The sequence below is a fragment of the Apium graveolens genome, chromosome 10 (assembly GCF_009905375.1).
Source record: "Apium graveolens cultivar Ventura chromosome 10, ASM990537v1, whole genome shotgun sequence".
Lineage (NCBI taxonomy): Eukaryota > Viridiplantae > Streptophyta > Magnoliopsida > Apiales > Apiaceae > Apium > Apium graveolens.
In genome coordinates, this window is record NC_133656.1 from 231,488,535 (window position 1) to 231,560,623 (window position 72,089).

The 72,089-nt window shown below is 36.1% G+C and overlaps 2 protein-coding genes and 1 pseudogene across 7 annotated transcripts; all 3 read left to right on the plus strand.

Moving 5' to 3' along the window:
* Window positions 1-22,300: 22,300 nt before the first annotated feature.
* LOC141689341 (protein NAP1-like) lies at window positions 22,301-28,472 on the plus strand. Of its 6 annotated transcripts, XM_074493614.1 has the most exons (6): window positions 22,919-23,844; window positions 23,934-24,076; window positions 24,179-24,275; window positions 24,761-25,745; window positions 26,564-26,776; window positions 27,714-28,472. In XM_074493614.1, exons 4-6 carry the CDS (start codon window positions 25,279-25,281, stop codon window positions 27,976-27,978), a joined length of 945 nt encoding a protein of 314 aa, XP_074349715.1. In that variant the 5' UTR covers window positions 22,919-23,844; window positions 23,934-24,076; window positions 24,179-24,275; window positions 24,761-25,278; the 3' UTR covers window positions 27,979-28,472. The 6 variants fall into 6 exon arrangements, 5 of the variants coding, with proteins under 5 accessions (XP_074349715.1, XP_074349714.1, XP_074349716.1 ...); XM_074493613.1 differs by having other exon boundaries at window positions 24,179-25,745; XM_074493615.1 differs by lacking the exon at window positions 24,179-24,275.
* Window positions 28,473-39,614: 11,142 nt separating this feature from the next.
* On the plus strand, window positions 39,615-48,637 carry LOC141691985 (uncharacterized; annotated as a pseudogene).
* Window positions 48,638-50,600: 1,963 nt separating this feature from the next.
* Window positions 50,601-52,483, plus strand: LOC141691986 (BAHD acyltransferase DCR-like). Its single transcript, XM_074496733.1, has 2 exons — window positions 50,601-51,032; window positions 51,555-52,483. The coding sequence occupies exons 1-2, from the start codon at window positions 50,601-50,603 to the stop codon at window positions 52,404-52,406; spliced, it is 1,284 nt and encodes a 427-aa protein (XP_074352834.1). The 3' UTR covers window positions 52,407-52,483.
* The last annotated feature ends 19,606 nt before the right edge of the window (window positions 52,484-72,089 follow it).

Consider the following 72,089-nt stretch of genomic DNA (forward strand, 5'->3'; position numbering starts at 1 on the left):
GATTTGTTTATGGTGGTGAACAAAGTAAATTAAACCTTGAAGTGAAATGTATTAAAACTGAAATTAAACAATTAAGAGTAAAGAACATAGATCTTTTAAAACTCACTTAATTTTATATTAAAATTAAGAATGTTTTGCTACAAGATTTCTAGGCTCTTGGTTGCTAAAGAGCTTAGCTTCTTCCTTGAGAGAATACAAGATATTTCTGATCTAAATTGTTACTTCTTACAAAGCATCCAATGTTTACTTTATTTAAAAACAGTAAAACTGGTTATTACATAGCATGCAACAGCATGTACTAAACCCTATTTTTAGATAATCAAATCTTTCTATTTTCGGTCTAGTGTATCTTTGCTAATCTTGCACGCCTGTGACTTTACTCTGACAGTTAATCTTGACCTTTGATCTTGTACTCTTCAAACTGCTTTTTGTAGACTTGTCAATCCAACTGATTGGATTGTTTGTTGATTGTTAATCTTGGATATTGAACTGGTCTGCACTTTGTATTTTGTGTTTTTATCTCGAGATCTCCAGTTTGATATATTGAGAACTTGACATCTCGATAAGTATAATGACTTATCGAGATCTCTCATTACTCTATGGTTGTTTTGACTTGTAGAGGTCTCTGAGTTCTCTATAAGAGAATTTAACTTGTCGAGATCTCTCATCTTTATGTCTTCACTTTAACTTATCGATATCTCTGAGTTCTCTAGTGGCAAATAGACTTATCGATATCTCAGAGATCTCTAATGATATTTTGACTTATCGATATCTCAGAGATCTCTAATGATATTTTGATTTGTCGATATCTCAGAGATCTCTAGTGATATTTTGACTTATCGATATCTCCAGAGTTCTCTAGTGAAGAAATGACTTGTCGATATCTCCAATCTTTATGTCTTCAATTTGGCTTGTCGATATCACTGAGTTCTCTAGTAGCTTTCTTGATTTCTCTATAAGTCATTCTGGAGTTCACAAATGACTTCTCTATAACACTAAATATGTGACTTGTACAGATCTTGACTTAGAATATTTTTCTCAAAACAAATTTATTCAACTCTAAACTTCTTCATAATTCTTCCGAGGCATGATCTTCTTGATCTTCTTCCAGATAGAATTCTTAGGCTTGACACTGTTTACAGAAATAGACTCCAGTCCGCTCCTTGACATTTTGTTGTAAAATACATGCCTGTACTTTAACAAGTATAAGATATTTTATCAACCCTAAGTAAGTTGTATTGTTATCTTAATATGTATTTTGTACTTGTAACATTTAAAGTCTGTAAAAATGTCAAAGGAGCAGACTGAAGCCTTTTTCCATAAATATCATCAAGCCTAAGAATTTTATCTGGAAGAAGATCAAGAAGATCATGCCTCAGAAGAATTATGAAGAAGCTTGGAGTTGAATAAAGTTGTTTTAGGAAAAATACTCTAAGTCAAGATCTTTACAAGTCACATATTTAATGTTATAGGGAAGTCATTTGAGAACTCCAGAATGACTTATCGAGAAGTCAGGAAAGCTACTAGAGAACTCAGTGAGATATCGACAAGTCAAGAAGACATGAAGGTTGGAGATATCGACAAGTCATTTCTTCACTAGAGAACTCGGAGTTATCGACAATTCTACATTCATTAGAGAACTCTGAGTTATCGATAAGTCTAAGTCTACTAGAGAACTCAGAGATATCGATAACTCTAAATTCACTAGAGAACTCAGAGACATCGACAAGTTAAATTTTGACTAGAGAACTCTGAAATATCGACAAGTTAAATTTGACTAGAGAACTCTGAGATATCGACAAGTCAAGAAGCTACTAAAGAACTAAGAGTTATCGATAAGTCAAAGTGAAGATGTGAAGACTAGAGATCTCGACAAGCCAAAATTCTCTTATAGAGAACTGAAGACCTCTACAAGCCAAACTAAATATAGAGTACTAGAGATCTCGATAAGCCAATATACTTATCAAGATGTTAGGTGCTCTATAGACCTAAAACTGGAGATCTCGAGGTAAAATCTCAAAGTACAAGTTGCAGATCGGTTCAATATCCAAGATTAACAATCAACAAACAATCCAAACAGCTGGATTGACAAGTCTACAAAAAACAGCTTGAAGAATATGCAAGATCAATGGTAAAGATTAATTGACAAAGAAAGGTCAAAGTGAACACGGGATGCTAAAGACATGCTAAGCTAGAAATGGAAGATCTACTTTTCTATAAATAGAAATGACAAGTGACAACTTAGAAAAGCTAATAGCATGTCTTATTGCACACTGTGTAAACCATCAGTTAACCGAGTTATAAAGTTAACACTGGTCCTTAGTCAGTTGTAACAATTTAGATAAATTTCTTGTAACACTCTCAAGAAGAAGCTAAGCTCTTTATCAACAAAGAGCCTAGAAATTTTGTAGCAAAACAGTCTTAATTTTAATATAAAATTAAGTGAGTTTTGAAGATCTGTGTTCTTTATTTTCTGCAAGCTTAAATTCTGCATGAACACATTTCATTACAAGATTTAGTTTACTTTGTTCAACCATAAACATTAAAGAAAAGCACAAAAACAGTAAAACACATTCACCCCCCTGTGTGTTATTCATTTCCTAACAAGTGGTATTAGAGCAAAATCTGAAAGTAAATAGATTCAAGATCTTGGAAGAATGAATACACAAAAAATCAGTAGCATCAAAATTCCTACATTTGACAAAGCTAACTACACCCTTCGGAAAAAGAAAATGATATTGTTTATCAGGATGGCCAATCCACTCTACATTCAGATCCTCAAGAATGGACCCTTCATTCATATGGTTAGAGTTAAAGAATTTATAGATGGAGACATGGTTATTCCAGCTCATTTTGCTCCAAAAGATCCTTCTGAGTATTCTGACCCTGAAAAGGAGAAAGTCTCCCTAGATAGTAGCTTGCAATTAATATTGATTGAGTCACTTGAAAATGTGATGTACAATAACATTGTCTACTGTGACACTACCAAGAAAATATGGGAAAAGATTGAGATACTCTGTGAAGTAACTGAAGAAGTTAGGTCAAACCAAAGAAGAATACTGATTTCACAGTATGAGGGTTTTATGGAAAAGTCAAAGGAAAGTATTACCGATGTGTTTAAAAGGTTCAATAAGCTGATAAATGATTTGCAGCTTCATGACAAATATTATGAAGCTGAAGAAGTGAACATGAAGTTCTTGCTTACTCTCCCTGATCATTTGGAACAGAAAATGTCAGCAATCAGGGAATGAAGAGACTTAAGTAGGATAACACTTGAAGTTCTATATGGAATTCTCAAAACATATGAACTTGAAATGATTCAGAGAAAATCATTAAGATCTGACCAAGGACATGTTGTAGATGGTTCAAGTGCTTTAATTGTCAATGAAATCCAAACATCGACTATGAGTCAAGATCTCAAATACCAGTTTCCTCAACAAGTGAGCAAAGAACAAATGATTCACAGGAACAAGTCATTTTGAAATTAGAAAAAGATGAGTTCTACACTCTTGAAGAACTGGATGAGCTAGATCAGTCAATGGTCTATTTGGCTAGAAAATTCTCTAATATTAGAGTAAAGAAGTCAAGATACTTCAGGAGTAAAGGACAGTCTTTCAATAAAGACAACAGTTGGAAAGAAAAAGGGAAGTACAATTTTGATAGTAACAATGGCTACAAAATTGGATCTGTTGACAGATCTAATATAAGGTGCTTCAATTGTGATGAACTAGCACTACCCCATAGATTGGATTCTGCAACCGTTTACATTGGGGTTGCAAAAAAAAATGTAATAATAACCTTCTAAACCCATGTCTATCGCAACCCCTATTTTTTTATGTTGCGGTATAGTCAAAATGTGTTACCAAAATGACATAGATGATTTTTATTTTAATTAATTAATAATTATTTACATAGAAATGAAATTATAATTGAAATATATATTTTATTTATTTTTAGAAGTTAATAATATTAGTGTAGTGATTTACAATATTATATTGATAAATGTAACGCTTTATAAAACACAACAAGCCATTAATTAGTTGATATATTGATCATTTTACGATATTTATATATTATTTAATTTATTTGTTTCTCATAATTAAATGTTAAAATTATTATTTATTAAAAAAGAGAAATTAATGATTTAAATTGCAACACTGGTCTAACACAGATTTAATAGGGTATTATTACAGATATTTATGATATTTTTATAACACGAGAAATTTTTAATTTTTTGAAAAGGATTAAAATATTAATATATATAAATAATTAATTTTGATTTCTAAAGTTTAACTATTCATTGAAGGAGTAATTTATGATAGTATTTATAAAGTATTTTATAATTTAAAATTTAAAATTTAAATAATAAAATTTATAAAAATAATTAATAATTTTAATATCAAAATATATATTTATAAAAAAAGAAAAAGTCCAAAAAAGTTTTAGAGGGGCGGCAAAATTGCCGCGTTCTTATTTTAACAAAAAAATTGAAGTTGAAAAGATTTTAAGAAATAATACTGGTATTGATTTCTCTATTTTCCAAACCCGATTACATCTCTAATTTTTAATCAAAAATTCAGGCCAAATCTGTGTTTGCTCATACAAATTGATCATGAATTCTTATTCTCCCTGCTTTTCTCTCTCGATTCATATACAAAAGTCAATATTTCTAGTCCTGAATCACTCAATTTCTCAAACCCTAATTTGTTCTTCATAGATGCTCTCTCTCCCATTATTCAGTAAATCTTTGTGTCTTCTCAGTGATATGATGTTAAACACGATGTTAAAACACTTATTTCACTCGTTCGAACTTCAAATTAATCATTCGATCATTATTTCGAAGCTATTCAGTTCATCAATGGCGATTCTGCATCTCAGTGATGATTCCAGGCTAGTAAAGACGATTGCTTACCCTCCTCATGAAGATCAAGCTCAAATCAATGGCGGCCGCATCAAAACTCGACAACTCGATGATGAAACTCGGTGAGTCAACTCAAGGGCTTGAACCTAGTCAGGCTTCTACAGTCAATTTCACTACAATTGCTGGATAATCTATACTTTGAGGTATAAATATAGGTAGTTCAATGAGACTTAAGGCAATGGCTCAGGTGAAAATTTCTCAAAACCCTTGTATTTGTATAAGTAAATCGATCTCTCTTTATTATTCGAGTTATTTTTTAGATTGGGTGTTATGTATATATAGTTGATGTCTTGATTAGTGTTCAATTAGCTTAGATTTATATGCATTGAGTATGTTCATTAATTCTAGTGGAAATAACTTTGTCTGATTATAGTGTGCAAGCACTACATTATCCTTGCTAAGTGATATTTAGAGGGTTTGTGAATTGATAAATTCTGCATTACGATATAATTCCGTGATGGTTAATTCTGAGATTGCTAGATGGCTTGCTTGATTAATAACATTGATTTATCTGTGATATCTCTTGAACTTAGCAGATTGCTATAATGGTTCTCAAATTTATGATATTTGTTTTGCCTTATTTACATAAACTAATGTTCTGCTTGTAACTCCGTTCAAGGAGCAATTAGCAAATTTAAGGAGTACCATTTAGCTGTACCATGATATATAAGAGTATAAAGAATATGAAAAGGATAGCCCTTGTAATTTAATGCACCATATTCTTACCTAACCATAATAGACATTGAGCTTGTAAAACAAAGAGATTTACCTCGCGTCCAGTGTCTAGAACGTGCAGTGTCTAGAAAGATATTTATCTAGTAACACTTGTACATTGTGCTTACCAATTTTTATACCCTGGTGACTAATAACAGCAAGAAGATGTGCAGTTGTATAAGTCACTATTTTTTAACTAAAATAATTAATAAATCGAATGGACACATTTATCATTATAAATCCAAGGTAGAAAGAACCATTCATGTGCAATGATTCATACTTTCCATCATCACATCAGTTGCTTGAGATACCGGCTGCTTATCGTATAATTATAAGTGGCATACCTATACAAAATCACCTTAAGGTACTGACTGTATGTTACAGCAGTTAACCTTTATTTTTTCTAAATTTGTAGCAATTAATCTTATCTTTTGTAGTGGTTACTCTGTTTCATAGTTAAATTCCTGTTCCCAGTTAAATTTAAGTTTATATTTGTACAAAATTTGATATGGTTTAATTTGAATTATATTTGAAGTAATGATTAATATCACAAGGTTTATTTCGACTTAATTACTTTGGCATTGTAATAAACCCATGTCTGAAGTTAAATCTTTGTATTTCACAAACACAGTAAAGAAGGCATTTCTGGAACAGAGAAACACAATTTATAACTTTCCTCTAGCAAGTAATGGTTTTAATCCTTTCTTGTATTAAAATATATATAATAATTCGAATTACTTACATTTAATTTAAATCCATATTTAAATTAAATAATCCTCCAATCATTCTTTGTGCGACCCTTTAGGCTATTATTACGTTGACAACAATTTTAAATCTAATTTAAAATCATAAATAATGAGCGGCATCTAGTAATACACCATTGTTACCCAAGTAATAATAATTAAATCGGTGATCGATTAAACTTTTTGTGTATAATGTACAATGTACTATAATCCTTTTAACCATATATTATAGATTAAACTCGAGGCATGTTATGTGTCATCCTCTTCATAATTTAATCCAGGTTTCCTTGATCGATGAGTAGACTATAACATCAAATCAACATTTGAGCATGTCCATGCATTTCATAGTCTAACTCAAACAAGAGGCCAATAATATCACTCCTAAAATAGGAGGGTTAAATCCTTTCTAGATCATTCATATTTCTCATATGATTCATAATATACCCAATATACACTTTTATAATCACCCGGTCAAATGTAACTTTTAATGAAACCAAAGTAAATTAATTCTCATATAGAAATATAATGATTTTAAGTCTAAGGACCAATACATTATTATCACTGTGAGAATTACTTATGACACAACAGACATGTAGAATCTCACATTGGGTCTTCCAGCACCATGTATATAATACATGTGCATGTGTTTTGACTTTAGTATCGCTATACCTATGATCAATGAGATGTGATCATCAGTCAACATTCACACTAGTCTTAATACATTATTATTGTCCCTTAATAATAATACTCGACTAGGGATCTTTAGGAATATCGATACTATTCTCATAATCTCATTTCTAAGTCACGTACTTTGAGATATAAAATTACATATCATATTCCAAGGACATTTATTAATCTAACATCTTATCGCTGAAAATAAAGATATACTAAATTACTAAAGAATAATCCATATAATCAGAATTAATAATCCAAATGTTTCATAATATAAACATAATAGTGTTGTCTCCAGGGCACAAACACTAACAATCTCCCACTTGCACTAGAGCCAATCACCCAGATATCTAATACCCATGGAACTAGTATGACCTTCGTGCTTTTGCTACGACAAAGTTTTAGTCAGTGGGTCTGCAATATTATCATCAGTATGCACTTTACATATATGTATATCTCCTCCATACACCAAGAATGAATCTTTAGTCCTTTTCTAGTACTTAAGAATATTATTGACTATTGTCCAGTGACCCTCGCCAGGAATAGACTGGTATCTGCTCGTCATGCTCAAGGCATACGAAACATCAGGTCGAGTACATATCATCGCATACATTATAGATCCAATTGCCGAAGCATATGGAACTTTGCTCATACGGCCCTTATCATCTAATGATTTAGGGCAGTTGTCTTTTGAGATCAATATCCCAAGAGACATTGGGACATATCCTCTTTTTGCCTCTTGCATCCCGAAACGATGCAATACTTTGTCAATGTATGTACTCTGACTTAGGCCGATTAATTTCCTTGATATATCTCTATAGATCTTGATCCCTAATATATAGGTAGCATCACCTAAGTCCTTCATCGAGAAACTATTTCCCAACCAAGTCTTTAACAGCCTGTAGAGAAGGTATGTCATTCCCTATTAGTAATATGTCATCTACATATAGTACTAGGAATGCCACGTGGCTCCCACTAACCTTCTTATAAATACATGGTTCATCTTCATTTTGAATAAAGCCAAATTATTTGACTGTTTCATCAAAATGACGATTCCATCTCCTTGAGGCTTGCTTCAATCCATAAATAGATCGAAGCAACTTATAGACCATCTTAGCAAACTTGGGATTGACAAAACCCTCAGGTTGTATCATGTATACATCCTCTTCAAGGCTCCCATTTAAGAAAGCGGTTTTGACATCCATTTGCCAAATCTCATAGTCGTAGTAAGCAGCTATTGCTAGCAAAATCCTGATGGACTTGACCATTTCAACTGGTGAAAAGGTCTCATCATAGTTTATACCATGAACTTGTTTGAAACCTTTTGCCACCAGTCGCGCTTTATAGGTCTGTACTTTACCATCCATGTGAGTTTTCTTCTTGAAAACCCACTTGCACCCTATAGGTTTTACCCTTCAGGTGGATCAACTAAAGTCCATACTTTATTTTGATACATGGATTCTATTTCGGATTTCATGGCCTCTAGCCATCTCTCGGAGTCTGGACTGTTCATAGCATCTTGGTAGGTAAGAGGCTCATCATTATCTATGAGCATTACATCATCATCTCGAGTCAAGAGAAATCCATAATATCTCCCTGGCTCATGATGAGCCCTACTAGATCTACGAACAACATGTGTTTCCGGAGCAGGAACATCTTGATGTACTTCCTGCCCATTTTCCAACTCTGATTCAATATTATTTTGTACAACTCGATCTTCATCGAGATCTATAGTCCTCCCACTAATTTTCTTTGAAAGTAACTCTCTTTCAAGAAATACAACGGTTCGAGCAACAAACACTTTATTCTCGGTAGGATTATAGAAACTATACCCTTTAGTTTCTTCAGGATATCCCACAAAATAACATTTATCCGATTTTGGTCCCAGCTTGTCAGACACCAAGCGTTTCACAAACGCTTTGCATCCCCATACTTTTATAAAAGACATGCTGTGACGTTTCTCAGTCCATATCTCATATGGAGTCTTTTGAACCGATTTAGTTGGAACTCGGTTTAGTGTATATGCAGCCGTTTCTAGAGAATAACCCCAGAAACCTATTGGAAGATCTGCTAGACTCATCATCGATCGCACCATATCCAACAAGGTACGATTTCTCCTCCCAGAAACTCCATTCCATTGAGGCGTTCCAGGAGGAGTAAGTTGTGATACGATACCACACTCCTTCAAGAAACCTTTAAATTCGAGGCTTAAGTATTCTCCTCCACGATCTGATCGTAGAACTTTTATACTTTCCCCTGTTTGCTTTTCCACTTCAGCCTTGTATTCTTTGAACTTTTCAAAAGAATCGGATTTTTTCTTCAAAAGATACACATATACATATCTACTGAAATCATCAGTAAAGTAATGAAGTAGTAAAAACCACCTCTTGCCATCATACACATTGGACCACATACATCACTATGTATAAGTTATAATCATTCGGTGGCCCTTTCACCTTGTCCGATAAAATGAGCTTTAGCCATTTTGCCAATGGGACAAGATTTGCATTCTTCGTATGATTCAAAATCAAACTTATCCAAGTAACCATCTTTATATAATTTGGAAATGCGTTTCTCATTTATGTGACCTAAACGACAATGCCAAAGGTATGTTTGATTTGAGTCTTTCATCTTAATACGTTTATTATCATTATTTATGTTATAGACAAAAGTATCTATATCAAGAACATATAAACCATTAAACAAAAGTGCAATCCCGTAGGTAACATTATTGAACGAAAAGGAACAACTATTGTTCTGAATCAAAAACGAAAAACCTTTCTTGTCCAAACAAGAAACCGAAATAATGTTTCTGCAAATCGCAGGCACGTAAAAACAGTTATCTAGTTCTAAAACAAGCTCAGTGGGCAACGATAAACGGTAAGTCCCTACAGCTAAATCAGCAACCTTTGCTCCATTGCCAACTCGTAGGTCGACTTCTCCCTTCGCCAATGCCCTTCTTCCCTAAAGTTCCTGCACATTTATACAAATGTGAGAACCACATCCAGTATCTAATACCCAAGATGTAGAGGTAGACAAATTGACTTCAATAACATAAATACCTGAATCAGAAGCAGTAACAACAACCTTCTTCTTCTTCAGATCCTCCAAATAAGCATGACAGTTCCTCTTCCAATGACCTGGTTTCATGCAATAGTGACAATCACCAACCTTTGGAACACCACCTTTAGGCTTCAAAGCCTTGGTCAGATCAGGTTTCAGATTGGCATTCGATTTAGATCCCATCTTCCTCTTGCCTTTCCATTTACCCTTTCCTATGGCCTTCCCCTTACTCACCATCAACATGGAAGCAGGGGATGTCTTATGAACGTTGGTCTCAGCAGTTTTCAACATAGCCAACAGTTCGGTGGGGTTCTTATCTATCTCATTTATATTGTAATTCATCATAAATTGAGAATAATTATTGTTTAAAGATGGCAAAATTAGGTCAATCTGGTGCTCCACAACAATCGGGGCACCTAACTTGGCAAGGTACTCAATATACCCAATCATCCTTAGAACATGCGGTCCAATCGGATCACGTTCTCCCTGCTTACATGCATGCAACAATTTGAAAGTATCAAACCTTTCCTGACGAGCCTGTCCTTCAAACATACGTTTAAGGTGCTCAATCATATCATAAGAATCCATATTCTCATGTTGTTTTTGAAGTTCAGCACTCATGGTCGCTAACATGAGACATTGAACATCCGTGTCATTATCAATATGTTTCTGATAAACATTATGTTGAGCACGGGATGCTCCTTCAGTGAGAGGTGCATGACGATGGATATCTATGACATAGAGCTTACGCTCTTATTTGAGGACAATCCTCAAGTTCCTCTACCAGTCAAGAAAGTTTGTTCCTGTCAGCTTGTCCTTCTCAAGGACTGATCGCACAGAGAAGTTGTTTGAATTGATTGCCATTTGATATCTATAATGTTTAAAATACATAAGATAAATTAGTTTATATATGATTATTAAATTATGTTCAAGTGAATATTCATATATATTCAAAATATATATCTCCCACTATTTTATCAAATTAATAGCCCTAACTATTAATTCAGAAAGAGTATCTTCTATATACTTTCTAGTGAGCCAAGATCCAAATTTTCACAACGTTTTAGTTCAGCTTTGGCTTTACTCCTAAAACATGATTCAATAAGGTAGACGACATTTGTCAATTATATCAACTATATAACTCTTGGATAGTTTAGTGGAACAACATTTATTCTTATTTATCCAATAAATCTCACCAAACTCTATGCCTCTAAGTTCACAATCCTATTGTGGTAACTTAGTTAAGTTAAAACCCAAAGGTCTAAAAGTATCATATACTTCAACACGCCGTCCCACGATAGATGAGAGTACTTTGCTCCGACGAACACACTCCTTATCGATCTAGGGGTTAACGCGTTGGACATATTGAAAGGCATCTAAATAACTTAATATAAACATTAGGGTTTTGTTAGTATTATAACGATCATGATCCCATCATAAAGAGATTCCCAATTTTTCCTTGAATAAAATACTTCAAATCAATACTCGTCATTGGTTTGATTTCCAGGTAGTGAAGGAGTCACATCGGTCTCGCTTAAAACCCACAGCCTTACAAGTTTTATGAACCCGTTGTTGACAAAATCGCCCCATGTCAGAAATAAAGAAGATTCGTATTTCATTCCGTGTTTCATAAACACGAGAATCTTATAATCGTTTGTAAATTTTAAAATCTTGAGTCGTTACAGATTTTATCTTGTTTAGGCATGGCATGGGTGACGTATCTAATACATACATTCATGCATGATTAATCTAATTAGAGCATGCAACATTAACTATTCTATACATACATTCATACATCAATATATAATGTGCAATAAAGTAAATATGTTTGGTTATGGCCCCATCCTATGTGATCTTTATCAAGCTCATGATAAAGTTCAAGGTCAATCTAATATGGTGATGGAAATAAATGTAACTACTTATTACATAAATCTTCTTCTTTGTTTAGACTTCTTGTATGCCTCGTCTTCTTCTTTGAATCACCTCTATTGGATAGCCTTCTTGAGTCTTCAATAACATTACATGATTGAAAGTAAAACTAATCTAATGAACTTACAAGAATAACTCGAGTTACATTCGAGATTTATGATTACAAAGATTGACCAAGTCGTATTTAAAACCAAAACCAAAACCATTACACTAAGGTCGAAAGGCCATAACCATCCACCATGCTCATACAACACATAAAAGCATGTTAAAACACATAATCTGATCTTAACATATCATATTATCCATGATCTAATCATAAAAAAAAATATGACAAAAATCAGACAAATCAGAATCAAATAAGAAAAACAAGAATCACTGTTTACGGGCAGTAAACAATGTCAAACGCCTTACAGACGAGTCGTTGATATATCAGTTTTGTTCAGACGCTCGTTTACCTATGAAATAGGGTATTCTTTTGCGTAAATCGGACACCAGACCCAGATTTCAGCAAATCTGCAGCAGCCAATTCAGAATCCGTATCTAATATGATTCTCATAATTAGAACAAACATAAATCATGTATATATCAGTATATATACAGATTACATAATCATCTTATGATTATACAACTCACATGAATATCATATATTCAAAACCATACATATACAAGCATATTATTTCAACATTAAATCATGGCGAATCACGTACATGCTCATATATCGAAAATGGTTAAACACATAAACAAATTAAAAACTTTTCGCAAGTAGCTCGGATCCCATTGAAGGGTTTTTAGCACATAAACGAAACGAAAACATAAATTTAATTAATAAAAAATCGAAACCCTCCACAGGATCCATGCGAAAAATAATATTTAATTCGTAGTTCAGTATGTTTACCTTAAGAAGCTTTATGTTAATGGAAAGATGGAGGTCTTGAATGATCACCACGTAGCCCGTCGCTGGAACGATCTACGCCTTGAAGGTATCCACACGAATGATCGCCACTGCAAATAAACTTGAAGTAAACACTACTGAAAAGTCTGTGGATATTTCAAGCTATAGAGGCATGGTTGGTTCACTTTTATATTTAACAGCCAGTAGGCCAGATATAATATTTGCTACTTATCTTTGTGCTAGATTTCAGGTTGATCCTAGAGAATCTCATTTAGTAGCTATTAAGAGAATTTTCAGATATCTTAAGGGAACACCAAAACTTGGCATTTGGTATCCTAGAGATTTTGGTTTCAATCTAACTGGTTACTCAGATGCAGATTATGAAGGTTGTAAAATAGATAGAAAAAGTACAACAGAAACCTGTTAATTTCTAGGAAACAAGCTAGTATCATGGTTCAGTAAAAAGAAAAATTCAGTCTCCACTTCTACAACTGAGGCTGAATATATAGCTATTGATAGCTGTTGTGCACAGATTTTATGGATGAAAAATCAACTTTTAAACTATGGTATACATGTGAATAAGATTCCTATTTTCTGTGATAACAAAAGTGTCGTTGTAATCACTAAGAATCCAGTACTGCATTTAAGGACCAAGCACATTGACATCAAGTACCATTTTATTAAAGAGCATGTCATGAATGATTCTGTGCGTTCTTGAGGCCGCCTTATTGCTCTCTCTATCTCTCTTCAAGCTGCTAGGGTTTATGTTTTATCAAATAAAACGTGTAACCCTAATTCTATTAGAAAAAGATATTATATAAGCAAGAGATAATGGGCCTCCAACCCTAAACTTAATTTTAGAGTTATTATTATTATTAAATTCAAAATTCTAATTATTGTATTATTAAGTCTCACTTAATCATCCAATAACTTAATTTCGGATTTAATATTAAATTCGAATTTCCTATTTATTTAATTATTAAGTCACACTTAATTAATAACTAATAATTTTAATTACTTACATTTAATTTAAATCCATATTTAAATTAAATAATCCTCCAAACATTCTTTGTGCGACCCTTTAGGTTATTATTACGTTGACAACAATTTTAAATCTAATTTAAAATCATAAATAATGAGCGGCATCTAGTAATACACCATGTTAAGTAATAATAATTAAATCGGCGATCGATTAAACTTTTTGTGTATAATGTACAATGTACTATAATCCTTTTAACCATATATTATAGATTAAACTCGAGGCATGTTATATGTCATCCTCTTCATAATTTAATCCAGGTTTCTTGATCGATGAGTAGACTATAACATCAAATTAACATTTGAGCATGGCCATGCATTTCATAGTCTAACTCAAACAAGAGGCCAATAATATCACTCCTAAAATAGGAGGGTTAAATCCTTTCTAGATCATTCAAATTTCTCATATGATTCATAATATACCCAATATACACTTTTATCATCACCCGGTCAAAGGTAACTTTTAATGCAACCAAAGTATATTAATTCTCATATAGAAATATAATGATTTCAAGTCTAAGGATCAATACATCATTATCACTGTGAGAATTACTTATGACACAACAGACATGTAGAATCTCACATTGGGTCTTCCAGCACCATGTATATAATACATGTGCCTGTGTTTTGACTTTAGTATCACTATACCTATGATCAATGAGATGTGATCATCAGTCAACATTCACACTAGTCTTAATGTATTATTATTGTCCCTTAATAATAATACTCGACTAAGGATCTTTAGGAATATCGATACTATTCTCATAATCTCATTTCTAAGTCACGTACTTAGAGATATAAAATTACATATCATATTCCAAGGACATTTATTAATCTAACATCTTATCGCAGAAAATAAAGATATAATAAATTACTAAATAATAATCCGTATAATCAGAATTAATAATCCAAATGTTTCATAATATAAACATAATAGTGTTGTCTCTAGGGCACAAACACTAACAATCTCTCACTTGCACCAGAGCCAATCACCCAGATATCTAATACCCATGGAACTAGTATGACTTTCGTGCTTTTGCTGCGACAAAGCCTTAGTCAGTGGGTCTGCAACATTATCATCAATATGCACTTTACATATATATATATCTCCTCCATACACCAAGAATGAATCTTTAGTCCTTTTCAAGTACTTAAGAATATTCTTGACTGCTATCCAGTGACCCTCGCCAGGATTAGACTGGTATCTGCTCGTTATGCTCAAGGCATACGAAACATCAGGCCGAGTACATATCATCTCATACATTATAGATCCAATTGCCGAAACATATGGAACTTTGCTCATACGACCCTTATCATCTAATGATTTAGGGCAGTTGTCTTTTGAGATCAATATCCCAAGAGACATTGGGACATATCCTCTTTTTGCCTCTTGCATCCCGAAATGATGCAATACTTTGTCAATGTATGTACTCTGACTTAGGCCGATTAATTTCCTTGATCTATCTCTATAGATCTTGATCCCTAATATATAGGTAGCATCTCCTAAGTCCTTCATCGAGAAACTATTTCCCAACCAAGTCTTTAACAGCCTGTAGAGAAGGTATGTCATTCCCTATTAGTAATATGTCATCTACATATAGTACTAGGAATGCCACGTGGCTCCCACTAACCTTCTTGTAAACACATGGTTCATCTTCATTTTGAATAAAGCCAAATTCTTTGACTGTTTCATCAAAATCACGATTCCATCTCCTTGAGGCTTGCTTCAATCCATAAATAGATCGAAGCAACTTACAGACCATCTTAGCAAACTTGGGATTGACAAAACCCTCAGGTTGTATCATGTATACATCCTCTTCAAGGCTCCCATTTAAGAAAGCGGTTTTGACATCCATTTGCCAAATCTCATAGTCGTAGTAAGCAGCTATTGCTAGCAAAATCATGATGGACTTCACCATAGCAACTGGTGAAAAGGTCTCATCATAGTCTATACCATGAACTTGTTTGAAACCTTTTGCCACCAGTCGCGCTTTATAGGTCTGTACTTTACCATCCATGTCAGTTTTCTTCTTGAAAACCCACTTGCACCCTATAGGTTTTACCCCTTCAGGTGGATCAACTAAAGTCCATACTTTATTTTGATACATGGATTCCATTTCGTATTTCATGGCCTCTAGCCATTTCTCGGAGTCTGAACTGTTCATAGCATCTTGGTAGGTAAGAGGTTCATCATTATCTATAAGCATTACATCATCATCTTGAGTCAAGAAAAATCCATAATATCTTCACAGACCCATTTAGATAGTGAGAGGCTACATGCAGAGGTAGACCTTGATGACACTATTACAAACATGGGGGATTCATAAGTTTTTACTGAAGACCCCATGGATACTTCTAATGCACCTTCATATGCAAAACAATCTTCACAGACTGAAAGGTTTGAGGGTAGTACTCCAGAGGGGGAGCTATCTTAATCCTCTCCAATTTAATTGGAGGTTCCTCGTGTAGGGACAACTCCCCTCACAACCTTAACAGATATTGCCTTGACAGTTGAAGCTAGGAGTGCAATTGCCCATGATCCTGTCATAGGGGAGGCAAGCATAGCACATTCAAGTGCCAGTGTGTTGCAAGACACACAAGGGTTTGAGGCTGGTGTACATGATAGTAACCCAATCAAATTCCCTCCAATTCAATTGGAGGTTTTCACTACAAGTGGAGGACAACACACTGTCAAAACCATAGAGCCATCTGTGAGTAAAACTGTGACCCCAGTCACAGGTGTTTCTGATGAACCTACCACCTCACAACCTCAACAACCTCACATACTTTCTTAGTGGCTGCAAGAATCTGCTTCTCAACCAGCTTCTATAGATGATCTACTAGTAGAGCAGATATCTGGACTGACCAACATCTCACAGCATCTCTTGACTTCAAATATGAGCAATCAGGACTATCAAGCTCTCATGCTTGCTTACAATGAAGAGGTTGATGAGCAAAAGGAGAAAATTATCAATGATGCTGAGCCAGATGGGAATGTGGATGCATGGCTGTCTGATGACTTTCCCTGGGAGATGAATCAAGTTCTGTCCAGATTCAGAGAAGAGCATATTACTATTCTGGGAAGCAATGTAAAAGACTTGAGTCCAGAAGCTGTCTATGATGCCATTACAGATGTATACAAAGTTCAGCTCAAAACATTTCATCTGTTTGGTAAAGCTATTGAAATCAAGCTTACTGGCCATAAAGACAGAATTAGGAAACTAGTGAATGAGAAAATGGACAAGATCATACCATCTCAAGAGAAGATCTCTTCTAAATTCAAGCATTTTTCAGAGCAAATGGCTAGGATGGATCTTGCCTCTATTGAGAAGGAAGTCAAAAACCTCAAACTATCCTTCGTCAATCTCCATACAGTGGTCCAACAACAAATTACTCACTCAAATGAGACCAAGGTCCAGCTGGATCAACTTCACCAGAGCAGATTTAAGCCTTCAGCTTTGCTAATGGAAGGAATCAAACAGGCTGTAGAAGAACACTTTGGCACATCTAGCAGCTCTTATCAGCTTGGATCCACTTTAACAAATCTTCAAATTCAGTCTCTACAAGGTCAAGTCACAACATTGCAAGACTCCAACTCTTCTCTCACTGCACAGGTTCAGGCCTTGACATCTCTTGTCAAGAGCCAACAAACAGATATCCAAACCCTGGTGGACTCCCATAAGCATCTTCAAATGCAGAATTCCATAGCCTTGGGAGCCATCATGGGTAAACTCAACATACCACTACCTTTTTTGCCTGAACAATTAAGGCCTGAAATTCCTACTCCCCTTCTAATGCATGTCAACAAGACTAAGAAGGAGATAGAGGCTAGGTTGACACGATCAAGGTCATCTCAACAGCAAGTCCTGAGTGCTGAAAAGAAATCTAAAGAAGTTGATATTGACATGGAGAGACTTATTAGGGCTACTGAAGGACCTAGTATGAGCAGAGAGTTTGTTGAACTACTCACAGCTCTAAAAGATTCTCTTAATAATAATCACTTCACATACAAGAAGGCCCTGGATAAGACAATCAATTTCATAAGAGTGATCGTGGTCAATCCGGACAACTTTTTGGACAAGAAAATAGTGATCAATGCAAATGACTCGGGGATAGACATATATATACACGTGTCCCTAAATTACCTTCTCTCAAGGAGGTCATCTGAGTTAGATATCTTCATCAGCAAAGTCAAAGTTATATAACTCATGAAGATACCTTGCTATTGACTGAATTGAGGGATGCTCAAAGGGCTGCTTTTCTTGAAGCATATTTACAGCCAAACAAGGGCATAACATACATCTGTCCAAACACCAATCAATTCAAACATTTTCAGATTCCCAAACACTGTGTCATGAGCAACAAGAAGCCTATCATGATCCTAGGAATTGGCCTAAGAGCTAAGAAAAATAAGAACAATGATGATATGGAAATGATAAAGCTATTGAGTATATATTCGGAAAATGCAGAAGCCAACTTGCCCAAAACTCAAATCAACAAGGATGACTTGGATGATGATAAGAAGAAGAAAAATGATCAAAATCCTTCTGGCTCAAATCCAAGTCAGTCCAGTAAGCCATCTGGCAGCAAGGGTGGAGAGAAGAAGAAGGAGGATGACAAGAAAGATGAAGAAAGGAGGAGAAGAGGTGAGAAGAAGAGCAGAAAGCCTCATGATGATTCAGAAACTCAGAAAACCCTAAAAATCCAAACACAACCAACTCAAACCTCAGCCCAACCTACAACATCAACTATCTCGAACATTAAACCTTCCCAACCATCTAAGCCAAAATTTCTATATAAACAAATAACCAATTCTTTCCTAAAAATTCCAATCACCTCAAGCCAAACTAATCTCAAAAAAATGACAACCCTACCTTTAGCCAAACCTTCACTAAAATTCAAGCTCAAATCTGTTGGGAGAAAACCTAAGAAAGTCAAGCCTACAAAGAAAAGAGTAGTCACTGAAAGGGCCATCTGAAATTGCTTTAAGGAATCTGACTTTCTGCCTCTAAATTGGTGCATCTCAGATGAAGACCATTTCCAATTTCTAGATGAGGAAATTGTTAAAGTTTGGATTGTATCCTTGAGAGAAGTTAGAATTTATTTTGAGGATAGTACATCACTCTTCTAGATAAAAGTTTAATGGATTCTTTGGCTCCCACAAAAATTAAGAGAGTGATAACTTTGTTAAAAGACAAGGATACTGCTACAAGGGCATGGGGATCATCTCTAGCTGAATGGTTGATTGAAAGGGAGGAAACAAAGAAAAGAAATGAGGCTGAAGCTGAAGAAAGAAGAAGGAAGCATGATGAAGAAATAGACATGTACATAAAAATATCAGAAGAGTTGAAAGCAAAAGTAATGAGCAAAATTTCTAAAGATGGGAGATTTCTAAACATCAAAGCTGGTGGATTCTCAAGATTCTGCCTAGAGGTTCTGGACAATGGTTATCCTAAGGCAGCAAGAAAAAAACTTGTAGAAGCTCTAAGTGCACTTATCATAGAAGAACTTGAAATTCTTGACCATTTGAAGGATAAACTTTGAGAAGAAGCAGATGTAAAAACTGTCTTTACCCGAGTCATGTAATCATTGAACCTTGTGAATCTTATGTTGTACAAGTTGTAATTCTATCAAGCTCTATGTATTAATTTTATTCTCCATCATTTCAAACTTGGGGTTAGTCTTGTTAACATGCATGAATTTGTGTTAAACAATCTTCTCACAAATTGGGGGAGATTGTTGTAAAAGACATGCCTGTACTTTAACAAGACTAAGATATTTTGTCAACCCTAAGTAAGTTGTATTGTTATCTTAATCTGTATTTTGTATTTGTAACATTTAAAATCTGTAAAAATATCAAAGGAGCAGACTGAAGCCTTTTTCTATAAATAACATCAAGCCTAAGAATTCTATCCTGAAAGAAGATAAAAAAGATCATGCCTCAGAAGAATTATGAAGAAGCTTGGAGTTGAATAAAGCTATTTTAGGAAAAATACTCTAAGTCAAGATCTCTACAAGTCAAAGATTTAACATTATAGAGAAGTCATTCAAGAACTCCAGAATGGCTTATCGAGAAGTCACGAAAGCTACTAGAGAACTCAGTGAGATATCGACAAGTCAAGAAGACATGAAGGTTGGAGATATCAACAAGTCATTTCTTCACTAGAGAACTCAGAGTTATCGACAAGTCTATATTCATTAGAGAACTCTGAGTTATCGATAAATCTAAGTCTACTAGAGAACTCAGAGATATCGATAAGTCTAAATTCACTAGAGAACTAAGAGACATCGACAAATTAAATTTTGACTAGAGAACTCTGAGATATCGACAAGTTAAATTTGACTAGAGAACTCTGAGATATCGACAAGTCAAGAAGCTACTAGAGAACTAAGAGTTATCGATAAGTCAAAGTGAAGATGTGAAGACTAGAGATCTCGACAAGCCAAAATTCTCTTATAGAGAACTAAAGACCTCTACAAGTCAAACTAAATATAGAGTACTAGAGATCTCGATAAGCCAATATACTTATCGAGATGTCAGGTGCTCTATAGACCTAAAACTGGAGATCTCGAGGTAAAATCTCAAAGTACAAGTTGCAGATTAGTTCAATATTCAAGATTAACAATCAACAAACAATCCAAACAGCTGGATTGACAAGTCTACAAAAAGCAGCTTGAAGAATGTGCAAGATCAATTGTAAAGATTAACTGACACAGGAAGATCAAAGTGAACACGGGATGCTAAAGATATGCTAAGCCAAAAATGAAAGATCTACTTTTCTATAAATAGAAATGACAAGTGAGAGTTTAAAAAAGCTAATAACATGTCTTATTACACACTGTGTAAACCAGCAGTTAACTGAGTTATAAAGTTAACACTGGTCCTTAGTCAGTTGTAACAATTTAGATAAAATTTCTTGTAACACTCGCAAGAAGAAGCTAAGCTCTTTATCAACAAATAGTCTAGAAATTTTGTAGCAAAACTAGGGGTGAGTATCAGTCGGTTTGGGCGGTTTGGAGGGTCCAAACCGAACCAAACCGAAGTTAGCGGTTTACTTAAAGTCCAATCCGAAACCAAACCGTTAGGTGGAAAAACCAAACCCAACCAATCCGTTTAAAACGGTTCGGTTCGGTTTGGTTTCGGTTTTAACCATTATTTATATAAAACAAAGTTGAAAATTAAATTAAACTTGAACTTGTAAATAAGACTCGAAAGTTTGTTTCATATTATAGAATTATATTTTTTATTATAATCATATTCAAAAAGATTATATAAATATTATGACTTTGAGACATTAAAAAAGGTAAGAAGACGAGAAAAATACGACCAACTCTCATACTTTTATTGAATAAAAATAAAAATAATGAAAACATAACACATACATAAATATTAATATCTTAGAATAAAATATTAAGATTAGTTCTTTTACATGTTCTAGTTTACACTTATGTTATAAATTATAAAATTATTATTAATTGCACATTACTAATATATGCATATTATTATTTCATTCTAAATATGCGGTTCGGTTCGGTTTGGTTATTTCGGTCGGTTTGGAGGTAAAAATCGAAACCAAATCGAAAAAATTCGGTTTTTAAAATGTCAATCCAAATCGAACCAAACTGTTAGTAAACCGTAAAATTCGGTTGAGTATCAAATCAGCAAGTAATTAAATTAGACTTTTTCTAAAATTAAATTCTTCTCATATAATAAAGAAATTATAGCACAACCTGGATAAGTAAATATTTGATAAACAATTAATCTCGTCAAATTTTTTTTTCGGATACAATATAATTGAGATAATATATTATTGATCTTGATAAATGAATAATCACGATTAATGAACAAATTTTTGAAATCATTTTTGATTTCAAGGGCATTGATTTAATGAAATTTAACTCATGTAAAGCAATTTATTACCATTTATATTAGGGTACTACTTCAATATAAACTCACTTATAATGAAAATTAGAAATTAAAATAATTTTTTGTAAATTATGTCCAAATATAACACATGTGATATAGAAATTGATCAATAATAGTACAGCCGTCCCTCTTATTTTTTTACAGTTTTTTTTCAACACACATTTTAAAGCAACTATAAAGTATACTTCCGTAATTTATTTTTAAAATTTTCTTTTTTTGTATAAAAGTTTGAACATTATATTTTTATTTAGAAGAAAAAAAATTTAAAAATAATTATACAACTACATTTAATAAGAGTATTAAATTGCGTGCCGAATCCCGTCCCCAATGTAAAGAATTGAGGGGGACGGAGGGAGTACAAGATAAGCTTTTTAGTCTGAGCCAAGCATTTTAAACAGACATGTAGTAAAACAAAACAGCCACCAAACCAGCATCACCCAAAAAAAATGGAAACATGCTCATTTTCTATATCATCACTACCTTTACAATCTCCACCATCATTTCACAAATCCAAACACTTGCACTACTTGGCTAAACCCCTACCAAAACCACAAAAAAGAACAGCCTTTTTCGCATCCTTGAATTCACCAAAAGGGTTTGGACCATCTCCAAGAAAAACCAACAACCCAAAAAAAGACCTTAAAAAACAAGAAAACAAAGATGAGGAAAATGAGATTGTAGAAAGGAGAGAAGCTGATGTAATACCAGAGATAGTGACCAATAGAATGATAAAAAGAATGGGTTTTTCAGTTGGGATTCCTTTGTTTATTGGGCTAATGTTTTTTCCATTGTTTTATTATCTTAAAGTAGGGTTGAAAGTTGATGTGCCAAGTTGGGTTCCTGTAATAGTGTCATTTGTGTTTTTTGGAACAGCACTTTTGGGAGTGAGTTATGGGATTGTTTCATCAAGTTGGGATCCTATGAGAGAAGGTTCTGCTTTGGGTTGGATTGAAGCTCAGAAGAATTGGCCTGTTTTTTGGCAATCAATTAGAGGTGGTTCTGATTCAAGAAAAAGGTAGAACAAGTTTCAATCATTGTAATTGTGATGTTTCGTTTTGATTGAATAGCTAATTTATGAGTAATAAGTTACTATTTGATACACTTGTATTCCTAGTGACCTTATGCTGTGAAACAAACAAGAGATTTTTGATATGAAAACGGTATGCTGCACGTACATTCTGATTGTTGTTTACTAGAATACTAGTTCAAGGCCTTTGCCGATCACTTACGATTGCAAAAATACCTCGTCGAGTGAAGGCAATTATAACAATTTGCATAGAAATGGAAAAGTAGAGTAGGTTCTTGCACTCATATAAACTACATTTAGTCTGTAGCAAGTGACATGAGTTGCAATTGTTATAATGCTGCAATGTATAAACTACATTTTGGCATGAAAACTTTGCAAAGTATATGTTGTGGATCACAACAACTTGATAAAAGTAACTGTTGGGTCTAGGCCCATATATTAGAAAGACCCACTATAAATACCTTTGTAGTAAATCATAAAAGGGATTCCACTTTCACTCTAACAATGGCGCTAGAAGGAAATTGAATTTCCCCTTACAAAAAACAGCCACATATAAAAAGAACAAACAGCAGCAGTTTAATTTCTTTCAACAAAATACATAGATTTGTGGAACGTATATCCAAATCAAAATCTCAGAAATATTCCATTTCATCACCGAGCATCCTGAATGGAAGATCCGGGATGCGCCACGAATAGATCTAAGAATCCAAACATGAAGGATGTGACCAGCATCAAACAAGTAGAGAAGAATAAAGCTCCCTTAACTCCTAAAAGCTTGTTTCCAGAAATGGAAACTATACACGGACATAGCGGACTACAGAGCTCCGGTCCAGCTCAGAATAAAGGACAGAATGAGGATAGAAGAACCAGAATCCTCACTCCACAAGGGAAGCATGTGCTTGTTCCCTTGAAATGCAGGTTGTTACTTTTTGTCATGTTATCAACTTGAGGAAGTTTTCTACGTAAATGTAGTATTTTATGTTGACTAATATGAGGTTCAATATTAGCTTTACCCGGAGCAGGCAGCTATTCTCATGAATTTAACATCTCAAATGTCTTCTATGCCTTCATCAAAATCTCCGAAGGGTGCATCTGGTTTTCATTTCCAGGGCTATGAAAGCTATCCTAAAAGTAATAGCTCCATCAAGATGTAAGACGTTGAAGTTTTGTCATATTATTGTTATGATGTCGTTTGGTCCACTGGAATATTTTCCAACACAATTTTGCATTTCTTGTGTTTGTCTGATGCTAGGTTAGAAGCTGCAATGCAGAGGTTGACTAATCTTTGTTCAGTTTTAAATGACATGGAGCCTATATGTGTTTTAAATCATGTATTTGTTCTAAGGGAGGTATGCATGCTAATACGTTCCTTCTGATGGCTTCATCTGCAGCGATGTTGAAATACTTCACAAAACTTTTTCCATTAATGTCATCCATGTGAAATCTGAATTATATATATATTTTCCTCATTTATTAACTCGAATGTTTACTTGATCCTGATTAAATATGTACTTCGTATTTCTCCACCCATTCCCCAAATTAAAAAACTTCCCGTAAAACCAATCAGATCATTTCTCTTTTTTTATGCTTTCTTTTATATGAAGTTTATTTGACTTAAGTTATTAATCTTAAGTATTAATTGAGTGGTACTACAGAAGTTGTCATGTAAGATGTAACATAGCCATTTATTACTATATAAATATAATACTATATCTTAGTTGAGCATGCTTATTATTTCCTATAATACATGGAAATTCATCTATAAGGTTTGTAATTTAGGCATTTCTACTCGCTAATAATTGACTTATCCTAACTTTGCACTTGTCATTTGTAGTACATGAGAGAATGTATCCTTGGAAACTTTAGGAGAAGACTTCTTGCAGTACTAAAAACTGATTTGATCTTCAACGTCCTTCAGTTCTAGAATCACTGATTCGTCGACATGTATCTATAATTCATCTAGCAGAACAACACATGAGCATGGACCTCACACAGGGTATCCGGGAAGTTCTGTTGACGGAGGCGTTCTGTGGCCCGGTTTCTGCATTACACTTATTTGAGAAGCCTGCTGAGCAACTAGTGGATCGGCTACTGAAACCGTGTGCAGTTGGTACATAGAGAACATTGTCAAAGACGTCTCTGGGGCTGGGATCTTGTTCTCTCCACTCCATAGATGCTTCAAGAGTGCTAGACCAGTTGGAGGATATTTTGCCGAGTCAGTAACTGATCTTAGGGAATTGGAAGCCTTTGTTTGTTTTTTTGGGGACTATGGAGTTGACAGGTTGGACAGAATGATGAAAGAGCATACAGCTGCACTTTTGAATTGCATTGACACTTCACTACGAGCAAATCATGAGGTGTTGGAGGTTATTGTTGGTAGCATTCATGCTGGTGATAGGATATAAAGAGATTATGAAGCAGATTATAGATATGGACACAGTGATTGGATTCTGTATTCAAGCTGGTCAAGCTATTTCATTCGATTTTCTTCTAGCAAAAGCTGCTGGAACTGCTCTGGAAGATGGCGCACCTTTGATATATTCATTATTATCCGGTGTCATGAAGCAATTAACAGATGACCTTCCTGAGAAGAAGGAAAATAGGAGAGTCAGAAGAGTGGCAAACAGTATAGATGTTGTTGCTGATCACGATTCAGAGTGGGTGAGAGCGATTTTGGAGGATGTCCGTGGTGCAGATGATGGTTCTTGGAGTTTATTGCCTTATTTGTTTGCCAGTTTTATGACATCTAGCATCTGGAACACTACGGCCTTTAATGTAGACACAGGTGGATTAAACAACAACATTCACTGCCTGGCTAGGTACACACAAATTTATTTATTTTTTTAAAACCTATTTGCGCTGAATTTGTGGTGCTAAAGTTTTGAATTCCCTGTGAATTCCGTCGCCTTAAGAGAACCTTAATTGTTTTAACTATCGATTAGTGTTGAAGTAAACCTTCATCATTATTTATGGATAATTACCAATTTTCAATTATTCTTGGCCCTGAAGGTAATGTAATGTTTACTAGATAATCCCTTAGCTTGATAGGACTGTTTGGACAATTTTCTGGTTTTTTGTTAAAACCAACTCGTACCACACTAACAGCATCGTGCTGTTTAGAAAACTTTGAGCCTTCATATTTTGTCTCATAATGTGTCGTAGACTAACCAAATCCATCTTACAAGTGGAGAGTCTTATCAGGGGTTGATGAACATGTATATTTTGGTCATATGAATTCTCACCCTCACTTGCAGTCGGACTACCTTGCATGTGCAGACCAAACACATGACGAACTACTGACTGTAAGTTTTAGAAAGATGCTCAAGTAACATGGCAGTTCTCAATTTTATAGTAATGGCCTATTGACTGAAAGACCAAACTTATGAAATGAAAGTGTTTGGTGGTTTGAACTAATAAAATAAGAAATATGTTGGCAGGGTTGTATTGAATACTAGACATTCCGAAAGTGGGCAAAGAGGTCTTAAATAGTATGTGAATATGCAGCTAGCTTTTGACCTTTTCATATCTCATCTTTTCCCAGCTTTCTCTTGACTGCTAAGAGAACAAATAGGCCCAGCTTCTTTATTTTATATAACCTGAATAGTGTTACAAACTTGCATTGCTTTTGATTTGGCAGGTGCATTTGTGCTGTAATCGCAGGAAGTGAATTTGTTAGGCTGGAAAGAGAAAATCATCATAAGCATTCTTTTTCAAATGGTCACGTCGACGAAACATTAGATTCTGAAGTACATAATGGTTTATCTGCTGAAACAAGCATAAAATCCTTAATGCAGCTCTTTGTTAAGGTATCTGCTGGGATCACCCTAAATGGTTGGAATGAAACTGACAGGTAAAATATATCTTTTGATTTGACCATGCTGTAATATCTATAATTTGTTGATCCAAGTTATTTTAGCATACATAAGGTAATTATGAATTATCTCAAGCCTATTTCATGTACAAGTAATTCCTACACTTTCAGTTTTGACTCTTACTGAAGTCAAGTCGATGTAAGTCTAGCAAATTGGACACTTATGCAACTGCAAAACTAATATGTGATAGAAAGTCCTAGGGTCTCTTGTAATATTAGCAAGGTTAGAATCTCAGATGTCTTTCAACATAAAATCCACAAAATTGCCTTCTATTTATCTATTAATCATCAAATAAGTGTTTCCTTGGCGCAACATTTCAAGTCTGTTATTACTCTGTCTTCTAGGTTAAGGTCGAACCTGTATAAGAATAAACTATGATATAAATTAACCATCACTAAATTGAGGCTGCAAGCTTTGCTACTGTGGCGTAGCAGGCTTTATCTTGCAAAAAAGCATCGAAAGTTCAGAAGCTAAAATTGTACTAGAGCATTTGCATCCCGGAATGTCTAAGAAGCTAAAAGGTGTACTAGGAAACACTCTGCATGTTATACGGATGAGTTATGTATTATTTTGTAAGAGCTCTTCCATGCTAGCATTCTCTTAGACATAGCTTTAGCCTTTTAAGTGTAGCGTTCGCTCAATATTGCCATAAAATTTATCTAAGATGAAAGATCAGCCATTTAGTATAAGCTACTTCATGACAAGTTTCCAAGTTCAGAAGTATGCTAAATCTGTGAATTTGGTGATGGAGAATATTAGAGGTAATATAGACTTGGTGCCAATTTAAGTTGGTGTCCATATATCACTCTGTTTTGCACGCTGCAGTGCGCGTTCAAAAATTGCATCCCTGCGGCTTTCTAGTGACTGCAAGTAGAATGGATTATAACATAAATCGTTCTTTTGATCTTCTCACAGGTCTCATCTTGTAGCAAAGCTAATATTCCTGCACCAATTCTGTGAAATTTCCCCATACCTACCGAGGAGCTCTCTTGAACCCCACGTCCCTTGTGCCATTCTGCGTTCAATATATAGCCAGTACTACACAACTTTTCGTTCCACCCCACTGGCATTAGTAGGTGCATCACCGAGCCATTCACCTGCTGTATCTCTGTCACATTCATCTCCTGCAGTCAGGTATCCTCGCGGAGATTCAACTCCTCAGTCGAGTGTTAATGACTAGGGGCATTTCAAGGGATCATCAATCCATAGCCAGGATCAAGCTTATTATGATGCTGACGGTGGAAGCAGTCAAAACGGAGCCGGAAGGCGGTCTGGGCCATTAGATTATAGTACAAGCCGCAAAGTGAAGTTCACAGAAGGTTCGACATCAGGTAGCAGCAGCAGGGGTCCCAGTCCGTTGCCAAGATTTGCTGTTTCGAGGTCTGGTCCTCTAGCATACAAGTAGAGATATGGCAATATAAGGAGGTGACGTATATTATGAATATCCGTGCATCACATAACGCATATTTTTGTCTATACTAATTGGCTGATATGGTTATCTGTATATGGTATATTTATTATGAAAATCCGTGCATCACATAAAGCATATTTTTGTCTACACTAATCGCCGATATGGCTTATCTGTACACCGTGACAATATTTATACTAGGAGTTTGTCTTGCTGCCCGACTGTATTTACGAGAAAACATTAGCAACAACATTTCTACCATAAAATCATACGTACGTGTATATGTTATGTTTGCAGAAGAAAGACAAAGATGTCCACAGCAAAATTGAGGCTGCTAAGAGACGTTGAGTATCAAATCAGCAAGTAATTAAATTAGACTTTTTCTAAAATTAAGTTCTTCTCATATAATAAAGAAATTATAGCACAACCTTGATAAGTAAATATTTGATAAACAATTAATCTCGTCAAATATTTTTTTTTTCGGATACAATATAATTGAGATAATATATGATTGATCTTGATAAATGAATAATTACGATTAATGAACAAATTTTTGAAATCATTTTTGATTTCAAGGGCATTGATTTATTAAAATTTAACTCATGTAAATCAATTTATTATCATTTATATTAGGGTACTACTTAAATATAAACTCACTTACAATGAAAATTAGAAATTAGAATAATTTTTTGTAAATCATGTCGAAATATAACATATGATATACAAGTCGATCGTTGACATACGGAGATTTAAAAAAAAAAAGCTTATCATTTGACGACAAAAAATAAAATAAAAACGGAGTGAAAAAACTAAAATTTTGTTTGAAAGGGTTTAGTTTTATTATGTGTGCTAATGGTAGGGTTCATTAAATTAGATTAATATAAGGGTGTAAATTAGTTTTTAGTTTTAATTCTAAAATTTATTTCTATTTGAATAGATGTCATTTATATTATATAACTTTAGAGTAATAATTTGGAGTAAAACCTTGGAGATACAAATCCACATATTTTTTATGATATGATATGTTAATTAAGTGGATCTATGTGCATGGAATAAACTTATAAGCCAGTTCACATATGTATAATAAAATTAGTATTAAAATGCAAGTTTTATTTTAATTATATATTATATATTATATATTATATATTATATAAGGGATAAGACATTGATGATTAAAATACATGTAAAGTATAGTAATGTTAATAAGTAAGATTTTTTTTAGGATGTTAATAAATAAGAATTAATAAATAAAGGAAAATAGTAGCCGTGTAGTTATTAGGGTTTGGGGAGGGGTTTAAGACATTATATACACACATATCCATACAACAGCCTTGCCTCTTTCAAACTCTTGCTGCCTACACTCACCACAAGGCATTTTATACATAATCATATATGGCTGTGTTTATATTTAGTTTTAATTTAATATTTCTTGCTCTGTATTTAGGTTTGCTTTGCTCAATTTTCTAGTAAATTTGTATTGATTGTTTGATTTTTTTTTCTTGACTTTTAGGTTTTGATAGGATGAAAATCTTTCCTAGTTTTTTTTTTGCCAAAATTTCCTAGTTTTATTAGTCACAATAGCTAGGGAACGCAGAACCTTATGTTTTATGGTCAGATTGTAGGAGAAAGATGAGGCCGTTGGATGAGAAAGAAACTACCAAGTGTTTGAGAAGCTGTTCAGTTTTACGGGAAATAACCTAAAGAACATAGTTGAAGCCCTTTCCCATTGCTGGGTTTTTTAATAATCTAAACATATTTAAAATATAGCTGTTGCATGGCTATATATGTTTTATTTGTACGTAGAAGTAGTCAGCTAGTAGTTGGCGTAGTAATAGGAGAATTAAGGTAGTGGAGATAGTGTAGGAGTTGGTTGTTTTGATCCTTGTTTTTAGCAGGCTTATATTACCCTGTATCTAGTTCTATTTTAATTAATAAGAGAGTTTAACGTTCCTTAATTATACATACAGGTGTGTGTGAGTATATACTAGTGCTTCTTTTGGTATCAGAGCGTAGGTTTCTGTTCAAGCAAATTTACCAGGTCAGCTATGATGAAGACCAACAAAACCAAAGAGAGCTCGTTCGGTTTAAGCTTTCCCATGTTAACGAAGGTGAACTACACTGCATGGGCACTAAAAATGAAGGTGTTTATGCAGGCCCATGGAGTGTGGGATGCAATCGAACCAAATGATCCAAAAGCCACGGTGGAAGACAAGACTGATAAGAGAGCTCTAGCTATTATCTACCAAGGGATACCGGAAGACATGTTGTTATCCATTGCTGACAAAACAACGTCTAAAGGGGCGTGAGAGGCAGTCAAAATCATGAGTCTAGGTGCTGAGAAAGTGAAAACGGCAAGAGCTCAGACATTAAAGGGAGATTTTGAAGCATTGGGCATGAAAGAGACTGATCAGCTAGACGACTTTTACATGAAACTAAACGGCCTGGTCACGAATATTAGAGCACTAGGAGAGAAAATGGAAGAAGCGTATGTAGTGAAGAAACTTCTCAGAGCCGTGCCTTCAAGGTTTCTTCAAATTGCTTCAACCATCGAGCAGTTTGGAGACTTGGAGGGGATGTCAGTAGAAGAAGTAATTAGCTCGTTGAAAGTTCATGAAGAACGACTGGGTGGACGAACTGAAGCGAACCAAGGACAACTTCTATTAACAGAGGAGGAGTGGAGAAGGAAGCAGAGCAATGAGGAACAAGTTTTATTGACTCGAGAAGAATGGTTAAAACGAACCAACAAAGAAGGGACTCGAGGCGATGGAGACAACCGATGGAAAAACGGGAATCGTGATGGACAAGACAAAAGCAAGGTAAGGTGTTTCAATTGTCAAGTGTATGGACATTTTGCGTATGAATGTCGAAAACCTCGTAAGAACAGGGACACACAGAGGGAGTTGAATTTAACCAGACTCCAGGATGGTGAACCAGCTTTGCTTATATCTGAAATCACGAGCAATCCAATGTTATTGAAGGAAGAAAGAGTGAACCCAAAGCTGAAAGAGAGTCTAGGAGATCAAAAGGAGACACAGGTCTGGTACTTGGACAATGGAGCATCGAACCATATGACAGGTTATCGAGGAAAGTTTAAGGAGTTAAATGAGAACATGAGTGGGCAGGTAAAATTTGGAGATGGATCTACCGTGTGTATAAAGGGTAAATGGGTCGTCTCCTTCAGGTGCAAGAACGGCGAAGATAAGCTATTGAGAGATGTATACTATATCCCTGCATTGTGTAGTAATATCATTAGCCTGGGACAGTTATCTGAAGATGGAAACAAAGTTATGTTAGATGGGGATTACTTGTGGGTATACAATGAGCAAGGGAGGCTTTTGATGAAAGTGAAAAAATATGAGAATCGGTTGTACAAAATAAGTCTTGAAGAGATGTGGCCTAGGTGTATGATCACAAAAGCGGAGGAGAACACATGGCTATGGCACTCCAGAATGAGACACGTAAATTTCCAAGCACTTGAGTTGATGTCAAAGGAGGGAATGGAAAAGGGAATCCCAAGGTTGACACACCCATCAACCAGGTGTGAAGGATGCTTGATGTCAAAACAGTCAAGAGGATCGTTCCCTTCACAAACAAAATTTGAAGCAAAAAAGGTGTTGGAGCTAGTATACGCAGACATTTGTGGACCCATCTCACCAACAACTCCAGGAGGTAATCGTTATTTCTTGTTATTTGTAGACGATTTTAGTAAAAAAAATGTGGGTTTATTGTTTGAAGGAGAAGAGTGAGGCATTAGCTGTGTTTAAGAAGTTTAAGGTGATGGTTGAAAATAAAACAGAGACGAACATAAAGACATTAAGGACAGACCGTGGAGGGGAGTTCTGCTCACAATCATTTACAGAGTTTTGTGAAGAATCAGGTGTTAGCAGACAACTTACAACACCCTACACCCCGCAACAAAACGGGGTAGTAGAGCGCAGGAATCGAACGGTGGCAGCCATGATCAGAAGCTTCCTTAAAGAGTCAAAAATGCCTTCGTATATGTGGGGGGAGGCAGCACGTCACACTGTGTATGTCCTGAACCGTTTGCCAACATGAAGTTTGAATGGAAAAACTCCATATGAAGCCTGGAATGGAAGGAAGCCAAATCTAGCCCATATCCGAGTATTTGGGTGTATCGCGTATATGAAAATCCCGATGGTACGTATTAAAAAACTTGATGATCGCAGTAAGCAGGTTGTATATCTTGGGAGAGAACCAGGCACAAAAGGAGAAAGGTTGTATGATCCCAGAACAGGGACAGTACACGTGAGTAGAGATGTGGTATTTCAAGAGAAGAGCTTCTGGCCGTGGCAACAAGAAGGAGGTGACGGGAGATTGACATCTGAGTATTTCACCATCGAAACTGTTTTTACAGAGAGAGAAGAAATCTCAGAGACCGAAAATGAGGTGCCAACACCTGTACAAACACCACGAACAGGAACTCCAGAAACGTTTATATCTGAGTCATCTGCAAGTGTCTCTTCTGCAGGTGGTTCTACTGAACTCAGTAGTGGGCCACATCATTATAGAATGATGGAAGACTTGTATAATGAAACCGAGGTGATAAACATGATCGATGAACTTATGTTACTAAAGGCTGCGGAACCAATTTGTTATGCTGAAGCAGCGAAGGAGAAGGAATGGCAGAATACTATGAAACTGGAGGTGGAAGCCATCGAGAAGAACAAAACATGGTTTCTCACTGATCTACCATCCGGGCATAAGGCTATTGGTTTAAAGTGGGTCTATAAACTCAAAAGAGACGCGGATGGAAATATTGTTAAACATAAGGCCCAACCCGTTGCAAAAGGGTATGTCCAAAGAAAAGAAATCGATTATGAAGAGGTATTTGCTCCAATGGCACGTTTGGAGACAATACGGTTGTTGTTGGCACTCTCAGCCAGTGTTACAGAAATCGGCCGTATCGCCGATAAATCGGCCGAAATATCAGTCAGATCAGGGCTGCCGATATTATTAGAGTGAATCGGTTCAAAAAACGTATTTGTGAAATCGGGTCAAATTTCGGGTCAAATCGGAAAAATTACCAGATCAAAACCAGATTTCAATCTCAATTCTATGATACTTAAAGGAAAGAATGAAACGGGAAGTGTAAAACGAATCCCTTGAATGATAAAGAACGAAAAAGTTTAAAACGAAGAACCATAAGACGATGTAAAGAAGGGGAAGCCGGAAAAGGGAGGGATAAAAGGGAGAAGAAGATGAGAATCTATGCACTTGTATACTTTTTTAATGAATAAAGCACAGTAACACTCTATGCAAAGCTATACACTATATTTTAGAGTTGTAGTACAATATACTTTAGGCTGTAGTACATGTACAAGTACAACGCTTGGACTTTGTTTAAGAAACATACTATATAATATATTTTACTTATATATATATATTTAAAAATATATATTAAAATATAGCCGATTTTATTCCGATTTAATATTCCGATAAATCGTTCCCATTCCGGAAATGCCAGAAAGCCTCCAGGGACGATTTCCGATAAATCGTAAATCGGTAACTCAACCGATTTAGTCCGATTTCCGATTTCTGTAACCATGCTCTCAGCCAGAGAACAGTGGGAGGTACACCATCTTGATGTCAAGTCAGTTATCTTAAATGGGGAGTTAATGGAGGAGGTATATGTTGCACAACCCGAGGGTTTTGTCAAGAGAGGTCAAGAACAAAAGGTATATAAATTGATAAAAGCATTGCATGGCTTGCGTCAGGCCCCTAGAGGATGGAATGCAAAGTTGGATAGATGCTTGCGAGAGTTGGGTTTTAAAAGATGTTTACATGAGCAGGCAGTGTACACAAGGTGTAGGGAAGGAAGTGTGCTGATTGTGGGAGTTTACGTAGATGACTTGATAGTCGTGGGATGGAGTGAGGATGAGATTAAACACTTTAAGGAACAAATGAGTGTTAAGTTTGAAATGAGCAATCTGGGTTTACTATCTTACTACTTGGGTATAGAGGTGAAGTAGGGGAGGTCATCCATTACCTTGAAACAGACTACATACGCCAAGAAAATTCTTGAAAAAGCAGGAATGATGGACTGCAATTTGGCAAGGTATCCAATGGAGCAGAAAATGCAACTTGATAAGGATGAAGGAGGACAATTGGTAGATGCTAAGGAATACAGGAGCATTGTTGGAAGCTTGAGGTATTTAACCCACACGCGACCTGATGTTTCTTACGCTGTGGGGATAGTTAGTAGATTCATGGAAGCACCTACAACGAAGCACCAACAAGCAGTAAAACATATTCTGAGATATATACAAGGGACATTCGATTATGGACTCGAGTACAAGAAGGCGGGAAGCAAGATGGCTGTAATTGGTTTTTCAGACAACGACTTGGCTGGGGATGTTGTAGACAGAAGAAGCACAGGGGGAATGTGTTTTTATCTGGATGGAAATCTCATTTCTTGGGCATCTCAGAAACAAAGAGTGATTGCACTCTCCTCCTGTGAAGCTGAATATATGACAGCCACCATGGCGGCGTGTCAAAGCATATGGCTTCGAGGCTTACTAGGTGAACTAACAGGGCAAGAAGTTGGAGCTGTGATATTGTGTGTGGATAATAGATCGGCTATTGAATTAATGAAGAATCCGGTGCTACACGGGAGGAGTAAACACATAGATGTCAGGTTCCATTTTATCCGGGAGTGCATTGAGAGAGGTGAGCTGATTGTGAAGTATGTGAGCACACAGGAACAACGAGCAGATATTCTGACAAAGGCTTTAGGAAAGGTTAAGTTCGAAGCAATGCGGAGTTTGCTAGGTGTCAAGGACATTGTTGCAGGCGATGCGGGAGTGGAAAAATACTAGTAGTTTAGGGGGGAACTTGTTGGGTTTTTTAATAATCTAAACATATTTAAAATATAGCTGTTGCACGACTATATATGTTTTATTTGTACGTAGAAGTAGTCAGCTAGTAGTTGGCGTAGTAATAGGAGAATTACTGAGAATATTAATACTAATGATGGAGTTGTGGTGTTCTCTATGTCGGATATGCCATTAGGTTTTGGCGTTGCTGTCAAATCCACACAGGATTGTAGAAAAATGGATCCGAATGGAATATGATTTGTAGTATGTTGGAAAATAAATGAGAATGGAGGATGAGCTTTGTCAATGGATTAACTTCAAATCTCCAGGACCAGAGTCCAGAGGCCGGAGAATTGGATCAGGATTTCTATTGTCCAATTTGAAAGTGATATGACATGTTGTAAGTGCTCTTGTACATTTTCCATAAGTGAACTTTTTTTATATATATAATGTTGTTTGCATCTTTTTTGTACTTGATGTTTAAGAGTAAAGTTCTTTTGTTGGAATATATCTCTATATCCGAACCTAGAAGTGAATACAAACGTGTGTTCTGTGGTTATTTCATTCATCCCAGTAAACCTTTTAGGAGTGAATAGTTTACAAGTCGGTGTACGCGGTAGGAGTGAATAGCTTGCTTGTACTAGAGAGTGAAGGAAAATTTTGAGGAAAGTAACGTCACTTGCCCGAAACTGGACTCCCACTAGAAAGTGAAGGAAATTTTTTGAGGAAAGTAACGTCACTTGCCCGAAACTGGACTCCCATGTGGTGTTCTGGGACAAATTTTGAAGGTCATTTGAGGATCATGGGATTTCAACCCGCTTAACAGGAATGAGATTACAAATGTATTAGAATATTATCCTCATTCTAGTTTATCTAGTTGAAATCCCATGATCCAACCAACTCTTTCACAATTATTGAGCTAAGAACTCTTTTCAATTTTTCTGAATGTCACCAACTCTGGAGTAGTGTGGTTTTTAATATATATTTTTTCTATCAGCCACTGGTATGCACTGCCATTGCAGTAAGTTTGGGAGTGGATCTAGGCACGATGAAAGTAGCAGGGAAAGTATACACTGTCATAGTGTCGTAGAAATAAGTTTCCTATACATGACGCAGGGTGTAACTTGTTGGGAGGTATGAAGTTCCAGTATTTTTATCTGTTTAAAGGGTGTAAACATGCTGATTCCTTTCATGAGTCATAAATGGTTTCTTTCACTACCTTGATGCTGACTTTTATGTTATGGCCTTTGTTGTTACGTTAGTTAGCAACTTATACTATTTAAAAGAAATTTACGAAGTAATATTATAAATATAGCTATCTCCTAACCTAAATTATAAGTGGCTTTAATTTTTCGATGCTTTCACATTTGATCATCCATGATATTATTTTCATATTTACAATATGTATATAATCTTACATAAATAAAAGGCTTAATGACCTTTTGGCCCCTAAAGCATGGGTCGTTATATCTATCAGCCCCAAAAGTATGAAGTCATTCCGTTTGACCCCTCTAATATTAAGTATTGTACCTTTTAACCCTTTTCCCCTCCAAAACGACATATCGGTGAATATTGTAGGGTAAAATCGACTTTTACTAAGAAAATGGGTAAAAATGTATGAAGATGGATATTATAAGGGTCAAAAGTTATGATTTCATATATTTCATAGAGTTGTTTGCAAAATGCATCCCCGTGGTTTGAACAAAATATAATTTTTTACCTATACTTTATATAACTACACTTTGCATCCCCTTACTATTTTCGGCGCGACAAATTGCCCTTTTTTCGTTAAATTTGTTAAAATTTTCAGGGGTATTTTAGGAAATGAAAATATTAAATTATTTTCAGATCTTTATTTAAGGTTTTTAACCCTCTAAACGATACATTTTAAAAAAATTTAAAGAACGGAAGTTGTAGAGAATAAAAAGATCTTCTCGAAATAAAAAGGTTCAAAATTGAAATATTTTTTTTATAATTGTTTTTTAATAAATTCATTAAGTACATATTTTATTTAATTTTGCCTTCGTAAATTTTTTGATAATTTTGAATGTTATTATTTCGAAAAGATTTTTTCGTTCTCTATAATTTTCGTTCTTTAAATTTTTTCGAAAAGTATCATTAAGAAGGTCAAAAAGCTTAAATAATGATCTAATTATAATTAAATATTTTAATTTCCTAAAATGCCCCCGAGAATTTTAACAAATTTAACGAAAAGGGTGCAATTTGTCGCGCCGAAAATAGTAAGGGGATGCAAAGTACAGTTATATAAAGTATAGGTAAAAAATACATTTTGGCCAAACCATGGGGATACATTTTGCAAATAACTCTATTTCATATGATTCCAACTATTATGTGAAGCTGGTTTATTTAATTTATATTTATTGATATATGTTACTAAGATTTACATAAACCAGATCATTCACTACCATCTAAATGACTTCCTTAAAGTTAAATCAAGCTGAAAACTTGAACCTTCTAGAAAAGATCTAAGATCTCTGCATCTACATAAACATATAAACTTAAGGGTTATCTCCCACACGGGCCGCAGACCATGCACTATTTTATGGGAAAATGTCGTATCCTATATCGTGTTGTATCAAGCCATGTCCATGTCATGCTTGTTAGAGCTCTGACATCGCCCTCAAATAATAAACATGACAGATAAATAGCACGAATATGTGGAAAGACTCAAAGAGCTCCTCGTGGTGTTTTTAACTAAAGTGTCTATAATACTAATACTAAATCACATTCTGGTTGTTTTATACCTTGTAGATATTGTAATGGAACACCTCGAGCAATCTGAGTTCAGCTCTGGAATGAGACAGTTCCACCTATAACACGGGGTAAACACTAATATGTCGTGTGAGTGAAAATAATTTTCTTGGCAATAAGAGCCAATACAGTCAAATAAAAGCACTTAAGACACAGCACTTAAGAAAAAAATATTGCATTACAGATGCTCTGTTATGGAGTCAACATTATACATGAACCGGATGACGAGCTTAATACATTAATCAGACACAACTTTAGATGTTCTGTTCACGTCTGAGAAACAATAGAAAAAGGTGCTTCCATTCTCAGGCACCCCTTGTCCTTAGATGCATGATGACAAACAACTTTCAGAATTTCCGAATACTAATAATTCTGCAATAGGAATATCCAGAACCTAGGTATCAATTTAAATGATAACCGCAAGCAACAATTTTATTTTATTTTTTTAATAAAAGAGCCTACTACCTTGCAGTTGGAACTGTTGATCTCTGTGAAGCATATAGTATTCATGTCTAAAACCGAAAAGTATATTACAAGTTTATAGATCCACTAGGGCACAATTTCAACAACAACCTCCTTATAGTGAACCATCATGTATATTAAGTGCTCTGCTTCTCTGTACTTGATATGATGAGGTTTAGTTAGGTCGCTGAATGTAGTATAGCACTTGTGAGAAGTAAGCCTGATTTTCCAAGGATCCTCAAGACCAAGTTTGAGGGCCAAGGTTCCAACTTCATCGTTGTAAGTAATTAAATTCCCAATTTTCTGTTTTGGATTTGCAGTAGAATGGTTTGTTAGTTTCTGTTCACTTATATTTAAAGTCTGCAATTTGCTAAAAAGAACACAACAAACCATTATGAACATAGTCTCACTTGCAAAACAACCCTTTTAACTAAACTTATTATTCTTTCTTTATTATCGCATTTCGAATGCTAAACTTCAGTATTTGCATCTCTTTTGTAACATAAAAAAGTTTGATGATTTATATAATTATTTTTTAAAAGCATGCATGTCTATACTATTCAACGAGATTATTATTAAAGTATACATGCATCTTTTTAAATTTAAAATCTCTTGAGACCAATGTACTTCCTGACCGAAAAGATCTTTCATGCAGGCCATCAAGTTTTCGAAGGCAAAAAGCCCTTGCAATCAATTTTCAAGAGTTCCCATAAAGCAAGCAAAGCCCATCCAAAGCAGCTTGGGAAATATCTATGCAAAATTCAAAATTATGAAGTTATACATTTTAACCCCTATAGTATTATGTATCGTTCCTTTTAACCCTTTTTGTAAAAGATATTTTTTACCCTCCGATATTGGTCGATACTTCATTTTATTGCCGAAAAGGGCTAAAAGGAACGATACCCAATACTACAGGGGTTAAAAGGTATGACTTCATAATTTTGAGACTAATAGATATAACGGTCCATACTTTAGGGCCCGAAAGGTCATTAAGCGTAAATAAAACCATATGTTTTTATTTAAAATAAAAGTATATATTATTCTTGAATGTGACTTTTTTAATGTGTATGGAGTTTTAAATGTATTTAACCACATTTGATTAATAATGTACAATTTCTTTTAAATAAATTTTCACTCAACAATAAACATCTTCCTCATCTTCATCCCAAACGGGTTTTATATCAAATTGTCCACCAAACTTGTTAAAATGTATCAAGTAGCTACTTAATCTCCGCGGTGACTCATTTAAACCACTAAAATACTACAATTAAACCTCGATTAAGTAATAATCGTTAAAGTAATAAACTCATTAAAATAATATTTTTTTCTGGTCCCAGCATAATGGACATAATGTATTTTTACTCCCGATAAAGTAATAAACTCACTAAAGTAATATTTTTTCTCGGTCCCAACCCTATTACTTTAAAGATATTTAACTGTAGTATATATCACTCCGTTAGAATTTTTAAATTTTTTTAACAGAAGTGTTGTGTTTGCCGTGTATTTCTTTGATTATTATGGTTTATCCGCAAACTTGAGTGCCTCTCTCTCATCTGTATATCTGTTTAATTGGTCCTAAAATAATCGTTATCTTCATGAGTAAAATAAAAGTTAGGTGATCTGCAATTGCAGTATTAATTTGAGTAAAATTCAACAGAGAGATGAAAAGAATATATCCCTTCAATTAGGACTCTCGTTGTTTATCTCAATTTTATGTGTCTGGCGGTTTAACAAAAATATACGACTACAAATTTTTAAAGTTAACGTTTTCCGTTAAAAAAATTTAAAAAATCTAACGGAGTGATATATACTAGTATTTTAGTGGTTTAAATGAGTCGTCGTGGAGATTGAGTAGCTACTTGATATATTTTAACGAGTTCGGTGGGTTATTTGATATAAAACCCCATCCCAAACCCTAAAATAATAGACAAGATTATTCTCAATCTTCCTGTATTGACAACAAATTTCTGTAGAGAATACCCAATTAAATCATGCTGCGGCATTTCTGTTTCTCAAGCACCTCCCACTCCCACTCCCACGGGTATGTATGTATCACCTCTTAAGTCCATCTTGTTATGTTTAAATTGCTCACGCTTAAGACCCGTAAAGAAACCGAGGGAGATATCGTTAGACAGAGAGGTCATTGGTTCAAACTGAATACTTTTGCTTATAATTTTGATGCTGCAAAATACTAATATTTGTAGTCAATATATTTTTTACATATCGTGCAAAATTTTGCCCAACGATTTTTTATGTATGATGGTGTGCTATTAGGTGTTTCTATGAGGTTTAATTTACTTGGATATTTACGAAATTCGATTTTAGTGGAATATCTATGCAATTATGTTTCTTGGTACTTTGTATACAGGTTTTTACTGGGATCGACAATGGCTGGTTGTGAATTCAAATGGCAGGGCATATACCCAAAGGACTGCACCAAAGCTAGCTCTTATATATGTCGAGCTTCCTACTGATGCCTTTACTGAGGGCTGAAAACCTACCAATAACTCCTATATGGGTAATATTATTATATGATTCACCGAAACTTACAAATATGTTTGTTCAAAATTATTTTCTTCTGTTATTTTTTCTAAGAACTCCATTCATATGCTTTTTATTCAGTTGTTTTACATAATTTTTTTTTAAAATTCTGTTTGTGTAAGTTATGAACTTATGATGATTGACTGTCACGAGATTCTGGTCTCAAATGGAAGTTTGAAGTTAGATATGAATAGCAATGTAACGGTATGGATGTATTTCAATTTCTCCCTAGTGATCAAGGCCCCCGGGATGGCTGAACTGGATATTTCATTGAGAAAACCAAATGGAACAGCTGATGGCGTCTCTGTGTGGAAATGGTCTGGTTCTGCCTTAGATGAAGGAGCTGACACATCAAAATGGTTCTCTGATTATCTCGGCAAAGCCAGTCGATTGGTGCGCTTTAATGGAGGTAATCCTTGATTAGTTCAAACTAGAGACCTGTATAGGATATATACAGTAATACAGTTCACTGAAATAATTGTTCTCTCCGGTCTTCAGTCTTCACATTATATTTATATAACTGAAATAATTGTTCTCTCCGGTCTTCACATTAAAATTTGAAATTATATAGGCTTCATCAGTAGCAGAGAAACCTCTATTGTTGAGAAAGTGAAATATGCATCTTCTTAAAAAGGAAAAAAAGAAAAAAAAACAAGACCTCTTGATATAGCGGTATCTCTCTCACTCTCTTTACGGGATGTCGCAAAAAAAGAAGAAAAGAAATATGCATCTTATTATCAAAGCATATATACAATCTTATGTATGAATCATGACTTACGGTTAGTATTTATTCCTGCTGCTTTTCCAAATTATCCACTCCTTGAAAATTGCATTAACCCCTACAACTTTCTATTTTTACTCTCACAGGTTTGAAGATGTCGGTCTATCTACAAAGTATCATGGTTAGGTTGCATTTATGAGATTTGGTAAAATTCACGATTAGCACATATCCTTGCATGTAATGTCCCATTTCTAAGACTACTTGTGTATGGTCATTAAGATGTTACATAAACTTACTTTGTATGTAGAACAGATCACGAAATATCTTACTTTTGTGTAATTTCATGACGATGTTCTTTACTTAAATCCTGTCGAAGTTATTTAAGTTGTATCCTGATACAGAATCAGAAACTAGAAAGGTAGACCCTGATTATGCTTGCGGACACAAGATTATGTTCTCTGACGGGTACCCTTTCCTCTTACTATCCCAGGTTATTCAAACTCATACATTTGAACACAAAGTTCATTTTTTTAGTTCCAAAAGTGGCACAAAACGCCACTTCCTCTGGGGTCCGGGGTTCAACCCCAGAGCCCCAGAAGAAGTGGCGTTGTGGGGTAAATTAATTTTTTTTTTGTTTTTTTTCTTTCCTCCGGGATTGAATGGCAGTTGTGTTAATTGTGCTTAAGTGTTTGTAAGTGGGAAATATGTAATGAAGACCTAGTTTTGAGTCTTCATATTAAATTGGGAAAAAATTATTTTGGTGTAATTTTTTTTTGTTGGGTAGTCATGCAAGCCTATTTATAGTAAGTAATTTTTATTTTTTTTAAAAAAAGTGTATGTATGACTTTTTGTGCCCTCAAAAAGGGTAGTCGGCAACGAAAATATTCAATGAAGACCTAGTTTTGAGTTCTAATATTAAATTGGAAAAAAATTATTTTGGTGTATTTTTTTTATTGGGGAGTCATGCAAGCCTATTTATAGTATGTAATATTTGAATTTTTAAAAAAGGTGTACATATGACCTTTTGTGACTTCAAAAAAGGGTACATTGGTAGTTGACAAAGAATTGTTTTTATGAAAGGGTAGTTTGTATTTTTTTTGCTGTAATAGAAGACAATAACATCTTTTAGCAAGATGAAATCGACTTGTCAACTTTTAGAAGTCCGAATCTTCAGACAAATATGAAAAGTTAAAAGAAGTACTGTGTTTACGTAAAGGAAATGCGGATTTCATAAATTCACGGGAGTAGGCACATGCAAATTTATGAAATGATTTGACAAGTCAACTTTTGTTTTGAACTGCATGACACAGGTGAATAATTTCATTTTACAATTTATAGGGTGGATAATATCGATTATTTCCATATTCGTAACTGCACAACCTAATATTACATTTTGACCATGTAATATGGCTATAAATAGCTGCAAAACTATAAGCCATCAACTAAAGTTCCCCCTTTGTAGTATATTAGTTTCTAAAATTTGAGGCTGCTACAGTCAGGTCTGGGGTGGCACGGTACACATTCTTGTCCCAGTTCCCGGTTTACTTATCAAAATTCTTTATGCTATTTGTAAATGCTTAAATTCAAATTTACTTGCAGGGTAGTGACGATCATTTATGGCTCCGCTCAAACTTCAAGACATACTGGGACTGTGTTCAGGCTAATCCACTGCCACAGCCTATCCGAGATGCCATTACAGAAGCTGGTTTTATGGGTGTTCTACTAGCCGGGAGTATGAGACATGATGCTGGCCTCATATCGACTTTTCTTGATCGATGGCGCCCGGAGACGCATACTTTCCATCTCCGTTTCGGTGAGGCCACTGTTACACTTGAGGATGTGTACTACATATTAGGGCTACGCAGCGTTGGACGTCCTATATTACCTATTCCAGGGGATGTAGATGCATTGTTAGTATATGAGATTCTTGGTGTTGCCCCCGATCCACAGCAAGATACAGCTGTTATAAAGAAGGGTGAAATTAAGATTAGTTGGTTGGTTCGTCAGTTCGGTGACTGTTCCCGTCTACACTCAGTTACTGGTCATGATCATGAGCGTGAGCTACTGTACCATACACGTGCACACTTGCTTTTGCTCATTGGTTCTACTGTGCCAAACTACAGTGGTTACCGTATGCCTCTAAACCTCCTCCCATTTGTGCGGCACGTGGATTAGATTAGTACTTATAGCTGGGGCAGTGCATGTCTTGCTTATCTTTACCGCCACCTTTGCTCAGCTAGCATTGGATATAAGACGAAGTTATGTGGGTCGATGACATTATTACAGGTACATATCCACCCAACATACTTCACATTAGACACACTGCATACTATAGACAAACTGCATACTTTAGAGACACTGCATACTACATGGTACATGATCCATGCGTTCAACAAATATTCATTTCTCGAATGTGGTTCAGGTATGGATATATGAGCATTGTACTGCCTTAGCTCCCAGACAACGAGACCCTTATTTGATGCAGCATCCCCGTGCTCTCAGGTACGACTATGCTTAAATATTTATGACTCTTTGTTCATGTTCAAAAGTATTCTAACATAGTCTCTAACATAATACATTTCTTGCTTCAGGTGGATGGTCCCATTGGATGGTACGACTGTGCAGACACATTCGTTACGCGGAATTCGTTATGACTTAGATACCATGTCTGAGGATTCCCTCAGGTGGATGCCCTACGGTGATTCCGCGGTTGAGGCACGATACATCCCTGAGCTTGAGCTATCACTCATGAGTGCACATTGCCCCCTCTTTTACTTGACATGGGTGGAGTGGTGCTACACTGATAGGGTCACAAGACAGTTTGGCTACTTGCAGCAGGTCCCTACTGATTCTCCACTTACTGATCATGATTCTTTCCATAGGGGTCAAAAAGGTTGGCCTTTAAAGTTCACTAGGGTGCGTGAGCTTTGGGAGTCACGTCACACTGCCGTGCTTGGTCCACCATCTTACAGACGCACTCACAGACCTATGTGCGTTGTTGACTATCCTGAGTGGTACGACAGAGTCACTAGGCGTTTCATGATCAACCCCAGGATTTGGAGGGACCAGCAAGGATTCCAGGGGTCGCAGGGACACCTACGAGTGGCTGTAAGATTTCTCTTCTTAGATTAGTACCTCTTCATTTGTCACAGTTTTCGTTTATGTATACACATTTACATGTCATTCAAACTTACATTATGTCAATACAGGTTGAGGGGTTGTCCGCTGCCTACCACCAGATCCGGGAGTCCGGCGTGGCTGAGGATGATGATAATGTGGATGAGGCGCTTCAGGGTTTACATGGCATATTAGATGCCATAGGTTTCCCATATCTTCTACAGAGGCCCCCTCATCCACCTCCTGCCACCCCACGTACTAGCGGTGCTCATGCCCGTAGGCCAGGTACTGCATTTGTTAATGCTGCACCAGCTCCTCGGGATGGTTGGGAGCCTTGGCCTCGTCCATCAGGTGGAGAGGGTTCTTCGTTCTACACCTCATCTGGCTCAGGTTGGGGGCATAGCTTTCAGGGGCATGGACATACTGACCGTACCAGGGACCACTTTATTCAGGGAGAGGGAGATCCTCATACGTCTACTTGGGGTCAAAGTTCACAGGTGCCTGATGTTGGTGGGTCTTCTTGGGGGCGGAGCACTCAGAGTCATGATGCGGGTACATCTACTTTTGGCCACCCTTCTCAGGGCCACAACCCTTATGTTGGTGCATCTACTATGGGCCACACTACTCAGACTTCTTATGCTGTTCCTAGTGCATGGGCTACTGGATCCAGTTGGGGCCATTCTACTCAGACTCATTACGGTCATCTGCCCCAAGCTTTTCCACAGCCTACATATAGTTTCCCGCCTGAGACAGGAGGTTCAGGCTTCTCTTTCCAGACCCCGACTAGGGGCTTCGACCCCTGGTTAGTACGTGATTCCTCCGCACAGAGTCATGAGCAGGGGGTGAGATGCATACACCCCCTATCATGCAGGATGCAGATATGGAGGGTGACAGTGAGGAGCAGGATGACGATGATGAGGAAGTTGATCCTCCTATACAGCTCAGACAGCAGCCCCGTAGAGCAGTGAAAGGAAAGGGGAGGCTATGCCACACCGGCGGGAGGTTCTGTGGCTGATCAGTACTATTTCACATATTTCCAGACTTGTTATTTTTAGTTTCCCATATTTTCATTACATATTCAGTTCAGACTTATTTTTATTAGTTCTCGTCATTTTCAAACTTGTTATTTTTCTTACCCCACGGTATTACATTTCAAGGTGTTTCCTAAGTAATATTCAAAACGTACATACTTACTTAAAGAAATTAAAACTGTCACATTCTCCAATTAACGTATAACGGATGAAATAAAATAAATAAACTAATACATCAACGAAAACATAATAAGTGAAATTGAAACAAAATCACAACATGACCACCATCAATGCAATTACTTTAATTGATTTCATCTGCAAAAACTGATAACTCATATCAAATAGTTATACTTTCCTCTATATTTCATTAAAATGATTTGACATCCACATAACTCTTTTCAGTGTTCCTCCTGCTCAATTATTTAATTTGCTTGCATGTGCTTTCTACTATGTACTCAGGGGAAAGGGTCTATAAATTATTGTCATATTTCACATGGGTGGCAGTAATGACACGTACATCAACAACACTTACAGCCTGTACATCTTCATTACTTTTATGTTCCACAACTGTTAGTCTTATTAACTTTTCTTTATCACCCAACTACTTACACTATATAAATTATACACCCTCACACATATTACATCCAAGCAGTACTACGATGTCATCGTCCACAAATAAGAAGTGGTTGCTTAGTGAAAGAGATGACGATTACCGTAGTCTTATGGTAAGTGATCCAGTGGAGTACTTTGCTGGTGTACGCCGAGAATGGGCATTTCGACGTGAAGAATCCGAAAGCCTTACACATGATCTTATTGCGATGAGTGTAAGGGTTTCGCTTCGTCGTTCTCTATCCATATATCCTCGGCCTCATGAAAATCTTCCTTGGTCTGAATTTAGGCGAAAAGTGGTTAAAGCCGTGACCCTTATTCGACGGAAAAATAACAGAATATTGTTGCGTAGGAGTCGTTACTATATGTTCGAACTAGCACAAGATTCAATTCGTGCTTCTGGTAGAGAGCTTACGGAAACAGAACAACACAGACTGTTACAGAATGAGGATTACATTTCCGATGATTACATGTCCGATGAACAAACTTGACAAGAATTATTGTGTTCTGATTTGAGTGGCCTTTTTTCCCTTTTCGGATTTATGCATTCTAGCTCTATATTAGTCGTATCTCTGTTTGTTCTAATATTATTATAATTAATAGTTGGGTGCTCATTTCATTTTATTTTGGAATTACTGTTTCGTGTTAGTAAACATTTCAGAAGCACATGCAACCATTTCCAATAATTTTAGATAAACAGTGAAAAAGTTACAGTTGAATGATATTTCAAACAGTATATGACAAGTCAAATCCTATACATGACATAAAGAGGAAAATATAAGGCTTTGTATGTGAAGTCAGTGCATATACAGAGTTTTCCTGTCACTTTCCACCAGATAATGATTCCATATTTTTGAAAATAATGCAGGTGAGAGCAACAATGACAAGTCACAATCAAGTTTTGAATACGAACTATATTTGTATAGTATGTTTAGCACGTGAACAGTCCCTCAAATTACCTCATTTCTTCTTTACCAAATCACTTATAAATAGAGAGTTACAACCTCATGAAGTCACACTCATCAAAGTAATTATGTCTTCACTCCCAAATTTGGATTATTGTTTTTGTCAAAAATTAGCTGTTGAAGTACACTACTGGAGGGGTATTGACGCAGGAAGGCGATTTATCAAATGTCCCGACGGTGCTTGCCTTTACGAACGTTGGATCGAAGAGCCGCTTGAACCCCGTGCAACATTTCTCATTGAAATTCTTAGGGGAAAAATTACCGCAGGGAATGTAGCCCATTCTGCAGAAATCCGCGAGTTGCAGCGTGAACTTGAGGAGTCAACGAGGGAATTGCAGAGAATGAAGGCGTTCATCGAGTCCCATACCTGGAATATCAATGAGGATGATTATGACTCCGATGATGATGACTCTGATGATGCACATGACTGATCCAGTTCATATATTGTTGCCTCTTAATATTTATATTGTTGCATCGTACTCATTTTTATTCATATATCGTCTTATTATTCTGTATCGTCTTATTATTCATATATCCTTATTATTCATATGTCATAGAATTTGTATTTCAAGTCAAGTATTCATTATTAGCAAATTAGTTCATATTAAATATAAGGCCTCGTCAACAAAAATTATTCCCCATGATACACTATTGCATAAACCTAAAACATTACAAATAAAAATTTAAAATTACAGTAAAATTTACGTACTACAAATAAGTTTACATCACTAGTCAATAGAAAAAAAATTAAATCAAAATAATTTTCTAGGATTTATTTATGAGATTTGCTAAACATGCCCCCAATTACAAATTGCACACTCGAGTACCTTGGTACCCTTTTCAATGCCAAAAAAATCATATATAAACTATATTTTTTAAAAAACGAAAAATACGTACTAAAAAAAGGTTTGCATGACTATCCAACAAAAAAAAACCAAAATAATTTTTTTTCAATTTAATATTAAAACCCAAAAGTAGGTCTCCAACATTGATTTCACCCTTAACACCAAATGCAATTCAGTCCGGGGAGGAAAAAAAAACAAAAAAAATAATTTATCCCAGAACGCCACTTCTTCTGGGGCTCTGGGGTTGAACCCCGGAGGAAGTGGCGTTCTGTGCCACTTTTGGAATAATCTGAATAGCTGTGCTAAAAAAATGAACTTTGAGTTCAAATATGCCAAAAATGTCAGGGAGCCTTCAAACTCATGTGTCACTTATGACTTATTGGCGTATTTGTGTTAGAATCCTTACCTCAACTTTGTTTCATCTTTCCAGGGATCACTTGATGCGTTAAATAAGCTTCTAAAGCAACCTGTTCCAGTCAATCGTTTTAGAGCCAAGTATCTCTTTGAACTCCTATTTTTGGTCATTGATTTGTAGTTATAATTAGCTCTGCTGTACCTATAAATACAGGAGCTTATTTGTATGTAAAATTATCAGAATTCTATTCAGCCTAACAAATCCCTCACAATCACGCTCTAAATCAGCCAATAAAGTCAGCTTAATACAGCTGTTATCTATCAGATTTACAGCTATTATCTATGCAAATATACAGTTGTTAATATACACTCAATCTGTTAGAGAAATAGTGACAATAATGCTATCAATAAAAACATTTAGCATTTTCGAATTCCTATTCCTACTCTGCCTTCTTCTCTTTGCGCAATTATATAGAAACTATGCAATACTTGCTACTATAAAGCAGAATGAAAATGATTTGAATCTCCAAACAACTTCAACTAGAAAACTAGAAAAGCAGCATAAACCGAAACAATAGAGGGATACCTTGGTTTGGGCTGTTTCGATATAGCGCGGCCGCCCTCAAATCCAGCGCGGCCGCCCTGAGTTTCTGAAAATTCTAATTTTTATTGTTTCCTTGACTTCAATTGCTGGTTTCTTTCGTGCTAACTTCCGAGTCTCCATCCTAACACCCTTTTAGCATAAAAACAATGTAAAATCTATTCTTTCTTCCAAATATACCTTGAAATGCAAAACACTACAACACATCAAAAATACAAATAACTTGATTACAAATCACTAATTTGAGCCTTTACGAAGCGTTCTAAGTGGATATAAATTCCACTTATCACTACACTAATGGATAATATAAAGAATTTGGGAAAAAATATTACATGTTTGTATAATAAAAGTATAAAACATGATTTTTTTTCTCTCAAAACTTTTTAATACTAAACCCATCTTCGTCATATGAACAAATAACAAGCTTTGCTAGACAGTCACATTTAACTCCTCTTTCATTTTTGATGTTTTATTATCCAAATTTTCAGTATCATTTGACCCCGCTGTTAAACTTACAAAATACATTCTTGTCTTTATGCTGAACTTTTTTTCTCCAAGGACTTACATGAAAATCACACACTCGTCCTTTAATCTTTTATGAAATAGAATGTTGATCATTTATCAAAAAACATTTGGTTCAAAAATGGTTTTCTTTCAATAACGCATTCAGGATTATAATCATCTATTGACTCCCTAATGAGAATATCTGATTTCTCACATGAAACTAGTACGGTACCATTGTCGGCAATATGTTTTCTATAAGTTTAGAGCGGATTCTAGATAATTTACCATTAGCTAAACTTAGTATATGTATAATGCATGTGGTTCCTACTTCCTAGTACGAGAAACCGATCAAATCTGAGGTGTTTTCATATGCATCACCATGGAAAAAAGCTTTTAACGACTCCACATCTCTAATATAATTACTAATAATTGGTTGAATAACTACATAAAAGAAATAAGAATAAAATTGTGTTCATTAACCCAGCAAAGCAAGAATCCAATCAAGTCAAATGATCACATCAAAAATTACAATGTACTCAACGAACATTAAAACATATCTTTATAATCCATGTTTAGAGGACTCATTTGCAAAAACTAAGATGTCTCGTGTTATAATAAATATTCTTTTTATGATATATGAGCACATTTTGACAACTGTTCTAAACACAATTTTTAGATAAATAAATGAAAATAAGTTGAGGGTGTACAATAGAGACAACCATAATCATAGTGCTGGACAAATGTATTTAATATAGTGATGAGCTGAGACTTTCATGTCATTTTGTACAAAAATTCTGTAAATAATTTTGTACGCGTAGTATTACTAATAAATAACTCTAGTATTCGAAATTAAATATTCAAAAATATTATTCAAATTACAATGTGACGATGATGCATGTGACGATGATGCATGTATATTCGTATGTGAAGCACTAATTAGCACGCCGTTGTGTATAAGAAGTCATGAACCAAGAAATCATATTGCCAAGAATAGAATAGATTTCAAGTATAAGCTTAAACGTATTAGCAATTCCTAGCTATGGAGCCGAACGTGTTGAAGGTGAATTTTTTGAGCAAATCCTATGTAAAGCCCAAAAAATCAATAGGAAGAAAAGTGTGTCAGCTTATTACATATGATCTTCCTTACTTATCCATCCAGTACCCACAGAAGATACTAATATACAGAGGGGTTCATTTGGAACACATGGTACAAAAACTCAAGGATGGCCTAAGTGTCGTTTTGCAAGATTTTTACCAACTTGCTGGGAATCTAGAGAGAGATGAAGACGGGGTTGTTAGGGTGGAATACGACGACGATTCGAACGGCGTGGAGCTGGTGGTGGCATCCTTGGAGGCCAGGACGGTTTCGGAAGTGATGGATGCTGAGAGTGCCAATGACTTGATAAATTTGGTGCCTTTAACTGGTGTTTACAATTTGGAGGGGTTCAATCGTCCTTTGCTGGCTATTCAGGTAACGCTTATTAATATAAGGGCTGTTAGAGAAACTGGTATTTTATCATCAGTAGTCCATTTATATAAAGTATTTTTAGTTATTCATATGAGTTATTGTTATTAAAGTTTTTTGCGCTAGTTAAACATACTCACACACCCATCTTGTTTTTGACAAGATTCAAACTCTCGACATCTCGTAAAAGTAGCCAGGGAGATAACGTTACAACAAGAGGTGTTGATTTTTTAAATATTAGTCGTAGTAACTTGGAGGTTGATTATATTCAAGGTTGTTAGTGAAGTTGTACGGGAACTGGTTTACTATCATTACTCATAAGCTTCTTCGTGAATTTTCGAGTTGTCGTTTATGATTCTGAGTCTTGAAACTTTGTTCAAACCTAGCTCATTTTCCCTATTTTTGATTACTTTCAATGCCTGAGATCAGATTTAACCTTGCTCTTCTTGAAGCGATTGTTTTCACAAACCTTTTATATCATTTGGCTGATTAAATCTGTTTTTAATCTCATGAATATACCATCTGCAGCTCACAAAACTCAAGGATGGACTCGTACTAGGGTGTGCCTTCAACCATGGCGTCCTGGATGGTACTTCAGTTTGGCATTTCATGACTTCATGGGCCGACACGTGCAATCGGTCTCAGACCCTCTTGATCCCACCATTCCACAATCGCACAGCAGCCCGAAACATCCGTGTGCCATTCAAGTTTCAACCACCGAAGGCGGATCTACCACTGGTAAGAGACAAAATTTTTAAGTTTTCCAATTTGAAGATTGAAGAGATGAAGTCAATTGTCAACTCCAATCCACCCGAAACCTCAAACCCCGTCTCAACATTTCAAGTTCTTTCAAGTCATACCTGGCGTGCAATTACTCGAGCTCGCCAACTTAAGCCAGATGATCACTCTGTCTTGACTGTTTTTGCAGATATCCGGAAAAGGATAAATCCTCCCATGCCAAAATCCTACTTTGGAAACCTGATTCAAGCTGCATTTATTGTAAGTACAGTGGGCCTTCTGTTAACGCAGCCACCACTGTACAGTGCAAAATTGATTCAGAAAGCTATTGCCTTGACAGATGCTAAAGCAATTGATGAAACTGCCAAGTTGTTTGAGAAAAGCCCGAAAATTTTCAAGCTTGAGGATGCTGGCCCGAATAGCGTGTTAATGTCAAGCTCACCAAGGTTCAAGGTTTACAGTGTGGACTTTGGTTGGGGAAGGCCAGAGAGTGTGAGAAGTGGGATAAACAATCGATTTGATGGGATGGTGTTCTTGCATGAGGGCAAGAGTGGAGGTAAGAGCATTGATGTCGATATCAGTCTGCAGGCTAATACTATGAAGAAGCTAGAGGCAGATAGGGAGTTCCTTATGGAGCCTTAATAGTTTGATGAAAATCTGGTCCAGAATAAGAGTGACAAAATTGTAGCCATACCAAGTTCCCTATATATTATTTGTGCAAGCAAAGTATAAGTATCACAATAATTTATTGATGTAAAACAATATAAGCATGATATGAATGTATCAGTACGCGAGCTCCCTTTTCAGTTACCGATGATGTGTGTATTAAAAGAGGTAATTGGTATAATGAGTTGTACTTATTCATTGATATTGTTATGTATTTGTGAAAACAATCTGCGATTAATACAAATAATCAAACAAGTGTGTGCGTGAGTAAACGAAATCAAACGGAGGAAGAAAAGATATAAACAGAAGAGAGATCCTCGAGTCCAGTTGAAACTGTCTCCTTAAAGCTATTTCGCTTCTCACCGTATGTGCGAGTCGATAGCCTCCCAGGATAAAACGAGGTAGCGGCGGCGTTACGGATAACGAGCACCTTCAGCGAGCTTGAACGGGCACGAAACTATCACCGAGAGAGAGAGATTTGTGTTTAGAGACGAATATGTTTTTGGTGTGTCTAACCCTAACGCCTTAGAGGTGTTTATATAGGTGTAGATAGACTTGTGCGCTACTCTTTTCCATAATTAAATATCATTAATTATGGAATCGGTGTAATACTTGCAAGCTACTCTATTCCATAAATAATCTGAAACAGAATCAGATTGAATATATCAAGACATACACCATATCAATTAATCTGAAACAAAATCAAATTAATTTATGCCATAATATTTGAGCCAAATTCTAATGGAAAATAATAATTTCCATTATTAAGAGAATATCATCATATCTCACACATTTTTTAGTCATAATACTCAAAAATATGACTTACCAATATGGGACTTATACCCATATTTTCCAACAATCCCCCACATGGGTGAGATTGGTAATCTTAGTAGCACACACCAGACAGACAGACAGACAGACACGGAGTTTGACTTGGTGATAGTTTCTTCGATCAGATATAGCATACGATAGGTAGAGAATGCTCCTTGAACCTTCGCTCGAGTAAGCATACCGACTTTACTGGTAGACAGTAGACGTGCTTGTCCTTGAACTGTTCGACCGTTTATGTAAACGATGATATACTTATCACTATATCGTTTCTGACTCGTTCAGCTCTCATGAGTATGTCCATTTTGGCCATGGAACATCGTCCTGGTTCTGCAGAAGTTTCTAAAGAATTGTGCCTCGCAATTCTCCTTTGAAGCGGCCCCACTTCTCTCCCACATAGGTGATCTTTATCTTATAGAGTAACCCGCGTTTACTCAACTGAATTCCATGCGTTCACTCCTGAGCTCCACGTATTCATCAAAGATCATTAAAGGCTCAAAGCTTAACCTCGTACCTTACGGGTCTCACTGTTTCCTCATCATAGGAACAGGCCAGGGGTTACCCCCACAGTGATTTGGTCATCATGATTTAGTTGTCCCATTGAACCAAGTTCTTGGGATCTCCAGTCAGCAATGGTTGGGTGTCCACCATGATGCCGTTAAGCAATAGGCTTAAGGCCCATCCCTCTCGATGATTTCTCAACCACTTCTCTTGATAACCCTTTGGTTAGTGGATCCGCGATATTATCCTTTGACGGTATATAGTCAATAGTGATAATTCCGGTTGAGATCAATTGTCTAATGGAACTGTGTCGTCGTCGTATATGACGAGACTTTCCATTATACATCGTGCTCTGTGCTCTGCCAATAGCGGATTGACTATCACAGTGAATCCCTATTGCAGTTACAGGCTTTGGCCATCTTGGAATATCCTCCAGAAACTGACGTAGATATTCAGCCTCTTCGGCGCATTTATCTAGTGCCACAAACTCAGCTTCCATCGTGGAATGAGTTATCACCGTTTGTTTTGAGGATTTCCATGATATTGCCGCTCCAGCTAATGTAAACACATAGCCACTCGTAGACTTAAGTGCTTTCTTGCTAGATATCCAATTTGCGTCAGTATATCCTTCTAATACTGCTGGGTATCTGCCATAGTGCAGTCCATAGTCTCGAGTTCCCCTCAAGTACCTTAGTACCCTTATAATCGCTTTCCAGTGATCAGCTCCCGGATTACTCGTAAACCTACTCAACTTGCTAATTGAGTATGCAATGTCTGGTCTTGTACAACTCATGAGGTACATCAGACTACCAATTATCCTCGAGTATTCCAATTGGGAAACAGCTACACCTTTGTTCTTGGATAGGTGCAAAGTCATATCTACAGGTGTCCTAGCTTTCTCAAAGTCATCCTTAAGAAACTTCTCAAGGATCTTGTCAACATAATGTGGTTGACTTAATGCGAGACCCTCTGATGTTCTAGAAATTTGAATTCCCAGAATTACATTTGCTAGTCCCATATCTTTCATGTCGAACCTTGATTTCAACATGTCCTTTGTAGATTTGATAACTTTATCATTGCTTCCAGCAATAAGTAGATCATCTACATATAGTGTCATCATGACATAGCCATTGTCATTCTCCTTGACATAGCTGTTCTCGTTATCCTTGTAATAGGCACAGCTATCACATTCATTGATTTTGAAACCATTGGCCAGCACGACCTCATCAAATTTTTCATGCCATTTCATAGGCGCTTGTTTCAAACCATACAATGATTTCACCAATCTACACACTTTCCTTTCTTGTCCTGGGACAACAAACCCTTCAGGTTGTTCCATATAGATTTCTTCATCTATGTCTCCATTTAGGAAAGCTGTTTTCACATCCATTTGATGTACAGTTAGATTACGCATTGCAGCAATAGCAAACATCATCCTTATGGACGTTATTCTCGTTACAGGAGAATATGTATCAAAGTAATCAAGGCCTTTTTGTTGCTTGTATCCTTTAATTACAAGTCTGGCCTTATACTTATCAATAGTGCCATCAGTTTTCAACTTCTTCTTGAAAACCCACTTGCTACCTAATGGTTTGCAACCAGTTGGCAAGTCCACTAATTCCCAAGTATGATTTTGCATAATTGAATCAACTTCATTCTTGATGGCCTCTTTCCACATAGGTCCATCAGGTGAGGTAACCGCCTCCTTATAAGTTTTTGGGTCACCTTCTTCGAGCAAATAGGTCATAAAATCAGACCCATAGGATTTCTCCGTTCGTTGTCTTTTGCTCCTTCTCACTACCCCCACATTTTCGTCTTCACTTTCGTCACTCTCATTATCGTCATCTACAGACTCATGAGATCGTTTAGACGTCGTAGGTTGTTGGTTTCCTGGATTACAGGGAAACATCGTCTCAAAAAATGAGGCATTTCTTGATTCCATAATGGTATTCTTTTGAATATCAGGAATCTTGGATTCATGAACAAGAAACCGATATGCAGTGCTGTGTGGAGGATATCCGATGAAGACACAATTCACAGTCTTAGGACCTATCTTCACCTTCTTCGGTGTAGGGATCAGTACCTTTGCAAGGCACCCCCACACTTTCAGGTGTTGGTAACTTGGTTTCTTTTTCTTCCACATTTCATAAGGACTTACATCCTTATTCTTGCGCATCGTAATATTTAAAATATTATTTGCGCTTAAGATGGCTTCTCCCCACATCGATTGTGGGAGCCCAGAGCTTAACAACATCGCATTCATCATCTCTTTCAGAGTGCGATTCTTCCTTTCAGCCACACCATTTGACTGAGGGGAGTATGGTGCAGTGACCTCATGGATTATACCATGTTGTGAACAGAATTCCCCAAACGGTTCAACATATTCACCTCCACGATCACTTCGTATCGTTTTGATTTTCTCTCTATAGCTTCGTCTTTGCTTTTCAACAAATATACATAGCAGTATTTTGTACAATCATCAATGAATGTAATAAAATACTTGTTTCCTCCTCTTGTTGGAGCGAATTTTAAATCACATATGTCGCTATGTATTAGGTCTAGCACTTTGGTGTTCCTTTCCACACGTTTAAATGATGATCTCGTTAATTTTGCCTCAACACAAGTCTCACACTTATGTTTTGGATCGATAGTAAGTTTAGGTATGTATTCTTTTGCACTTAAACGTCGTAAAGTGTCATAATTTACATGTCCTAATCTAGCATGCCATAAATTAGGAGACTCAAGCAAGTAAGCAGAAGAATTCTTCATTTCATTATCGTCCTTAACGGACATTACATTGAGCTTAAAAAGCCCATCAGTTAAATAACCCTTGCCTACAAACATACCACTCTTAGACAAAATAACTTTATCTGACTCTATTACAATGCGAAAGCCATGCTTATTCAACAGAGAACCAGACACAAGGTTCTTGCGAATATCAGGCACATAAAGTACATTCTTCAAAGTCAGATTCTTCCCAGAGGTCATCTTCAGGATCACCGTGCCTTCACCCTCAATGGTAGAAGTTGCTGAATTCCCCATGTAGAGTTTCTCACCAGCATCGGAAGCTTTGAGGCTAGAGAAAACCGCCTTGTCTGAGCAAACATGCCTAGTAGCACCAGTATCAATCCACCATTCACGTGGATTAGAACCGACCAGGTTCACTTCAGAGACCGTAGCACAGAGGTCTATGTCACCCATCTCCTTGGAGATATTCTCTACCATGTTTGCTTCTTTCTTCTTGTTGGGCTTCTTGGGCTTCTTGCAGTCAGAAGACCTATGACCAACTTTATCACAGTTGTAGCACTTCCCTTGAAATTTCGACTTCGAAATCCCTCCCTTGGGTGCCAGCTTTGCCCCTTTACCAGAATTAGCCTTCTTGGGCTTGGAGCTTTGAGCATGCTCCACCATGTTTGCCTTCTCAGTGGCAACGTTAACTTTCTTCTCGGACCCTCTGTTGTCTTCTTCAATACGAAGCCTAACAATAAGATCCTCCATAGACATCTCCTTTCGCTTGTGCTTAAGGTAGTTCTTGAAATCTTTCCATCCAGGTGGAAGCTTTTCAATAACAGCAGCAACTTGGAAAGACTCACTTATGACCATTCCCTCAGCATGAATGTCATGAATGATCACCTGCAGTTCCTGCACCTGACTGACCACAGTCTTAGAGTCTGCCATCTTATAATCAAGAAAGCGGCCAACAATCCACTTCTTTGCCCCAGCGTCCTCGGTTTTATACTTATGGTCAAGTGACTCCCATAAGACCTTAGCTGTTGGCTTTGCGCTGTATACGTTATACAACGAGTCAGACAAACAATTTAACACATAGTTCCGACAGATGTAGTCGGAGTGCTTCCAAGCATCAGCAGCATACACAGTCTGCATGTTACTCTCAGCAGTGAGCAACGGTGGTTCTTCCTTAAGGAAGCGGTCCATATGCAACGTGGTCAGATAAAAGTGCATCTTTTGTTGCCAACGTTTGAAGTTCGTTCCGTTGAACTTCTCAGGTTTTTCAGCATGTGCAGCAGGCACAGTTGGCATAACAGGTGCAGCAGGCACCACGGGTGGAACAGATGGTACGTGCGTCTGTACTACAGGTGTATGCACACCAGTAGGCACCGCAGGTATGATCGGAGGAGTGAATCCTGCCGATATCTGTCCAAGAGAAACACTAAACTGTCCAATGACAGTGTGTCCCACAGGCACATGTCCCGAAGGCACATGTCCCGAAGGCACATGTCCAACAGGCGTTTGACCCCCATCAGATCGTACGATCCGTGCGTTAGGGTTAATCGGCTGCTGGTGAACCCCATCAGATCCAGTGATCTGTGCGTTGGGATCAGCCGTCATGTTCATCGAATCGTTCACAGTTTGGTTCTCCATCGATCTGTTACTCAACAAAACAAGCAGATACAGATGTATCAGTCACAGATGTATATAAAATAAATAGCTTTAAGATTGTGAAAACAATCTGCGATTAATACAAATAATCAAACAAGTGTGTGCGTGAGTAAACGAAATCAAACGGAGGAAGAAAAGATATAAACAGAAGAGAGATCCTCGAGTCCAGTTGAAACTGTCTCCTTAAAGCTATTTCGCCTCTCACCGTATGTGCGAGTCGATAGCCTCCCAGGATAAAACGAGGTAGCGGCGGCGTTACGGATAACGAGCACCTTCAGCGAGCTTGAACGGGCACGAAACTATCACCGAGAGAGAGAGATTTGTGTTTAGAGACGAATATGTTTTTGGTGTGTCTAACCCTAACGCCTTAGAGGTGTTTATATAGGTGTAGATAGACTTGTGCGCTACTCTTTTCCATAATTAAATATCATTAATTATGGAATCGGTGTAATACTTGCAAGCTACTCTATTCCATAAATAATCTGAAACAGAATCAGATTGAATATATCAAGACATACACCATATCAATTAATCTGAAACAAAATCAAATTAATTTATGCCATAATATTTGAGCCAAATTCTAATGGAAAATAATAATTTCCATTATTAAGAGAATATCATCATATCTCACACATCTTTTAGTCATAATGCTCAAAAATATGACTTACCAATATGGGACTTATACCCATATTTTCCAACAGTATTTATAGTACACGAGATTACAAGGATAAGGATATCTAAATACATAATACTTATCAAGATGTACATTTGACAGGATATGTGAACTGATAATGTAAATCATAATTGATAGTTTGTTGTAGAATCAGTTCTTCATTATCTATTGTTGACGTCGCTTTGTCGTGCATTTGTGTCACGTGCCTGGGTATTATCACTGTCAACACATAATGTTCTAACAGTGTGTTACTATATCCTGATGATGTTATCTAAGATGTTGTACCTTCTGAACTACCAACATATTATTACAACGAGAAATGAATGAACAAAATTGCAACCTTTTGTATCTTCAAATTGTTCTGGATAATGCATGAGTAAAAAGGCTGTGACAGTGGAGTAGAAGTTTCAGGTAAGTGCACGTTGTTCAGTGGAGATTGCTTTTCCGTGCTTTTCAGCAAGTTCTCGCAAGGGTATACGTAGCATGTGGATGGGGAAACCACTCGCAAATGGAACCATTGTGATCTCCATTAAGAGAATGATCTCCTTGGTTCTGAATAGAGAAGATAAAATTTGTCAAATATACAACAAACAAGGATAAGAGAATCCATGGCTAACATAATGTCTTCATTTTTTGTTTTTACCAAAATTTTCGGGTCCATAGCTAGGTCTATGCGATTTAATGTTTAGGTAATTAAAGCAAGAACGTAAAGAACAAGAACGATAAACGAAATTAACAGTGACGCGGAAAACCCCCGTGAAAGGGTAAAAACCGCGGGGGATGGTACCCCAACCAAAATGATTCCACTAAAATAAGAGAAAGATGATTACATATGATTACAATCAGTGATATGAAAATGATGTAGAAAGCTCTATCCTTGAGTGCGCGGTTTTGGACGAGTGCAGAGAATGTAGCTTAGTACAGATGAATAAGTGTAAGGTGTTGATCAGTTATAGCCTCCTCCTCTTTGCTTCATTCTGGTTTGTATTTATCGGTAATTTGAGTCATTCTGTTGTGGCTAATCTTCTTGTGACTAGACGCGGTATTGAATGAGTGCCCAGAGAGTTTCTTGAGTGAAGAAGATAATCTGTGTGTTATGTCTTGTCCCTAACTATTTGATATAGATATATAGAGTATTTGGTTGAATGGGAGTCTATCTTATTGTGAGTAGATGTAGTAGATTATCCTCCAAGTAGCAGTGTGTCCCCCGTTGTGATTGTGTTAAAATCTAGCCTCACTTACATATTTGGCTTTTTGGTTCAACCATCCTTCCTATTTTCATGGGTGGGTCATAGGTTATTGACCCAGTCTTGCTGTTTGCTGCTGTACTATTCTTATTCAGTCTTGTCCAGTGTCTTCGTTGTCAGTACTAATCTTCACGTCCATAGCTGTGTTGTTGAGTTCTCATGTTCTCATGTCAGGTTAGCCGAAATTCGAGCCACAATATTTTTGATGATTGATAAACTATTACGATAAATGACTTGCGTCATTTAGCATTTCACATTATTAAACAAGGAGTAATTGGCAGTTTGTAACCTACTTTTATTTTCATTTTTGCGATTTGGGTCTACATTATTTTCTCTGTCAATTTGCACCCCGTAAAATTAATTTCGCTTCTATTTGCACCCCATTAACGACTTTCCATCCAAGATGACCGTTAACTTTAACGGAATCGGGGGCATTTCAGTAAATTGCTAATTAAAACAAAAGAAAATAAGAGTAATTGTCACTTTGTAACCCATTTTTTTGGGCGTTTTTTCAATTTGGGTCTATATTATGTTTCCTTGCAAGTTGCACCTTTAACTTTAAATTTCACTTTGTTTTGCACCCACTTTTATATCAGGGGTAAAATCGGAAATTTCTGGTCTTCAAGAACAAATCGCCGGATCCTTAGATTTCCCGGTCCAAACCAACAAATAAATACATGAATCGATTACAAATAGGGCTAAGCATAACCGAACCAAAACCGAAAAACTGAACTGAACCTTACTATTTTGGTTCGGTTTAGTCCTGATTTTTCAGAAATTTGTTCTATTCGGTCTGGACCAAATATACCGAAATAAAATCGGCTCGATCCGGTTCTTTTAAAAAATATTTCGGTCCGAACTGAATAGATTGAATAAACCAAATCATAAATACTATAATTTATATTATATATTTTACATATATCTTAAAAATTATAATCATAATTTTTAATTTTTAATTGTATTTATACACCGGTAGAACTCTACATATCACTTTACTTTAATTATATTTTAGAGTTCATATTTTTAGGTTTGAAATTTTTATTACAATTTTATTTTTTTAAAAAAATTCAGTTCGTTCGGTCCAAAACCGGACCAAACCGAATTATTTCGGTTCGGTCCGGTCCATAATACAATTTCGGTCCGGTTTGGTCCAAGAAAAAGTGATAATTCGGTTTTTCAGTCTATTCGGTTCGGTCCGGTTTTGGACCGCACCGACCGAATGCTCAGCCCCATTTGCAAATAACAAGCAAAAGTTATCTGTAATATCAAATTTCGTGAAAAATGCCCGAAAATCAAACCCCCAATTCGAAATAAGAATCATATATGGAGTTTAATTTTTTATTTTAGCGAATATGGATCGGCCTATTAAATATTCTCTCCATTTATAATTGGATTTTTTTATTGGATCGAATCCTGGATCGAATATTTAATATATCGATCCGTATCCGCTAAAATAAAAATTAAACTCGATTCTAGGATTCTTTTTCCGAATTGGGAGTTTAATTTCCGGGAATTTTTTATTAAATTCGATATTACAGATATCTTTTGCTTGTTATTTGCAACCGATTCATGTATTTATTTGTTGGTTTGGACTGGGAAATCTAAGGATTCGGCGATTTGTTCTTGGAGACCCTAAATATCCGATTTTACTCATGATATAAAAGTTAAAAATGTTCAAGGGGTGCAAAACAAAGCGAAATTCAAAGTTTAAGGTGCAACTTGCAAGGAAATATAATATAGACCTGAATTGAAAAAACGCCCAAAGAAATGGGTTACAAAGTGCCAATTACTCTTATTTTCTTATGTTTTAATTAGTAATTTACTGAAATACCCCCGCTTCCGTTAAAGTTAACGGTCATCTTGGATGGAAAGTCGTCAGTGGGGTGCAAATAGAAGCGAAATTAATTTTATGGGGTGCATGTTGACAGAGAAAATAATTTAGACCCAAATCGCAAAAATGAAAATAAAAGTGGGTTACAAACTGCCAATTACTCTTAAACAAGATAAAGCGAGGAACAATAAGTAAGTTTCTTGGAATGCCAATTTGATATGTCTTTATCATCTTAAGCCTCTGTTATCAGCTGATTTATTTGAGCAATATAATCATTCTTTCATAAGAAAAAGGTTTAAAATTCACATGCAAAACTACACATATATGTCTTCTATTTTCGAAACATATGTTTTGTATAAATAATTACTACCTATGTCCCCCTCTTTTTACATTTCGTTTTTGCTATTCGGCACACATTTTAAGAAATTTATAAAATATAGTTTCATAACTTATTTTTAAAATTTTCTATTTCTCAAAAAAAAAATTAAACACTAAATTTTTAATCAGCAAAATTTAAAAAGAAATTAATATATAAAACTATACTATATATGAGTCTTAAAATACGGGCAAAACCATCTCTCTCAAATGTAAAGAATTGAGAGGAACAAGGGAGCACAAGTTACATATTTCGGAAATCGGAACTAATCGGATGACTTACCAATTTATGATTTATCTGCGATTTTTGAAAAATTAAATGATCAATCGAAAATTTACTAACAATTTAACGAATCAATCAAATATTTTGAATGACTTATCGAAGATTTTGTAAAATCAGTCGTTTTTCTATAACCATGTAAGCAACAAAGTCATTATTTTATAATAACTTTTTAATCATTTTTACCCCTAAAAAAATACCATTGTTCTCATTTTTATCCATTTTGGAAACTCTCTCTCGATTCACGTAATCGCCATCATCATCTTCAACTTTTACTACAGCGCTAATTCCTATCTACTTCCTACAAGCTCAAGACAAGGGCACCAACAATTCTTCATTTTAAGTCTTTTAGGGATGCATATCAAGTTTGGAACAAAGGCAAAAACAAACATGCTATTATCACTTGTCTAGTTTCTTTGCCAACAACTATATTACTTTACTCTTCCACAGTTACAACTTTGACAATAGGAAAATGCATCTTGTTCATGTACAAGAATCAACTTTCTTTCGAATGTTTACTTTCTGTATATACCGATCACACACATATATGCAATTGTTCATCATTACCCATTTCAAGTGGATTTTCAAACTTCTTTCCTAACTGGTTGCAACTTACGGGTGACCAAGTAACAAGTAACAAATAATTAGGTAAGTCTAGTATCATGGGCTAAGGTTTGTTTCGACTCTTTTCAGTTTAAGTGATTAGATTTTTTATTTGTTTGAAGTGGGTATTGATTCTTGCGTATATGTTATATTATTTTTTTCACTTTTTACGTATTTTGACACTCACACACAAGTCTGGGATCTTTCGGGAAACACGTTCTTCATTCTTCTGCGTACATCTTATCCTCATCAGAACCTGGATATGTTTGATTTGGTTTAACCTTTTATAAAATAAAGTCTGATATTCTAGTATTTATATTACATACATTATATTAAAAAAACATATGATAATAAAATTTTTTATAAAAAAAAAATCTAAGCTGAAGCAGAAAAACACACTAAAATCAAATTAAGTAACCATTAATGCAAATCCGCAAATATGAGGAAAAAAAGTGGTTGCACGGGATTAAAATTTGCAATAGAGCTCCAGTGGTGTCACATATGCTATTTGCGGACGATAGCTATGTATATTGCAAGGCTGATACGAGTGAGGCAAGCAAAGTGATAGAACTTTTAGAGGAGTATGAGACAACATCGAGTCTAGAAAACTAACAAAAATAAGTCGTATGTCTTCTTTAGTGGGAATGTGATGCGAGATAATAAGCTGGAGGTGTGTCAAAAATTTGGGATGGTGGAAGCAGGTGAAAATAATATGTATCTAGGTCTTCCCAATATCTTGGGTAGGAAAATATCAGTTGTGTTGGGGTACCTCAAAGACAGAGTTAACAACTGTATAGAATGCTGGAAGCCAAAGAAATTATCAAGACCAACGAAAGAGATTCTTATCAAAATAACATCTCAACCTCTACCAGTGTTTGCTATGGATGTTTTCTTGTTGCCTATGGAAATTACAAATGAAATTGAGAATATGATTGCTAAATTTTGGTGGAGTACATCTCAGTCGAATAACCGGTCAATTAGTTGGATGGCTTGGGACCGTATGACTCAGCATAAGAACTCAGGAGGGCTGAGTTTCAGATTTTTTTGGGATTTTAATATTGCAATGCTGGGAAAACAATGTTGGAGACAGATCACCAATCCTCGTAGCTTGTCTGCACAAATTTATTGTTGGAAGTATTCACTATTACAACAACATAGAGGCGGTTATATATCATATTCAACAAGCCAAGGCCAAGATAGCAATTAACGAAATAAAACATGTAGGTAAATAACATGCATATCAGTAACTGTAAGAACGAAGAAAGAACAGAAAGCGTACCAGTAACCATAGCTTTAACACAGTGAAAAGAAACAGAAAAGTGGTGGTAGTCAACAGGTACAGTTCAACAAGAAAATAATCAGCTGAGTCGCCAGGACTTGCTCGAAGCCCTGACTGCTCTTGAAGAGATAATTGCCCCCTCCTGCTGCATTGGGTTGATTGCAATGCCTCCTCCAGGATAAAACAGCTCATGACTTGATGTTCGCAGCAACAACAAATCCAACTCCGACTAGCACCTTAGTCACCGGAAAAATCAGCAGCTCACAGAATAGTGTTTGGGAGAGAAGAGAAAGCAGAGAGAAGAAGAGAATGTAGCTGTGGTTTTTTTTATCAACTTAGGCCTCTATTTATAGTAGAGACTAAGTGTAACTGACCACCCTGACATTAATAGACTTTAATATCAGAAATCAAAACTGCTCATTTAATACATAAATCAAAATTGCTGATTTTGAATTTAAATAAAATATAACAGCTTTTGTATTTAATCCACACATTAAATCAATTTTAATATTTTTAATTATGAATATATATTATCAGTTACATGTTCAGATTCATTGAATCTGACTCAGCCCACTTACAAAGTGACCAAACCCAACGGAAACAATAACCCAGCCCGGCTGATAAATTAATTCTAATTAAAAAATTAAATCATAAATAAATAAAATCCTCACTTTATTTATTTTCAATGTGGGACAAATTACACATTCTCCATTTCAAGTTTTTACAAGCTACTAGTTTCAATTCTATTTCTCTATGGATTTCACTAAGAAAATACTTAGATCCATATATAAAAGTTTAAGTTCACATATCATGGAACAACTTCCAATCATTAGATTTTAGGATTATCATCAAGAAAATAATAAAAATTATGATCTAAAATCTATTTTTTCTAGCAATCCCCCACAAATCCATACAGAAATGCGAAAGGTTTTTCATTATGACTTGTTTTTTCAGAGTCGGTACCCTTCTAGGTTTGAACCCTCCTAAGTCCTCTACTTCAATGGTTACCGAATTCAGATGGATTGTTTCACCTTGAATCTTAATCTGTTTAGTATAACCATGTTCCATAGACGACGACAAGTCAACGGCTATGGTGCCAATCTACGGCTTTGAGACATTAATGGTCCTGTCTCGATCCTGTTCGTCGAATGCTTCAAGGAATAACCATTTCCTCTAATTGCGACCACACAATTACATTCGCTTAGCTGGGCATCTCCAAAGATATACTTTTTCTATTTCGTCAAACGACTTGATCCCATTCAGAATTTTAACACTCTTGCTTTTCTATCAGTGTCAGTACCTTCTAGGTTTACATGGGATATACTCAAATACCATAGTATCATCTATGTAGCAAAGGTACTAGCAATTCATCCTTACAACTTGTTATTACCGTATTGAATACACTTCGAGGGATCTCCTCTCATGTGTATTGGGTTCCCACTGTTGATAAATTATGATGGGTTGACAATCTCATCCTCAACCTTGACTTGAGAACCACTGCAGGTTCCAGTCCCTTAGTCAAAGGATCAGCTATATTATTTTGAGTTCCTATGAACTTTATAGCTATAATCCTATCAGACACTAAACCCCTTATAGACTTGAGTCTAACTTGGATGTGTCTCGTTGTTTTAGCATTATGCTTTTTACTGCTAATCTTGTCGATAGTTGTTCGACTATCACAATGAATATCAATAGCAGGAAACGGTCTGCTTACTACAGGTATCGCAGACATAAGTCCGTGTAACCATTCAGCCTCCGTCCCCGTGGCATCTAGTGCACACAAGCCTCAAATGTAGACCGAGTCACTATAGTCTATCTGCTTGACTTCCAGGATATTGCTCCACCAGCCAAGGTGAACACATATCCAGTCACTCCATTAGAACCAGACTTCTTAGCTATCCAACTTGCATCACTGTACCCTTCAAGTACACCAGGAAATCTTGTTATTCCTAGTGGACTAACAATGAGATTTACAGAAGGGGGGTTGAATGTAAATCTCAAAACTTTTTCAAGTTTTGAGCAGTTTTAAAGGCTTTGTGTTCAAGATAAACAAGTGTGTGAATTGCTTTAAGCTAATACAGACAGATATATATTCAAGCACTAATGTAAAGAACACAACAGACCTTAAAAACTTTTCTGGTGGATTGTTGTTCCACCAGAGATGGTATTTCAGAAAATCTGTGATTCTAGATGTTGATCACAGCTGCGTCCTAGTACAAACTAGATAATTTTTCTCTCAAGATTTTTCTAAACAGCACTGGAAAAATTCTTTTCTAATTACTAGCTGCTACTTGGTTTATATATCACCAAGTGTACAAGTGAAGACAAAGATAAAAATACAATAATAAAATAAGTTCTCCACTTGTTTCTTAAGTGTTTTGTTAAACATATCATCAAACTAATGCACATATATTCCTAACAATCTCCCCTATTTATGTCTATAAGAATTGTAGACATAAATTCAGGGTTAACTTGATGATAACAAAACACTTAACAAATATATGAATTGAAACTAAGTAGAAATTTAAAAGTGCTGCAAAAGTGTATGTACTAGGAGGTAATTGAAGATTTACAGAATTTCCAAGGGTGCTCCTGTAGTCTGAGCAAATCATCTTTTTCTTCTTTGTTCCCTTGTTTTCTTTCCTAGCCCTCTGTCATTTTCCTCAATTTGGAGTTGGAGTTGTCTGTAGAATTCAGCTTCATCTTCATCACTGATATCCAACTTAGATTGCATTTCCTTGAGAGTTTCATTGCTGGCAATCTTGAGTTGGTCTTCAAGTCTGAAAAATCTTCTAACTCCTTTATCATCTCTAAATTCCATCAACCAATGAGGTGATTTGTGGATTGTAATTCCCCTTTCTTGAATGAGTAAAGTTCTGGGCAAAGCATTGGGCTCCCTCCAAGTTTTCCTTATGTTGGCAATCTTGTTGAGAATTTCAGTCTTGGCAGTCCTGGTAAAGCCAGAATCCTTTTGTATGGCTGAAAAGACTCTGATCAAGGTAGAGTAGCCTTCATTCAGAATCTTGTGGAGAGGCCATGTTCTTTCCCCAGCTCCTTTGTATCTGAACACCAATCTCTCTGGTAGCTGTCTGTAGGCAGCTATTCCCCTTACATCCTCCAGCTCATCCAGATAGAGTTCAATGTCTGAAATTTCTTTTATGTCACAGATGTGAACATAATCATCTTTAGAAATGGGTGGCTTAGGCTTAGGTTTTTGTTTTTGAGTGAATTTCTTAGAGGTTAGGGGAGGTGTAGATTTGGATTTTCTTTTCTATTTCTTTGGTAGTGGAAGAGTGGTTAAAAAGGTAGGCAATTTGATGGTATCCCAATCAATAGGTTCCTCTTTTGGGATGATTAGTTCACCATGGATGTTTATAGTGGGATCAGCAACAGAAGGTTCAGGTATGGAAGGTAGTGGTTTAGATATTGATTTAGTTTCTTCAGTGTTATCTTCACTCCTTCTATGTGCCTTGGCCTTTCTTCTATTTCCCTTCTGCCATTCCTCTCTTTCCTCCATACTCTCACCAAATATACTCCCAAAAACCTCATCTAGGTTTGCAATCTTGTCTTCACCCCTGACTTCAATTCCTTTCTCTCCTTCAACTTGACTTGACTTTAGCTGTTGTTCAAGCTTTGCTTGTGCTCTTTTGTCAGCCTTGAGTTTTTCAGCTTCTTTCTTCAACCTTTTGGTTTCTTCCCTCTTGGCCTTTGGAAATTTGGGATGTCCTTGCATCACACAGATACTCTTTCCCTCTCTAAAGATAATGGTCATTTTCATTCTTTCAACTATGTCCTTGGTCTCCTTGTACTTTATGATGTTAGCACCCAAAACTTTGTCTTCATCAGGTTTTGGAAGAGGAAAGTCCACTTCTTTCATCTGAGCAAAGTCTAGGGGGTTCTTTGTGGAGTCCTTGCTGGATCTAGTGTTGGGCTTGAGAACTATAGGTTTTAGATTCTTGAAAGAAGTCTCTCCAACCTTATTCCTCCTTTCTGGCTTGTGCTCCATAATGATTGGTTCAACCTTTGTGCTATGTTTCACAGATATTGATTTATCTTGTGTTGAGCCAAACACTTGTTGCACCCTTTCATCAATTCTCCTCCTTTGCTCTTTCACTTGAATTTCAGCTGCTGCTAGCTGGATTAGGTCAATTCCATCAGGCTTTCCTTTGATTTGCATAATTGGAGAAGTAGTGATGGCAGGAACTAGCACTTTAGATATCTGGATTTTTGTAGATGGCTCTCCTTCCCCTTCCCTTTTTCTCTCCCCCTTTTTGTTATCATCAAGGAGAGGGGTCAAGCCTTGTGCCTTTGCCAGCTGCATAAGTAGACTTGTTTGAGATTGTTGGTTGTGAAGAATGCTGGCCACAGAATTTTCAATAACTTGGACTCTGTCTTCTAACTTAGCCAGCCTCTTTTCAGTATTTGAATCCTTTTTCAATCTCAACAATAAGTCCTTCATTGTACCATAGGGCATGACTGAATCCAATTTTTCAGAATTGTAGGATTTCAAGTCAGCAATATCCTTCTTGAGTTCATCCACACTCAGATTCTGTCTTACTTGCTGCAACTTCATGAGATGCAGTGAGTACAGGTGAGCTGTAAGGATTGCCTTGGTACCAGCATGTGAAGTTTTCTGAATGGCCTGTTGGATAGTACTGATTTGTTTGACTAATGAGATATTGAATTGCCCTTATGTAGACTCCTTTGTCAAGGCCCATTCAAGTAAATTTGGAATAGAACTAGGGCCTTCATCTCCCCCTAAGTTCATGCTTCCATCAAAAGAAACAGAGTCATCATCATCAGAATTTACTCCAAATTCCTCAGATGACTCACCAGCTGTAGAAGGCATCTTGTTAATAGCAGTTTTATCCCTTTGAAGAGATTCTGTTGTATGTACTAGATGTAGTGTCTTTTCTGCCCCCTCATTGCCCTGAGCAGCTAACACCTGATAGGCTGACACAGGATGAGTAAAAGTGTCAGCATCCAAGGAAATGTTATCAATTACAACTTTGTAATGTTGCTGAAATTGTCTTTCCTTTTCAGCATCATCCACAATCATTGACTCACTAGCAATGGTTGGATCCACCCTTATATCTGTTGTACCTGCCTTTCTCTCTTTTTCTCTATATTCTTGCATCAGGGGCTCCCCCTGGCTCACACTCCTCACTTCCTCACCTTCACCTACTAAGGTGGTACTCCTCTCACTTACTTTTGCCATGCTGGAAGAAATAGCATGCATATTTGAGCTCTCAATCTCTCCTTTTGCCTGGGTGCAACCCAGCCTCTCACTCAAATTGTCACTCCCTTCCCTCAGTCCTAAAAGTGATTGTACAGTAATCATGTCTTCTACACTTGGAATTGTTTCAGTTGTGTGTGTAGAGACTATCAACGGATATGGAATAGCCGTTGAAGGTGACACTGATGGTATCAACGGATAACTGCTGTTAAGCTTATCCGTTGAAGAACAATCACTTGTCAACGGATGAGTGATATCCGTTGAAGAAGGAAAAGAAGTAGAAATTGAAAGTGATATAACTGTTGAATCTGTGTGGATTGATTTGAGTTTTGGTGACACAGATCCTTCAATTACATCTGAAAGAATTTGCGGGTGATCCAACAAATCATCTAAAAGATGATGATCACCTGTATTTGAGTGGGGCTCCTCCCTGAGTTGTAAAGAGGGAGAATCAGGAATTGATGGGAATAACATATCCACATCCAGAGATGGTGATGAAGTGTGTGGTGATTGATGTGTGTTAATTGTGAGAGAATGGGGCTGTGACTCCATATTTGTTGGAGCCACATCAAACTGAGTTTGAGAAGGCATAGATACAGATGGATGTATATGTGCAGTGTGTGCACCCTGTGTAGAAGATTGGGTTCTAGCCCTCTTTCTTCTAATAAAAGCTTTTATTGGTGAGTGTTTGGCTTCTGTGTCCCTCCCTCGTTTGTTCTGTGTTCCTGGTTGGGAACTATTTTCAATAGTTACATCCTTTTGGGAGAATGCAGCTAGGGATGTGCTAGTAACCTTTTCAACCACCACAGCTTTTTGAGAAACTGTGGCTTGGCTAGCTTGGGAAACACTTATCTCTCCTTCCTTATCCTGGGGGTTTCTTTGATGTTCACCCCTCCCCTCACCACTCACACCCTGTTCACTCCCCTCAGGGTTAAGGGTAGGTGTTACAACTATTGTCTTTTGAGAAACAACAGAGGTGGTTTTCTTTGTCTTTGATTTTGAAAGTTTAGTTTTGGTGACCTTGGTAGGAATCTGTTGGGGCATTGTCACAGATTCCATGGGCACACTAGAAGATAAAGAAATAGAGGGGTTGGAAGAAGTAGGAGTTGTAGAAACAATTACCTCACTTACCTGAGGTGCATCCATGATTGGTAAATATACCAATGGTACACTGCTGTTGAGATCCATTCTCAATAAATCTGCAAGAACTCTTTTCTCTTGTGCCCAGCACTTGAGTTTATTATTCTCATTGGTTATGACCAAACCTTCAGCAACATGGTTAGCCAATAACATAAAGAATCTAGCATAATAGATGTTATTAGGTCTATTAGCCTTGTTACCTAATCTAGTACCCAATTCTAGCATAACATAATTGCTAAAGTTAAAATACCTATCAGAAACAAGCATATAGAGCATATTAACAAGAGATGAAGTTATGGCATCAAAATTACTAATTTTCCCAGAGAAAACCTTGATAAAGGCATCCCCAAGAAAACTCCATTCTTTCCTAAGGCCTTTTCTTTTAATACTCCCTAAACTAGCAGAGTTAAGAGAATAACCTATGGAATCTAACATGCTGGATACATCATTATCAGTGTGTGGTGTCATGGCATTGTTCTCAGGCAATTTAAAACATGCTAGTAAATCATCACAGTTAACACATTGATTTTTACCTTTGAGAGTGAAAGAGATGGTCATATCCGTGGAGTTGAACTCAGCAGTTGTCCAAATCTCCTCAACTACTTCACAGTAAATCGTTGGGGCTTCCAGCATTGCATAGCTAAGTTTACAGTTTTTGATGAAGTCCATCATTTTGTGATAATCTGAGTGGGCTTCATTCTTTGCTACCAAAGCTATGAAATTGTTCTTCTCATAGATGAACTCAGATTGAGACATAATTTTTACTACTGGTGCCATTGTTGTAAGTAGAAGTTGCAGAGAATAACTTGAAGGATTTGCAGAGAGAAAATGGTAAAAGCTTTGAAATTTCAAGAAAGCGTAAAGTAAAAATGAAAAATCAGAAGGGCTTATATACTTTCTCAAATTAAAAAGTATAATTAAAAGATTAAACAATAAATATATGTTAGTGAATTTCAGCCGTTTAAGAATAAACTGTAAGTATTCTAAAAACTACCTTTAAAACAAATACATACAGCTGTATGTATGAGTATCAACGGTTAAGAAAAATAGAATCAACGGCTGTGAAACACCTGAATCGACTGATGTGACATTTCAACGGATAAAGTAAACTGTCATCCGTTGAAAGGTACTTCAGTTTTATCCGTTGACGGATAAAAATTCCAGAAATGTATGTGTCTTTCAACGGATAATGAACATCCGTTGATAGAACAATTTTGACTTTCAACGGATAGGAAATACCCGTTGATGGAATAATCTGTGTTAAA

Excerpts from the sequence above, each read along its gene's own strand:
- LOC141689341 (XM_074493613.1), top strand. The coding sequence starts at position 25,279 with ATGAGGTGTTGGAGGTTATTGTTGGTAGCATTCATGCTGGTGATAGGA. Across the intron at positions 25,746-26,563 it reads AACATTCACTGCCTGGCTAG|GTGCATTTGTGCTGTAATCG; the intron begins GTACACACAAAT and ends TTGATTTGGCAG. Across the intron at positions 26,777-27,713 it reads GGTTGGAATGAAACTGACAG|GTCTCATCTTGTAGCAAAGC; the intron begins GTAAAATATATC and ends ATCTTCTCACAG.
- LOC141691986 (XM_074496733.1), top strand. The coding sequence starts at position 50,601 with ATGGAGCCGAACGTGTTGAAGGTGAATTTTTTGAGCAAATCCTATGTA. Across the intron at positions 51,033-51,554 it reads GTCCTTTGCTGGCTATTCAG|CTCACAAAACTCAAGGATGG; the intron begins GTAACGCTTATT and ends TACCATCTGCAG.